Source organism: Notolepis coatsorum (assembly GCF_963971535.1).
Source record: "Notolepis coatsorum genome assembly, chromosome: 3".
Lineage (NCBI taxonomy): Eukaryota > Metazoa > Chordata > Actinopteri > Aulopiformes > Paralepididae > Notolepis > Notolepis coatsorum.
Genome location: NC_140167.1, coordinates 105522209 through 105594297, shown reverse-complemented (window position 1 = coordinate 105594297; position 72089 = coordinate 105522209). Strand labels below are relative to the sequence as shown.

Here is a 72089-nt window from a genome sequence, read left to right as displayed (position 1 = left end):
TTGCAGACCACTACTGCGAACCCCAGCTACTAGGACAGAGAGACTTCGGCTCAGCTTCTTCCCCCAGGCCATCAGAGCCTTGAACACCGAACTCTCCACACACAAGCACACATGAGCACACACACAACACACACATTGTACACGCTCACACACTAGCAGCCACTTTAACATGAGCAAGCACACACTCATGCTGCACACGCCCACACTTATGGCCACTAAGGAAAGGTCACTTTAAAAATAGTATAGTAACAGTAACACTGTATTGCACTACCAAAGGACCTAGCATGTCCTCCATGCTCTGTAAATAACTTATGTACAAATACCGATATGCCCTACTATGTTACTTGTTTATTGCACAATGTTGTTCTGTATCGTTAAGGGGCTCAGCTTGGCATCACCATCTGCACTATCTCGCGTACGTGCACGCGTACTGAATAAATTCCACAAATGTACCTCTAATACCAGTATTAGTCTGACCACACCCCTCATCAGCTTACCTTCATAAGCAGGTGTGTGGTCACCTGCTCTCCTCCTTCTCGCTTTCACCACAAGGAAAGTGCCTCGGTAGTACCCCACTTGACGTGTTGTTAGTTGAAAAGAGTTGTGACTGGTTTACATTGTGCTTAACCTTTTCTTCTCTCACTTGTTGTATAAGAAAAGGTTTGGGTCATAATGTATTCCGCGGAGAGTAGACCCGCTAGACCTACTCTTCACCACCGGTTCTCCATTCCCGCCTCCGTCGTGCGCCTCTGTGCTGGGCTCGTGGTTGCCGACCCAGCCCGGGAGACTGCCGGTGGATAGTTTTCCTCACCGACGAGCCGAGGGTTCGGTGCCGTCGCTCCGGCGATGGCCTGATCTCGACTCTGGTTCCTATGGTTCTGGGGAAACGCCCGTTGATGAACGGGGGATTGTCTTGGAGCCAGAGGATTTGCGACGAAAACTTTTTGCGTCTGCTCGCTCGCGTCGCAAGATGGTGGCGTGCAGACGCAAATGGCCTGGGTTTGGGGAATTGCTGGAGACCAGCGAGGACGCGTCCGACTCTGGATTTCTGATGGAAACTGAAGACTTCATGGAGGAGGCGGACGGGTTCTTGTATGATGGTCCCGTGGAGGAGAGTATCCCTCCTCCGGAGACCCTGGAGGGGGGAGAAATGGCTCCATGGGGCGCCTTGTTCGAGGATGTCGAGGAACCACCTTGGCCTCATCAGCAGGATGCCCTACTGTCAGCCGCATCGGATTGTGGCTCCTTGACCAGTCGCAGCCTGCTGTATGCGAGGGATGCGGGGTCGGTGGAGGAGGGTTCGCAGGGGGAACTGCGGGCCTAGTTTCCCGAGCTCATGGCGGTAGCCGCCACCGCAAACGGTGTGCCGCTGCCGCTGCCATTGCCTGCACCTGTCCCTGATGACCTCATAGGCCATCCCTGGCAGCGTCCCCCAGTGAGAGGGGTGGACGTTGTCTACCCATTTTTCCCATCGATGGGGGCCTATGTTCGTCGGGGTCAGGCGGTGTCCAACATCATGGGACTAACTCCCGCCTACGTACCAGTTACGCGGGTGTCGGGGTTAGTCAAAGGTATGGGGGAGGGCGTACCTCGGCTTGACAATCCGATGGCCGCGCTCCTCTGTCCGGATATGGTGTGGGAACCCCTATGCAAGCCGGTCCTCCAGGGGAAGTCGGCTAGGCGATTGGCTTATTGGGGTGACCAGTCATTCATCGCTGGTACACAGTCGCTGGCTGCGGCGTCTAACATCGCCCACCTGGCTAGATTTGTATCGGGGATAATGACGGGCGGCACGGATCTGAACGAGGTAAAATGCGATCAGATCACCCAGGCTGCGGGAGCTGTTCTGCACCTTTCCCAGGTGCTGGCCATAGCCATGGGGAAAGTGCGCACCCTGGCCACCCTGGGCCAGCGTCACCTTTGGCTGGAGCAGGCCCGTGTGCCAGAGAAGAAGAGAGCCCCTCTTCTGACGGCCGCCCTCTCCGACGCTGGCCTGTTCGGGAAGGCCCTGCAATTGATGACCTCAACATGCAGAGAAATGGCAGAGGAGAGATCCGTCCTTCAACCCCATTTTCCGCCTCCCGTCCTTGCCGGTGGGGGCAGAAGGCTTCCGCGACGTCGAGCTGTCTCCGTCGCCGCTACCACTACCTCCACCGCCGCTGCTGGCCCTGCCAAGAGGGCCAGGGGACGAAACGGCGCTTCGGCCACCGCCGGCCCATCCCAGACCGGAGGAGACGGTAGGGAACGTCGTGTCCAGCAGACTGTAACCTATCGTCCCTCCGGGGCTCCCCGGGGTGGCAAGACTCGAGCGGCGCGAGGTGGCAGACGCCGTTAGGAGTGACTTTTTCCCCTTTGTGTCCCCTCCTCTACACCCTTCCCGGCCCCTCTGTGATTTTGTGCCTTACACCTTTTTTAATTAATAAAAAAAGTTCCCCGATATAAGGGGGACTGTGTTTGGCTGAACAAACTGTGTGTTTCTTCATACAAATCATATGGTGGGGTTGTGTATATATGAATCTACCCTGTTACGTTGGGGGGTGAGTTGTGTTGTGTTACGGGTTTTAAGCAAGGTCTGCAACTTACACTCGGTAATAGGTTCTATTAGCTTGATGCTCCACATGCAATTAGAACTGGTGTTATTCCATTGCTTTAACTAAGTATATGTGTTTTCACAACGCTGTGTTGTTAGTTGCAGTAATGCTCGTACGCACATTTTTCATGGCCTGGCCATTACTCTCGTTCAGCGTTCTTCCTATGTATGACATAGGCAACGGGTATGGGATTCACGCACAGGCGACTTGTGTTTTGTTGTAAACCCTTTTTTACACTTTGTGGGTAGCAGGCATTGTATTAGCTTATGCTATGCTTTGTTCTACCGGAGGTTTTCAAGATGGCTACGGTTGTTTTCTGTGTGTAGGGATAAAAGGTGTGTTTTCGGGAGGGGGTGTCGAATAAACCCCTCCTTTTTCCCACTTGATTGGTTTAGAGGATTTGTTGATCTTTTCTGCTGAGCCAGTCAGGGCCAAGCCAGTGCTTGACAGGGGGGGGGGGGGAGGGGTATTCTACCGACTCCTGTTATAACAGGATCCGGTGGGTTTCCCCGCCCGTTGTAGCGTTGTTGCTATGGCGACGCCTTCCATGAGCTGGTGTCTTAAAGATGTCGAGGTTGGGCGCAGGACTTACAGCCTGCTGCGCCCGTTTATGTGTCAAACTTGAGTCTGTTGGTCACGTGTCTCACAGTTTACATATCTTTTTCTTGACCGTGGTCTCATGTGGGAAGGTGTTTTCTGGGGGAGTCTGGTCTTACACTCTGATTAAAAGGAGCGACTGGATTAAAATCATGTGAAAAACAGGGTTTTTACTCCCAGCTGTGCAGTTGGGTCATACGGGTGATGCCTTTTCTTTATTTTATAAAGAGTTGAATGTGTCTTGATGGATGTGAAATGAGGGTCCCTGATGGAAACAAGACTAACGTCTTTCTCAGGTCTGCCTCCCCTTATCTTTTTGTATGTATTCCTGTACTGCAGTCTGTTGGGTAAATATTTTCATTCATTCATTCATGGAGTTGATTGCATCTCGCCCCTCTTGTCGTTCCCTGGGCGTCTTGGGGATTCAATATGGTGGTCTAAACGGCCTATTGTTGATGTGGGTATGTCAGAACGCACACATAGTGCTGGCTCAGGATGTGCTTTGGGCCGTTGCTGACTGGCGCGCCTCGTTTGCTTTGGTAAAACAGCGTTTTTATGGAGCAATTGGGATGGGGGTTTTTTCCTCTTCCGACATCCTGTGTGTTGTCGATGGGTTCCCGTTCATGTCAGGGGATGATGACGGAATGGGTCTGGACATATGGGGAAGGGTCTCACGCCCTAGGGGTGGGCCGCCGGACGCGGTTCATACCGACACGTCTGGGTGGCGCCTTCTTTTTTATGTTGGGATCAAACGCGCATATCTGCCCCTTCTCCTGGGGTTGGCAGGTCGGCGTGATTAGGGCACGGGACTGGTTCTGGTCGCGCTTGTCCAGATCAGTGCACCCGTTGTCCGCTGGGGATGCAGATCTGCTGTTCTGGTACCCTGAGGGACTTGGGGTTTTTTCAGGGGGAAAAATACTAGGTCGATCCGGGTGTCACAGGGTTGAGCGTTATGGGACCCTTGTTGGGTGCGTTGTATTCTGCACTGTCGTAATGGCTTACGGCCGTGCCGACCTGTACGCGTCCGATCTCGTCGGATCTCGGCCGCTGTACGGGTTGGTCTTGGTTGGTACTTGGTTGGGTGACCTCCTGGGAATACCGAGTGCGGGGTGCTGGGGCTGGTCTTCCATATTACGCTCTTCTCTTGCGTTTTGGCGCTGAGGAGCCTGTTGGGTGGGGTTAACCTCCTTTGGGATCCTGTGCTCCCCGTATCACCGGGCCCGGTCCGGGGTGATGCTCGTTGACCCGTAGGCCCGGGATAGCCCTGTTGGGAACCGGAACGCGGGCTGCGGCGGTGCCGCAGGTGTGTTTCGGGGTTCTTTCCTGAGGGGTTATGGGACCAACCATTGCATGGGGTGATGCCTGGGTGGTTGGTTCTCTGGTGTGTTGCTGCAGTGTCAACTCCCGGTTCTCCGGTTGAGGGTGCCCCTGCACGTTCATGACGTCTGCCGATCGTATGGGCTTTTCTGTGGGCAGCTGTCAGGGGTCGAGTGGTCTACGGATCCCACTTCTGACGTGCTGTTTGAAAGCTTGGTTATGCGACAACGCCAGCATACGCCCCTTCCGCCGGGACGGCTGTTCAGCTGTCCTTTCTGGCGCCTGCCTCGTCCGCAGTTTTTCCAGGCTTGGGTTGACAGCCTGTTGCCTGGTCTTTCCCCGGTGCGCTGCCTGCTTCCGTTGGTTACCTCTTGTGTGTTTAACCGTGCTGTCTGCCTGTTGCAGGGCTTGTGTTCCAGGCGGTGTGCTGTTGGGGAGGACAGGGCCCGCTCGGCTGAGGGGCCCCTTGTCCGGATACGCTGGCGATGTGGGGGGCGGGGTCACTAGGTGCCCCCCTGGTGGGGTCTTGATGCTGGCATCATGGACTTCTCCGGGCCCCCATTCCAGGGAGCCCGGTCCTTTGGTGGATCTGGGTCTTCCTTCGCGCTCCGCTGCTACGGCCTTGCCACGGGGTTGGGTTTGCTCTTGACCCCGTGATTCTGGGGGCAGTAACGAGGTTGTTCCTCCGTTCGTTCCCGGGTGGCATGCAGGTTGTGCATGTGTGTAGTCGTGGGGTCAAGCCACGGTCTGCTCACCCTGTGCGTTGAGTTGCTTGAGTGCCTCTTCGCACGGTCGGGTCCGTCGCCTTCCCGTGAAGCCCCTAATAGGGGGGCTACCCGCCATTAGGGGGGGTCGGGGGGGCTCGGCCCTCCCTGTTCTGATGGTTGTGGGGGGCTGTCAGCGGGGTGTATTTGTCAGCCAGCGGCTCCGCTTGGCCTCCCTTGTGCAGAAGGTGATGCCAAGCTGAGCCCCTTAACGATACAGAACGATAGGTTATGATTATAACCAAGTTCTGTTAGTTAGGGGCGACGCTTGGCATCAGACGGCCGCTGCAGCCCTTGACCTCACCTTGTAGTGAAAGCTTGGGAAGGAGGAGAGCAGGTGACCACACACCTGCTTATGAAGGTAAGCTGATGAGGGGTGTGGTCAGACTAATACTGGTATTAGAGGTACATTTGTGGAATTTATTCAGTACGCGTGCACATACGCAAGATAGTGCAGAAGGTGATGCCAAGCGTCGCCCCTAACTAACAGAACTTGGTTATAGTCATAACCTAACGTTTTATTGGATTGTATTATATGTTGTTACTACTGTATTGCACATCGTTGCGGGCAAGACCACCCGCATTTCATTGTATACTTGTACTGACAAATAAAACTCTTGACTTGACTTGACTTGACTTGGTCTAACAAGTAGCAGATAATATTGCCTCTGCCTGTCTCATTGGCTCCATTTGGTGTTCTGTTGACTGATATTTATCACGTCACAAGTTCAACCACCTCACTGGCCTTGTGGTCAGAGCATCCGCCCCAAGATTGAAGTTTTACGGGTTCAGTCTCCAGTCAAGTCATACTGTGGCACTCATACCATCAATCATAAACTCATATCACTCGATCTCAGCATCCCCTGAGGTGCGAGAGTCCCCCTCCAACGGTATTGCCTGCGTGTGCATTACTGAAACTCAAAGATAAAGAGTAGCATCACACTGTGTGTAACACTTCAGGAAATGTGCCTCCATTTTTCTTTAGAATAGACCTTCTGAATCTCTGAGATGCTGTTTTCATGCATTTGATTTGGTGCTCCTTCCCCGTGAGTTTACTGCGGTCATCATGACTGCAGTATACATCCCTCCACAAGCAAACACCGTCAGGGCCCTGGCGGAATTGGCGGAGAATCTCAACAAGCACCAGATTAAACACCCGGACGCAGCCATGATTGTAGCTGGCGATTTCAATCAGGCAAATTTGAAGAAAGTGATGCCGTCCTTTTTTCAACACATTTCCTGCTCCACCAGAGGAGGGAACACACTCGATCACTGCTACACCCCATTCAGAGCCGGCTACAAGGCTGTACCGGCTCCGCCGTTAGCGGGAGCTACTAGCACGTCAGATCACGACGCCATTTTGTTGGTCCCTACAAACAAAGATCACGTGACGCCGTCGTGTCACGTGAGACAAAAAAATTTACCGACCAATCAGAGGCCACACTTCAGGACGCTCTCGAGGGCGTCGACTGGAATATGTTTCAAGGAAGCGCCAGTGACGCCAGCGAGTTCACGGACACCGTTGTGAGTTTCATTACAACACTGGCTGATAGTATTGTCCCCACTAAAAAGGTCTGGGTCTTCCCTAACCAGAAACCGTGGGTAGATAGTACTATCAGAGCAGCTCTGAAATCCCGCACTACTGCCTACAACCTGAGCAGAGAGTCGGGAAACATGGAGGAGTACAAGGCTACAGTCTATACTCTGCGCAAGGCTGTAAAACTTGCAAAACGGACATATGCTGATAAACTGGAGACACAAATGGCACAAAACGACACAAGAGGCTTATGGCGGGGACTGAGGACAATAACTGACTACAAAGTCAGCGCCCCCTCAATGGGGAGCGCCGACGCCTCTCTCGTGGACAAACTCAACTCTTTCTACGCTCGGTTTGGTGTAGACAGTGGCGCCGCAAGCTCAACGGCTAGTGACGTCACTGGCGCGCCGGCTATTGTGGGGGGGGCGCGGCAACCGCAGGGGGGCGGGGACGCTCTCGCATTGACGGAACACAGTGTGAGAAGAGCATTTATGCAGGTGAACACCAGAAAAGCTGCTGGCCCAGATGGTATAACAGGACGCATACTTAAGTCCTGTGCCAACTAGCTAGCCCCTGTGTTCACCGCCATATTTAATCTATCCCTGGCGGAGTCAGTGGTCCCTGCCTGCTTCAAGATGTCTACCATCATCCCTGTACCGAAGAAACCCTCCCCAACATGTCTCAATGACTACAGCCCGGTGGCATTCACCTCTGTGGCCATGAAATGTTTCGAGAGGCTGGTCAAGGATCACATTTGTGCCTCCCTCCCCAGTGATATGGACCCTATGCAATTTGCATACAGGCCAAACAGGTCCACTGACGATGCGGTCTCCCAAGTACTGCACAGCACCCTCTCTCACCTTGACCGCCAGAAGGGGGGCTATGTGAGACTGTTGTTCATTGACTACAGCTCAGCGTTCAACACCATAGTCCCCACCAGACTGGTGGACAAGCTGATCGAGCTGGGTCTGAGCTCCGCTCTGAGCGCCTGGGTACTGGAATTTCTGAGTGAAAGACCCCAGGCGGTCAGGGTGGGGGGTCAGACCTCCAACACCATCACCCTGAGCATCGGGTCCCCCCAGGGCTGCTGTACTCACTTTACACACACGATTGTGTGGCCAAGTTCAGCTCCAACTCGATAGTGAAGTTTGCGGACAACACAGTGGTGGTGGGGCTGATTTCGGACAACGACGAGAAGGCCTACCGGGAGGAGGTTGAGGTACTGGAACGCTGGTGCCAGGACAACAGCCTGCTCCTGAACATTGGTAAAACCAAGGAGCTGATCGTGGATTATAGGAGAGGACAGCAGGAGACACACACACCACTGAGGATAAACGGGGCTACCGTGGACGGGTGAGCAGCTTTAAGTACCTGGGGGTCCACATCTCAGAGGATCTGACATGGACAACACACATAGACTCAGTCGTAAAAAAGGCGAAGCAGCGCCTCTACCACCTGAGACAGTTAAGGAAGTTCAGAGTATCTAGGAAGATACTCCAGTCCTTCTACTCCGGAGCTGTAGAGAGCATCTTGACCGGAAACATCACTGCCTGGTATGGAAACAGCACGGCACAGGACAAGAAGGCCCTACAGAGAGTGGTGCGCTCAGCCGAGCGTACCACGGGTATTGCACTACCACCCCTGCAGGTTCTATACAACAAGAGGTGCAAATCCAGAGCCTGCAGAATAATGAAAGACCCACACCACTCCAACAACAGCCTGTTCATGCAGCTGAGGTCAGGCAGACGCCTGCGAACCCCAGCTACTAAGACAGAGAGACTTCGGCTCAGCTTCTTCCCCCAGGCCATCAGAGCCTTGAACACAGAACTCTCCACACACAAGCACACATGAGCACACACACGACACACACATTGTACACGCTCACACACTAGCAGCCACTTTAACATGAGCAAGCACACACTCATGCTGCACACGCCCACACTTATGGCCACTAAGGAAAGGTCACTTTAACAATAGTATAGTAACAGTAACACTGTATTGCACTACCAAAGGACCTAGCATGTCCTCCATGCTCTGTAAATAACTTATGTACAAATACCGATATGCCCTACTATGTTACTTGTTTATTGTACAATGTTGTTTTATTGGATTATATTATATGTTGTTACTACTGTATTGCACATTGTTGCGGGCAAGACCACCCGCATTTCATTGTATACTTGTACTGACAAATAAAACTCTTGACTTGACTTGACTTGACTTGGTCTAACAAGTAGCAGATAATATTGCCTCTGCCTGTCTCTATTGGCTCCATTTGGTGTTCTGTTGACTGATATTTATCACGTCACGAGTTCAACCACCTCACTGGCCTTGTGGTCAGAGCATCCGCCCCAAGATTGAAATTTTACGGGTTCAGTCTCCAGTCAAGTCATACTGTGGCACTCATACCATCAATCATAAACTCATATCACTCGATCTCAGCATCCCCTGAGGTGCGAGAGTCCCCCTCCAACGGTATTGCCTGCGTGTGCATTACTGAAACTCAAAGATAAAGAGTAGCATCACACTGTGTGTAACACTTCAGGAAATGTGCCTCCATTTTTCTTTAGAATAGACCTTCTGAATCTCTGAAATGCTGTTTTCATGCATTTGATTTGGTGCTCCAAGGCAGTCAGCGGTCCGCCAGAACCACATCGTGTTTCAAAACATGCGCTGTGTGCTTCTGCCATCAGTCTCTTTAAATGTTCATGAAGGAGTGTGTCAGAACAATCATACATGGCCTCACCCCAGAATACCTATCTAATGTGTTTTTTTTTTTTTATCGCCTTTTGCTCCAATAGTGCAAGACTGTTATTACCTCCACTAAGGAGGTTATGAAATTGGTCCTGTGTGTTTGATTGTCTGTAAAGGCTGATTTATGCTTAGGACGCCGCAGAAATTATGCATTTTTTATTTTACAGAAAATAAATACTTTAAAGGGGAACTATTTTACTATTCCTACCACTATTTGGGCAACTTTACACAATTCCTGTGAGTCTATTGAAGACATCTGTAAGTTTTTTTTTTTTTTTTTTTAATGCATTGGTTTGTATTTCTAATCAAGTACTCAAAACCATCATTTTTCAGCCTCCGGATTTCAGGCTGTTATGGCCTGGCTCCGCCCATAAGCACTTTGAGTTTTGAGTTTTAGTCAGTCCACAGAGAGAGAGAGAGAGAGAGAGAGAGAGAGAGAGAGAGAGAGAGAGAGAGAGAGAGAGAGAGAGAGATGGGACATCTTTGTGAGAGGAGAATTGGAAGAATGCGCCAAATCGAGAATTAGAGACATAGATCCTATTACTATAAGTCCACATAGCTAGAAAATAACCCTAAACACTGGAAAAGGTCATTTATAAGATAGTTCCCCTTTAATAATAATAATAATAATTCATTTATTTTGTTTAGCGCTTTTCAAGGACCCAAAGTCGCTGACAATAGGCATAAAAAAAAGAAAACAAAGAAAACAAAGAAACAAAACCAGAGAGAAACGGAGGACAATAAGAACGTGGGGCAGGGGGAAATGGTGGCGAGTTGGAGGAGGGTGGTTATGGGTAAGGAAGGTTGAATGCCTGGGAGAACAGGTAGGTTTTGAGTCTGGATTTGAAGGTGGAGAGTGAGGGAGAGTCTCTGATGGTCTGAGGGAGGGAGTTCCAGAGTCGGGGTGCAGCTCGTGATAATGCCCGGTCACCGAAACTTTTGAGTTTAACAGTGAGGGAAAGAGTGGAAGAGGACCGGAGGGAACGGGTGGGGCCAGTGGCGGCTCGTGAATTTTTCTCCAGGAGGGTCGATCGATACCAAAAATGTACATGTACCAAGGTAGCACAATGTCACACACTGCACACAAACACGCGCGTGCGCACGCATCACGAAACCACACACTAGCTGTGTGCGTCAGAGAGCGTCGGTGAAACCAAAAGCATACAGATATTTAAGTAGGTACAGTTACAGTCCAACTATCACCATTGCCATCAATCAATAATGATCACAGAGTCCATCCAGCTATGTTTCCAAACACTCACACCCCGATCTCAACCTCTCTCTCTCTCTCTCTCTCTCTCTCTCTCTCTCTCTCTCTCTCTCTCTCTCTCTCTCTCTCTCTCTCTCTCTCTCTCGAAAATTAACAACACGCTGTGAGAGAGAGAGAGAGAGAGAGAGAGAGAGAGAGAGCGAGAGAGAGCGAGAGAGAGCGAGCGAGAGAGACCGAATTAACTCACTGTTTACGTGGTCGAGGAGGGCTTGATAAAGTGTATAATGTCCACTGTTGTCCCCAGACTGTTGATGTATATCCAGTTATCCACTCTGTCCAGACTGCATCCAGATTAGCTTGTTAGCACAACACAACAGTACTGTGATGAATTCAATGAATGAGTCTGTCTTTGCCCATTTCCACGTTGAACAGCCTGCAAACTACCTGGCGTTCTATCGCCATGCTCTAAGACAAACTCTAACCTTAACCAACTTTGAAAGAGTGCCTAAGCTTAACCGTCGAAAGAACTTGCCGTTACGCTCTAAGACAAACTCTAACGTTACCTTGTCCTTAACCTACTTCGAACGAAGAGTGGCTTAACCAGTGTAGAAACTGACGTCGGCCAATCAGAGAGCGTCTCTGCGAAATGCGGCTACGGAAACAAATCTGGCGTCGGCCAATCAGAGAGCGTCTCCGCGAAATGCGGCTACGGAAATTATAGACGCTGCTAAGGCTGCTTGCCTAGACCGCTTCAAATCGTGCCCGGCGTCCATCATAATACATCATATTTCAACGCACAGCGTGTTACGCACTGATTGGCTGCGACGGATACAGCGATGAAACAGTGCATGGCGTGCACGCGCACTCAGAGCGCTATTGCGTCTAGCCCGGGCTGAGAGAAATACGGCTAGGAGAAATGCGGCTATGCGACAGTGAGTCACTTCCTGTTCAGGAAAACGATAATTTTTATTTGATATATTAATGTTATATTGTGCATTGGAAACACAAACATACTTAAAATGAGTAAATATTATTCATTTTAAACATGTTCATATTATTTATAGGGCTATAAAACAAAAAACAAAACAAAAATATTTCTTGTTCTTCTCTCTTTTAACCAGGGGGGGGCGGCGCCCGAGCGCCCCTAGTGGCCAGCCGCCACTGGGTGGGGCGGTAGGGGAGAAGGAGGTCAGTCAGGTAGGGGGGGGCCAGGCTATGGAGGGCTTTGAAGATGAGGAGTAATGTTTTGAAGTTAATGCGTTCCTTGATCGGGAGCCAGTGGAGAGAGTGGAGGACAGGAGTGATGTGTTCGCGGGACCGGGTGTTAGTGAGGAGGCGAGCGGCTGAGTTTTGGACCATCTGCAGTTTATGGAGGGAGCGGGAGGTGATGCCAGTGAGGAGGGAGTTACAGTAGTCCAGGCGGGAGGAGATGAAGGCGTGTATGAGGGATTCAGCAGCAGGGGGGGAGAGGCAGTGACGGATTTTGGCAATGTTGCGGAGGTGAAAATATGAAGTTTTGACAATGGAGCGTACATGGGGGTCAAATGAGAGGGTGGGGTCAAGGATGACACCGAGGTTGCGGACTAGGGGGGAGGGGGTGATGGTGGAGGCTGCGCACCTCCAGAATTCATTTATGTCATGGACAATGTCATATGTGTCACTCTGTGAATATATATATATATATATATATATATATATATATATATATATATATATATATATATATATATATTAGTGCTGTCAAACGATTAAAATATTTAACTCGATTAATCGCATGATTGTCCATAGTTAACTCGCGATTAATCGCAAATTAATCGCATTTTTTTTTTTTTTTTTTTTACCTTAAACAGATCTTTTTCAAGTTCCAAGTTTGAATACTCTTATCAACATGCGAGTCAACAAATGCTTGCTTTGTGCAGCCATTTAACACAAAAGGATGACCCTCATGCATTGCAAATTTGCATCAAATTCAAAACAGAGTGATGCACAAAATAACTTAAAAGAAAATAATAATTTAAAACAATGAATAAAGTGTGCATGAAATAATAGGGGAAAGAAAACGTTAGGAACTTGTTACATTCACACACACAAGGGCTGATTAATCACACACCCCCCTCTCTCCCTCACACACACACTCTCCCAGCTCTTTTTCTCTTTTGCCCCTTCCTCATCTCTCTCACCCCCCTCTCTCTCTATATCTCACACACACACACACACACACACACACACACACACACACACACACACACACACACACACACACACACACACACACACACACACACACACACACACACACACACACACACACACACACTTCAGAAACAAACATAGTATCAATGAGAGCATCAATAATACACCTGAGTGAAGTCTAGTAAAAAAAAATTTTTTTTTTTTTTTTTTAGTTAATCTTGAGTTAAAAAAATTAGTGGCATTAATAGAATCGGGAGTTAACGCGATATTAACGCGATATATTTGACAGCCTTAATATATATATATATATATATACCTACCTACTGCTTTCACTATCTACAACTGCCCAACACTGTAATCATAGTAATCATAATAATCTTAAATACACACCTCACTATAGTCTACCCATTATACTCTGTATAATAGATGTACAGCATGTACAACAGTGCTGTATATACCACATATATACATTATATATTTGTATTTACCGCATATATATACATATCCATATCTGTCTGAATATACCTGCATATAATCCTCCTATATACCTACTTATACACCTGCATATAACCTATATTTGAACTCTGTATGATGTACAAAAATGCTGTATATACCATGTATATATATATATATATATATATATATATATATATATATATATATATATATATATATATATATATATATATATATATATATATATATATATATATATATATATATATATATATATATATATATATATATATCCACCTGTCTGTACATACCTGCACATAATCATTTTACATATCTTTAGATACTATATTTATATCTGTACATATCCCTTACCTACTCTTACTAGTTACACTGTTGGCCAGTATGACTAAGACTATACTGTCAATATACCAGTATCACTCTACATTGGTATTACAACATACAACAGACAGATGTACATGCATCTGATTAACACTACACCCAGTAGTACTAATTTATATATTTTATACCCATTTTTGTACAGTGCACATTGTATATTACTATTGCACTTTACTGTTACATTTGTACTCTGGATGCCAAACTTATTTCCATTGTACTGTACTTGTGCTGTATAATGACAATAGATTTTAATCAAATCTAATCTAAGATTTAATCTAATATATTGTCGCACAGTGTGACTGGATAAAATGCCAACCTGACCATTGGGTTTTGGCTATAGCTAACATGTTTATACATGGAGGGGACAGAGGAAAGATTGGCAGAGCAGATCACCAGAAACCTTAGCCAAATCACCCTTTAAAGGCCAACTTGCAGGTTGTATTTTTGTTCAATAAACAATGTGGACTATAGGCCAACGGAGACTTTCATGAAGAAGAAAAAATAAATATTGAAATTGACCCAGTTTTACCGTTTTTATCAAACATTTTGTCTGCCCAACACAATCAACACGCACGTGGATATTTTAATCAATGGTAACGTGCATGTGTAATCGAAATTATGTCATGGCAGGTGCAGGTGCAGGGCACCTGAGAGTCACACACACACACAGAGAGTCTGAGAGTTAACAGTTAACAAACGTTAACGCCGCCATTTTAGTGCTGGGTGATTTCAATAGCGCCAATCTGAGAAAGGTATTACCTGACTTCTATCAGCATGTGACTTGCAACACCAGAGGCGGTAACATCCTAGATCACTGTTACACGCAATTTAAAGGTGGCTACAAGGCTCATTCTGATAGTGGCTTTGGTAAATCAGATCACGCGTCCATTTTTCTTTCACCAACGTACAAACAGAGAATCAAAAGTACTCCTGTAGTCTCGCGAGAGGTGCAGAAATGGGATTTGACGTCAGAGGAGACGCTCCAGTCTGCGTTTGACTGCACAGACTGGAATGTGTTCCGCGACACAGATAACATTAATGTCTACACGGAGACAGTGCTGGACTATGTTTGTACTTTGGTGGAAGACACAATCCCCACTACCAAAATGAGAGTTTACCCAAATCAAAAACCCTGGGTAGACAAATCCGTCCGTGAAGCTCTGAGAGAGCGCACCAAAGCATACAACGACGGCCTAGTGGCAGGCAACATGAATGACCACAAGGTGGCGCGATACAACGTAAGGAGGACAGTGTCAGAGGCCAAACGGCGCTACAGGGATAAAATTGAACTCCAGTTTGAACAAGCTGACTCTAGAGCTATGTGGCAGGGGCTCAAAACGATGACAGACTACAAAGGCGCCTCCCTCAAACTGAACAGTGACATCTCCTTAGCAAATGACCTCAATACCTTCTATGCGAGGTTTGATGCTGGTAATAACAACACCAGCTCACAAGCCACGGCAATGGGGGGGGGGGGGGGGGTCGGCTGCTGATGGAGGCGCAGTGTTCAGGGTAACAGAGCATGAGGTGAGGCGGACCTTTAAAAAAGTGAATATCAGGAAGGCAGCAGGTCCGGACGGCATCCCCGGCCGCGTCCTAAAAGTCTGTGCCGACCAACTGGCCCCAGTATTCACTGACATATTTAACCTGTCCTTAGAACAGGCTGTCATCCCCACCTGCCTGAAGAAGTCCACTATTATCCCTGTACCCAAAAAATCCAAGCCTGCTTGCCTCAACGACTACCGCCCTGTAGCTCTCACCTCCATAGCCATGAAGTGCTTTGAGAAGCTAGTAAAGGGCTACATCTGCTCCTCCCTCCCCATCAACATGGACCCCCTGCAATTTGCATACCGCCCCAACAGGTCCACGGAGGACGCCATAGCCCATGTGCTGCACACAGCAGCATCACACCTGGACAAGAGGCAGGGGAACTATGTGAGAATGCTATTCATCGACTACAGCTCGGCATTCAATACCATAGTCCCCTCCATACTCATAGCCAAGCTCAGGGACCTGGGCTTGAACTATGACCTCTGCCAGTGGGTCTTGGACTTCCTGACTGGCAGACCCCAGGTGGTGAGAGCAGGCAACTGCACCTCCTCATCCATCACCCTCAACATAGGGGCCCCCCAGGGCTGTGTTCTGAGTCCCCTCCTCTACTCCCTGTACACACACGACTGTGTGGCTCAGCGGAGTAGCAATACAATCATCAAATTTGCTGACGACACAGTGTTGGTGGGCCTGATCTCTGCCAACGACGAGAGGGCCTACCTGGAAGAGGTCAAGGTCCTGGCGGGATGGTGCCAGGAAAACAGCCACTCCCTGAACGTCAGCAAAACAAAGGAGATGATTGTGGACTTCAGGAGGTCGGGGGTCAATGACTACAGCCCCCTCAGCATCGACGGGGCACCGGTTGAGAGAGTCAACAGCTTTAAGTACCTCGGAGCCTACATATCCGAGGACTTGACATGGACCACACACATTGACAGTGTTGTGAAGAAGGCACGACAACGCCTCTACTTCCTCAGGCGCCTAAGGAAGTTCCAAGTCAGTCAGAAGATCCTTAAGAACTTCTACTCATGTACAATAGAGAGCATCTTGACCGGCAACATCACCTCCTGGTTTGGGAATAGCACTGCACAAGACCGAAGCAGACTACAAAGAGTGACACGTTCAGCCGAACGCACAATTGGAGGGGGGCTCCCCACCCTCCAGAACATTTACAACAAGCGTTGCAAGGGCAAGGCTAAGAGAATCATTAAAGACTCCAGTCACCCGAACAACTGCCTCTTTGAACTGCTGCGGTCAGGCAAGCGATACCGGAGTCTCAAGGCGAGCACAGAAAGACTCAGAAGAAGCTTCTATCCCCAGGCCATCAGGCTGCTAAACGAACAATGAACACTACACAACAACAACCACCAAACGCACATAGCACACACATCCACACGCACACACTCACTTTAAACAAACACACTGTAGCACCCACTCCACACACTTTATAGCACACACCCACTTTAAACAAACACACTGTAGCACCCACTCCCCACACTTTATATTTATTGATGAAGGATTGCACTACAACTCGTACACCTTACTGTAAATTGTACCTAAATTGTACCTCATCCCATTTCTGCTTTGCACTATATAGTACTGTACATTAGTACACTGCATAGTATTGTATATTATATGGTAACTCAGAACATTGTACATATGTCTATACCGAACACTGTGACCTCATTTTCTTCTTCTAAATTACATGCTATACTATGTTATTTGATACTATCTTGTCTAGCACAGTCTCTGGAGCGTAACAGTAAGAAGCATTTTGTATGAAAGTATTCTGTACTTCTGTATGACAACTATTAAAGAAACTTGAAACTTGAAGAGTCACACACAGCTAGTGGCAGGCAGAGAGCCTTGCTACTACTAGCCGAGGAGTAATGAATGAAAATGTATCTGTTTCACCTAACAACACTATTGCTCCGTGATCATAGCCATCCATCTCTAAAGCTAACCACTATTTGTAAAAGCCGCCATATTTGTACTAATGAAAATCATTGTGTCGTTGTACATATTGTGTATACACCGTTAGAAGCTAGCTAAGTTAGCTAACGTTGCTTAGCTTAGCTTCGTAGCCGAAACTCATAACATCACCCGATTTAAAATGGTTCTCTCCTCTTTGTATACCTTTGTCATCACAAGTATTCTGCCAAGGAACTTATGGACACGACAATAGTAGTAGTTATAAGGTGTTTGAGCTTGTAGCGTTAGTTAGCTCATAGCTATCGTCACTGATGCACCGAGTGCAGCTAAAGGGGCTACTATCGTATCAACATGCCGGGGCGCATAGCTTGCTAGCCGGCAGGATGTGTGTGCAGCAGTGCTTTGCCTCACAGGTCTGAGAAGAGGACCTACACATTTTACTCGTTCCCAAAACTCTTTTACATGCACGACAGTAGATATAATGCTAACGTTAGCGGCAGGCACGTGCACACATAGAGCCCAAGGGGTGCTTGAGCACCTGCCTTTTTGAGCCTCATAAAAAAAGTGCCCTTTTTGAAAAAAAATATATATATATATTTTTTTTTTTTTTTTTCGTTACGCATATATACTGCCCTTCCAACTGAAAAATGTCAGGATAGAATCAAAATATTAGGTAAATAGAGAGAGAGATGCCCCATATTCCATTGCAGTTTGCACGGCCTCCTCAGGGTGCCTCTCCATGGACCTATATATTTTATGCATAGCGTGGGTGGTGATGATGATGATGATGATGATGATGATGATGATAGAAACCGCTGTGGCGCATACAGTTGAATGCTGATATTACACTCATTGAAGGACACGAAGAAGTCAAATCCGATGGGATTTGGGAATCTCAAATACAAATCGGGATTGGAATAAAAAAGGCATTTATATTAAACAATACAGAATATACAGCACTTCTTGGGGTCTGTAGGGTAAGCACTTATTCCCTCCCCCCTGAACATTTATGGAGATGTATGGGCCTTTTAAGTCAGTGATAAAAGTGTCTTTCAAGGATAAGTGAGCTCCTGCACTGATTATTATAGTTCAATATTCAATATTTGATCACCAAAACCCCCCAAAAAGCATAAAAAGGGGGCCCCTGCCCAAAAAGGGCCCCTAAAAATCTTGTTTGTGCGCTATGCACGCTCGGTTAAAAGACACACAGGTATAGTGCCCTTTTCAGCCTTTGAGCACCTGCCCCTCTAAAGTCCAGTCCTGAACACAGACTAAACAACATAGACTGAAGCCTGCATTTCTCAACCAAGGTGCCTTGCCTACAGTTTTGCTGTGGAAAGGTGAGTGTCCACAAGGGCTAGCTAGCTGTTCTACTTGAATACTGAATGTTAATATTGAATCAGGCCCAGGATAAGATAGCAGGGGGCAAGGAGGGTCCCGCGGAGGGGGGCTCAGACAGGAAGTAGCAGCAGTAGAGGCACTCCAATGGACAATGTAGTTGATGACGGGGTCCAGTAGAAGAAGAAAAAGAAGGTGAAGAAGGATAAGAAGGAGAAGAAGAAGAGCCCATAAAAAGAATTGCGGAGGGCAGTAATACGCCTCGATGCGTCTACTCTGCCGGAAATTCAAATAAGAAGAAGAAGAAGAAGAGTATCTCAGATCTCAGTATAATATATGAATATATCACTTGTTGTTTCCGGCTACTTGTCTGTAAGCTTGAATATATACTGTATTTTGCGCATTTTGAAACAGGACTGAAGATATCAACTGTTAAACAATGGAACAGTGGAACAGTGGAAAGATGCGTGTAAAGATGCTTGATGTATGTCAAGTCAACAACATCTGGGACCTTCTCAAGAATGCCATCCAGGAGATCCAGAGGAAGAGCAACAGCGGGCTGAGCCTCGAGGAGCTGTACAGGAACGCCTACACCATGGTGCTACACAAGCACGGCGAGAAGCTCTACACGGGCCTGCGGGAGGTGGTCACCGAGCACCTCATCAACAAAGTACGAGAAGATGTCCTCAACTCTCTAAACAATAACTTTCTCCAAACACTGAATCAAGCCTGGATCGACCATCAGGCTGCCATGGTGATGATCATAGATATCCTCGGGTACATGGACTGTATCTATGTGCAGCAGAACAACGTGGATAACGTCTACAACCTGGGCCTCATCATCTTCCGGGACCAGGTGGTGCGATACGGCTGCATCCGGGACCACCTCCGACAGACCCTGCTGGACATGATCGCCTGCGAGAGGAAGGGAGAGGTGGTGGATAGGGGAGCGATCAGGAACGCCTGCCAGATGCTCATGATCCTGGGCCTGAAGGGCAGTTCGGTCTACGAGGAGGACTTAGAGGGCCCCTTCCTCGAGATGTCGGCCGAATTCTTCCAGATGGAGAGCCAAAAGTTCCTAGCGGAGAACAGCGCCAGCGTCTACATCAAGAAGGTGGAGGCCCGGATCAACGAGGAAAACGAGTGGGTGATGCACTGCCTGGACAAGTCCACGGAGGAGCCCCTCATGAAGGTGGTGGAGGGGGAGCTCATCTCCAAACACATGAAGACCATCGTGGAGATGGAGAACTCCGGTCTGGTCCACATGCTCAAGAACGGAAAGACTGAAGACCTGGGCTGCATGTACAAGCTCTTCAGCCGCCTGCCCAATGGCCTGAAGACCATGTGTGAGTGCATGAGTTCGTACCTGCGGGAGCAGGGCAAGGCCCTGGTGTCGGAGGAGGGCAAGGGCGAGAACATCTGCCTGCTGGACCTGAAGACGCGCTTCGACCGTTTCCTCCTGGAGTCCTTCAACAACGACAGGCTCTTCAAGCAGACCATCGCCGGGGACTTTGAGTACTTCCTGAACCTCCCGACAGGGCGAAGCGACCCCTCAAGGCTTGTCTAGTGCCATAGACATGACCATCACTAATAAGCACCAGCTGCAAAAAGAGGCACACAGGTTTATGTAAAGTATAAATATTTCTCATAAACAAAATAAGACTACACACTAGTCTCTCATTGACTCTCATCCATGACAGTTCCTTGTGCATTTTTTCAACACTGTTTCTAATTGAGCTATGCAATGCAAGTCTTGCAGCTCTATTTTGAGTAAGCTGTATTTTATTTAAGTCTTGTTTGGATGCATTTGACCAGATTGCTGGACAGTAGTCCAGATGTGACATTCTGTACTTCTGTATGACAACTATTAAAGAAACTTGAACTAGTGATTGTATGACTTGCTTGGTAGCTGTGTCAGTTAAAAAATAGGCATTCCGTCTAATAATTGAAATACTTCTGCTCATTTTTGTTACAATATTGTTAATGTGAGTTGACCAAGAGAGTGTTTCATCTATTATAACTCCAAGCAATCTGGCCTCCTTAACTTGCTAAATATCTGCACCCTGCAAAGAAATATTTAATCTGTCATTTTCTCTCTGAGCATGCTTTGAACAAATAATTAGACATTTTGTTTTGGATGCATTTAGTTTCAGCTTATTTACCGTGACCCATTCAGAAATCTGCATTAACTCACTTTGAACAAGACTGCTGAGGTCTTTGGCATTGCTTGCCGAAGCATATATTGTAGTGTCATCTGCATAAATGGAACTGCTTGCATTTCTTAAACTATGTGGCATATCATTTACAAATATTGAATATAATAATGGTCCAAGGCAACTTCCTTGAGGAATGCCACATTGTAGCGTTTTAACGCTTGATAAAGTTCCATTAAACAGGACACATTGTTGTCTCATGAATAAATAACTTTTCATCCAGTTAGTAGCTGAGTGTTTGAAACCATAATCAGCTAGTTTTGTAAGCAGCAGTTCATGATCAATGAGATCAAAAGCTGCGCTAAAATCTAACAGCACTGTACCAACTAATAATTTACAGTCAATATTTCTTAGCCACTCATCAGCCATGTGCTGTTCCGCTGCATGCAGGAGAAGGATGTGTTCGAGCGGTACTACAAGCAGCACCTGGCCCGCAGGCTGCTCACCAACAAGAGCGTCTCCGACGACTCCGAGAGGAACATGATCTTCAAGCTCAAGACCGAGTGTGGCTGTCAGTTCACTTCCAAACTGGAGGGGATGTTTAGAGACATCCGTATCTCCAACACCACTCATGAAATGAACTCCAACAGTCCTTAAAGCTTGAAATTCTCCCCCCTGTTGCATAGTTTAAAACCTTGATCTCCAACCTTTGTCAATCAAGTTGTACATGTTTTAATTTATTTGTTATCCTTGCTTGTTGCCTCATCTTGTTGTCTTATTGTTGTGATTTTATATGCTGTGTGATTCTATATGTTTACATGACTGTAAAAGAGGGAAACCTCATTTGCCTTTCGAGTTTAAATAAAGGTTTGAAATGAAAGAATAATCTTTTTTTGAACAAATTTTTTTTTTTTTTTGACATGCCATACAAACATTTACAGTAGAAATCCACTATAAATGAAAGAATTAAAAAGTACAAGACAAAAAAGAAATTAGCTTACGTGTTTGTTGTTGAACGTTGCTTTCTACGGTGGCTCGATGGTAGAAGAGCTCACCGTGAGGCGAGATGATGAGAGCAAAGAGGAGGGGGATACGGTATGTCATATAGCCCCCACCTGGATACTGGCAGAGAACCAACAACATGAACATGCAACTCAAGGACAAGGAGGAGAACATACATAAACATGGCTCTTTTGTCCTTGAAAATTATTCTGAATCTTTGGAACCTATTCTACACGGTCAAATGACTGGCTGGTTCTTAGGGTTCCTCCAGTTTTCTCTGAACCAGGAAAAACTGCTTTTTCCTTTGATGCTTCCAACACCTGGAATGTCCTCCGACTGACTCTGAAGCTGAAGGTTCTTCCTTCTCTTGCTGCATTTAAAAGTATGATCTCCGACCACTGTGTGTCGACTTGTAACAACGTTTTTTATTGTTTATTCTTATTTATTGTGCCTATACTGTATGTATAAGTGCTGATATCACTGTAAATGAGGGTAACCTCTGCGCCTTACGAGTTGAAATAGAGGTTTGTAATGAAATATATGAAATATACATATTTTGTCCTCCTTATGATGAATTGAAAATGGGGGACCCTGATGTAAACAAGACAAAAGTCTTTCTCTGGTCTGCATCCCATTAACAATTGTATGTATTGAGCTGTACTGTACTGTACCCATTCTGCAATCTGTTAATAAAGTTTTCAATCAATCAATCAATCTCCTTGAAAATGATTGAGTAAACTATAGCAAATCCTCTAAATGGCTCTCACCTCTTGACCCACGGCGGGGTGTGTGAATGGGACGTGGAGCTGGTAGGAGTGGCTTCCGTTGGAGTGAGGAAGCCTGGACACCTCCGGCTCTGGGTCCTGGTTAGGGCGTCGCCCTCGCCCCCCACTGTGACCTTCAGGAGGGCCACGTCGGGAGGGAAGGGCCCCAAGGTGAGGGAGACGACCCCCTGGGATGGGTCTGTGTCTGTGGGAGGAGAGAGAGAGAGAGAGAGAGAGAGAGAGAGAGAGAGAGAGAGAGAGAGAGAGAGAGATGGGGAAGTACTGAAACCTGCCCAATTTCCTGCCATTGACTAAAAACACACCTTTTCAATCAATATCTGAAATGGACATTTCTTTTTGTAATGTAAAATGATATATATATATAATTTTTTATTAATAACTAAATAATAATAATAATAAAAAGAACGAGTAACCTTAGTACCGTCTTTTACTAGTATGCACTCTGATACTAAAGAATCTACTGTGCCTATATTACTACCTACTATGCCAATACTGTATGTCTTTACTACTATGCACTCAAGACTGTAACACTCAAGTTCAACAATGTTTAATGAACAATATCACTGACCCTTAGCTGCCAGAGTTGTACCCTTCATGCCGACTTGTTGTACAGAACTTGTAACTAAGTGACTTTGGATAAAAGTGTTCAGCTAAATAACAAAATGTAAAGTATCTTCATCAGACGATGCACTGGCCGTGACCGCTCCTATTGATCAATACCTCGTGTGGGTTTTTAAATACCAATCAATGAAAGGCTTTATTGACAGATTTATCCATAAATAAGGAATGAACAATAGAGCAAGCAGTGCATTAGGCCTAGCATGTCAGAGTAAGTCTCATTGGAGGCTTTGAAACACTACTGAACAGCAGGCACGTGCACACATAGAGCCCAAGGGGTGCTTGAGCACCTGCCTTCTTGAGCCTCATAAGAAAGTGCCCTTTTTGAAAAGAAATAAAAAATAAAAAAAATAAATGTTTTACCGTTACGCATATAGACTGCCCTTCCAACTGAAAAATGTCAGGATAGAATCAAAATATTAGGTAAAGAGAGAGAGAGATGCCCCATATTCCATTGCAGTTTGCACGGCCTCCTCAGCGTGCCTCTCCGCGGACCTATTTTATGCATAGCGTGGGTGGTGATGATGATGATGATGATAGAAACCGCTGTGGCGCATACAGTTGAATGCTGGTATTACACTCATTGAGGGACACGAAGAAGTCAAGTAAATTATTATTAAATTATTATTATTAAGTCCGATGGGATTTGGGCATCTCAAATACAAATCGGGATTGGAATAAAAAAAGGAATTTATATTAAACTGTCATGATCCTAGGCCCGGTCCTGGCTGGACTGGGCAGGATGGTAACATTGGGCAGTACCCTCCACCTAACTTTGGGCAATGCCCTCCATCTGACATTGGCCCTCGGCCTGACATTGGTCTCCTACCCTCTAGTGGCCAGACTAGCCTGTTGGTACAGGCGGCCATTTTGCTCTGGTTCCAAATAATAGAATTTGTGTCTAATTGTTTATTATTTTGGGCCACTCCTGTCTATGTGTGATGTCACCCCTTGTTGTGTTGTTGTGTGTCATTGCCGTAGTGTCTAGTTGTTTAGTTTGTCAGTGCCTTTGGTCGTTGTGTTGTGATTCTGTGTTGACCAGGTGTTCTTGATTTGTTAATTAGTCTGGGTATTTAGGTGTCTGTCTGTCCTCCCTTCCTTGTGGCGACATACCTCCAGTTACCCCCTGTTCCTATCCACGTCGTGTCGCACCGTTCTCCCTCTAGTAAGTCTTAGTGTTTGTTGTTTTGTATTGTGAAGTTTGTTATGTCGTTTCTGTATGTTCCTTGTATTGCACTGGATTCTACAGTAAACACCCTTCTCCAAGCTTCACTCCTCGCCTCTGCCTCCTCCATTCCTTCCCTTTCTGTATTATTGCATTCTACCTACCCCATCGTGACATTAAACAATACAGAATATACAGCACTTCTTGGGATCTGTAGGGTAAGCACTTATTCCCTCCCCCCTGAACATTTATGGAGATGTATGGGCCTTTTAAGTCAGTGATAAAAGTGTCTTTCAAGGATAAGTGAGCTCCTGCACTGATTATTATAGTTCAATATTCAATATTTGATCACCAAAACCCCCCAAAAAGCATAAAAAGGGCCCCCCCCCCCCCGCCCGAAAAGGGCCCCTAAAAATATGGTTTGCGCGCTGTGCGCGCTCGGTTAAAAGACACACAGGTATAGTGCCCTTTTCAGCCTTTGAGCACCTGCCCCTCTAAAGTCCTGTGCACGTCCCTGGTTAGCGGGGTAACGTTAGCCAGAGCCATATAGCCAGCTTGGTACTATGACCCGGGGATAAGGCGACAGCCCACAGACCAGTAGCGCTGCTGTACTGAACAACAGGCTGCCTAGTGGTAAATGTAGTTCTTTTTTTACGACATTAAAAACATTATAACTACCTTGTTTCAACCAGTTGTAGCTGGTCCATCAAAGTCTCCCAACGATTAAACCCATTTGCGTCTTGTAAGGCGTCCATTTGGATCAAGGAAATAGATTTCTGCACTCGTCAAAACTCCTTGTAGTGGATCAGAAGTAGGGGAAAGATACCTGATGTGACGTCATGGCCCTGATAGCTCTGATAAGCTTTTTTGATTTGCGCATGCATGTTATTCGTGCATGGACCTTTTTATCCCTTTCGGAGTGGAATTTCCGGCGTCAAATGGAAAAAAATGTATAATTAAATTAGATACTGTCAAAGGTCACAGCCAGCGTGGCCAAAGAATGATGACCTCTCGGACACCTGAGGGAGCACGCTCCATCTCACCCCCTACTAGATTTTGGTCGGAGTACCAGAATCCCAGACGACCAAGCCACGCGCCAAGACGGAGAGAGTCGCAACACCATGTAAAGCCCTACTCCAGAAACACTGAAAATTAAACATATATCTGTTTGAATCAATGTGTTAGATTAGCTTGTTAAAAGAATGAGTATGGCCCTGATTTAAAAGTCAGTGATTATGAAGAATGTGTTTTTTTATTATTATATATTTCTCCTCCCTACTTGTGTGAACCTGTATACTGCTATATCTAAATACACATTATAGTGTGAAAGAGAAACCCTCTGTTACTGTTGGAATGTGACTTTTGTACAGACAACCTTGAAGATTCCACTCAGAAGAGGCGAGGGGGAGAAGTGCATGGTTAACCCTTTCCTGTCATAAGGCAGAAGGAGCATTCATACATTTTGAAACTATAAAACTACATTTTGAAGTTACATGTATGATGTATGAAACATATTAACCAAGGTTTAAAGTATATGAGTACTGTATTGAACACATAGGCTATATATTTCTTTATTTCTTGCTTACAAAACATACAGTATGGTATGAGGGACTTTCCCAACACAAATTAATCTGTTACTTTTTTAGTTACAGTAACGAAAGAATGGAAGAGGAGTGGTCGTTATTACGTATTGTACACTGATTGGGACTGTACTGTCAAGAGGGGTGTAATCTTATGACGTATTTCTGTATTATATAAACACCCCGTGAAACGAGGAGACTTCACATTTTCATTTTGACTTGAGGCCTTTTTTCTGCTGTAATAGATCCTATGATAATTGTGCATTCTTTTGTAACTCTTGTATTTTTTAATTAAAACTTTTTGAAACTAAATCTTTTTCTTCGTGTTACTTCTTCTAAAAATACTGGTAAGCTATAATATCATTCTATTTTTTTGCGTCTATATTCCAGAGCCTTGCGGTGTAATGAAGCCTGGAAATAGACCAGTGTACTAAGGATGGCCTCCCTATGATTGACCTCCTATTTAGGATTCTATTTTTTAGCGTCTATATTCTAGAGCCTTGCGGTGTAATGAAGCCTGGAAATAGACCGGTGTACTAAAGATGGCCTCCCTATGATTGACCTCCTATTTAGGATTCTATTTTTTAGCGTCTATATTCCAGAGCCTTGCGGTGTAATGAAGCCTGGAAATAGACCGGTTGTTTTAAGGAATGACTCCCTAAGACAGCATTCTAATTTTTTTGCGTCTATTTTCAAAAACTAAGCTATGCTTGGGGCTTGAAAATAAGACCATTGGACGGAGGGATGCCTCTTTAAAAAGTAATTCTAATTATTTTTCACAGGTTGAATTTACAACACTGTACCTGGCATTCAGCTTATCTCTCAAAGAGACTAATATATAAAATTATTGCCATTTGGAAAGACACATGGCATAGATCTACTTCATTCATTATGTATATATCTTAGGTATAATATGTACAGATGTCTGTCTTTTCTCTAAAATAGCAAAAGAAGGAAAGAAGAATTTGTAATCTATTTCATTCAATGTTAGAGGGGTTTCCAAACAGCAAGCATTAGAACAAATTACCTCATTCATTTAAGCTGTGAGATGTACACTCACCAGCCCCCTATGACATATGAGGGAAGGATTATCACTTGATTGATGATAACCCTATTTGAACAACTCAAGTAGATGTACTAAGGAAAGAATTATCAATAAATCTTGCTTGTTAAAATAAAATATAGATCTTGCAACTCTTATCAATGGTTAACACCTTGACGGGGGGGGGGACAAGGCGAGCATACGGTATGACCGGTCTTTGATGAACTCATTAGATTCATAGGGGTTTGAAAGTCACGGCCTTGCAGGACGCTGTTTGAGGCCGGACGAGCAGATCACTGATTGGTGGGCTTATCAAACTGAACGGGTATACTGGGGCTTAATACAGATACCAATGATGTAAACTACCCATAATTGAAGAGTAGGGTTTAACCTGCAAGTTGGGCTTTAAGTAGTTGCAGGAAAAAGTACAATGCCCGTTTTCTGTGACTTCTGGATACGAGCTATGATCTGGTGTTGGCTGGATGCAACATGCTAGTGCGTAGAATAAATGCATTGTAGGTTTCACATCACATTACACCACAATAGACATTTGTAGGCTATGTTGACTATATGAAAATAATGTCAAGCCAACAGTCAATACATAAATTCCCCTGTATCTCAAAAGGATACACTCCCGCTTTGAAGGTGTCATGATTATTTCTTGTGATATTTCCAAGGTGAATGTTTAGGCTATTCCCTGAGTTTTCCCAGTAGGACTTTCATCAAATGACTGAGCCCTTCATCTTCATGGCAAGATATGAAAATGACAGCGTCTCCCTAGGCCTGGCTCTGGTAGTCCATCCCCGTGAGACGGGATCCTGTAGTGGACTGGTGGGTGTATTTCACGCATGGGCGTGACACAGGGTTGCCCTCTACTCTCTCTCTGATCTTATCTCCCATGCAGCCAAATCAAGAACCTCTGTTAGACACGCCGCTATAGCTGCTTTTCTAATACCCTTCCCCAGCTCTACATCCTCAGCCTTAGGCAGAGAGATAAGCTGACCCTTATTGTCTGACCCCTGAACTGTTCCCGTGTCAGTGCCATGACCCCATCCAAAACCTCCCACTGATTAGCAGACATTTTTTTTCTTTTTTGTCACTCATATAACTGGGGTTACTCCTCGCAAACCTCCTCTCATACGATCTAATAGTGTGAATCGGCACTGACCTACCCAGCTGCACTGTGCCTCCACAGCTCTGGGCCGACCAATAATGAGCAACACACACAATGCACTGATGGTGGCTTCCCAACCAGGTGGTTTTTATTCAGCACAGCAGTGGCGGACTCAGGCTGTTTGAAGGGCAGGGGCACACCTTCAAATTTTTCGCCACTCAAAAGGGCACTTTAGCGCGCATTTTTCAACCATGGGGGCACCAATAGGGCACATCCTCTAATTTCTTTCACTCAAAAGGGCACTTAAGCGCACGTTTTTCAACCGTGGGGGCACCAGGAGGGCCGCCCCTGCCCCCCCCCTCTGAGTCCGCCAGTGGCACAGTGCCTCAGAGCACTAAAGTCTACCTTATCTGGAAGCCCACACTGATGCAAACCATCAGAAAACACCTGACACTCATATGTAGCTAAATTATATTTAAATAGTTAAAGAATTTAAATATGGTATCTGGCTTGGTGACAAATTTACATTTAAATGCCATGTAGATACTATTATAGGTAAATTGTGACAGAAGGTTGGCTTTTTGTACAGAAACAAAACCTATGCTCCTATGCTTATAGGAGGGTGGTTTTGGATTATGGGGACGTAGAGTATAGACATGCTGGTTTTTCCACTCTAAAGCCTTTGGATTCTGTAAATCATTCTGCCCTTAGACTTATCACTGGTTATGGTACCCATCATTGTATCCTATATGACACAGTTGGATGGTCCTCCCTGGTAAAGAGATGTGACTTGCTCTGGCATCTGTTTCTGCATGAAGCCATTATTGATGATCTTCCACCCTACATCACTTCATTACTGGACTGGAACTCTGGACCTTATCATACTCGCTCTGGTGATTGTATTACACTTAAAGGAACATGCCAACATTTTGGGAAATTAGCTTACCGTCTTCTCTAGAGAGAGACAATAAGATAGATACCAGTCCTCTCTCTGCGTTCAGTAGAACGCTATCTGGCTGGGAAAGGTATTAGTTGGACAATGCCTAGCTAACCGACCATGTCCGCTTCCATTCATTGTGCTAAGCTAGGCTAACGTGCAGCCAAATAGCTTTCTACTGAACACAGAGAGAGGACTGGTATCTATCTTCTTGTCTCTATGATTTAATTCACAGTCTTTGCTGCCCTGTGACGGGCGCCTGGTGGTACTAAATCCAGATTGAACTCTTACCATTGGAAAGATGAGATTTGGCCCGATCCATAGATGTATGACTTGGCCATAATATGGTCATGTATAGGCCTGATATTCAATATTAATATTTAAAATTGCATGTGTCCGGATGGCAAAATTCAGTACAGCTACCAAACCCCCTCTAAATCATCTGCCCTTTATTAATTTATTGTTTTCTACCCTGAAACTTGTGAAATCCAAGCACAGACCTCTTTTGACTGACACACATGTGAAGGAACTGCTTCAAGTGGCCACAACTGAATACAAGCCGAATCTGAAGAGGATGTTGGCAAGCAAGGAGTGCCAGAAGTACCACTGAGGAGCGACAGGTAAGTTACTGTGTGGTAGGCAGGCTATTGAAAATTGTTATATTTTGATGTTTGGAGAGAGAGAGAGAGAGAGAGAGAGAGAGAGAGAGAGAGAGAGAGAGAGAGAGAGAGAGAGAGAGAGAGAGAGAGAGAGAGAGAGAGAGAGAGAGAGAGAGAGAGAGAGAGAGAGAGAGAGAGAGAGAGAGAGAGAGAGAGAGAGAGAGAGAGAGAGAGAGAGAGAGAGAGAGAGGTGCTGCCTTGACAGTTGAGAGAGAGAAAAGCAAAGTTGAAACTTGAACTTCTTCTTATTTTAGACTGGGGTGCCTTGGGATTTTAACCCTGTTAAAAAAGACATCAGAGGGTGGGACCTATAAACACATTTACTATCCAATAGCATTGTGAGGCTGAACAACAGGACCCATTGACTATGTACATGTGCCTAAAACATTTTTAAATAAACATTTACAGACTTTTTAAAAATAGCTAAAAGTGATGTCGTAATTTTGCAACCGATGGTCTCACAGGGTACTTATTATGAAGGGTGCCGTGACTGAAAAAAAGGTTGAGAAACGCTGGTATGGTGTGGCTCTTTGTGGTACCACAGTACTTTTTGTGGCTCTTAGACTGGTTGGCCACCCCTGCTCTATCCCTGCTCTATCTCATTCATTACATGTCATCTCTCTATCTCACACATGCATTCCTGCTCTCCTGCCCTCATACAGTAGGTTGTCGTGCCACTGAGCCCATTAAGCCTGAACTGCCAAAAGTATTATATTTATTATCAAATAGATCCTCAATGTAATCGGACCTTAACACAACCAACAAGGTCTTATTTGACTAAGATCAAACAGAATGATTAATTGACTACCGGTAATTGACTAAGAGAGGGCAGCCCTGATTTATTTTGTCAAGGTTTTCAGGTTTATGGATGGTTTCCCAGGAGGATGCATTTATCCACTCAGCAGCATCACACTGTGTGGTATTTTAGATCACGTGTATAGTGTGCCAGCAGCACAGGTTACCATGTAAACACATTCATAGCTCCGCTGCACTCATGTTCTTGCATTCAAAACAGTATATTTTGTTATTAGCATTTTATAAAATTTTAGGGACAATATAATATATGCAAATCAATCCATAAAACGGAGAATGGGACAATATACAGTATATATATGTTATATAACTTAATACTAGAGGACTAAGACATCACATAAATTGAAATAAAAGTAAAATAAGAGTAGAAAAGAGGCTCTGTTGTAATTGGGTCCAGGTGAGACTATGCGTGTGTGTGTGTGTGTGTGTGTGTGTGTGTGTGTGTGTGTGTGTGTGTGTGTGTGTGTGTGTGTGTGTGTGTGTGTGTGTGTGTGTGTGTGTGTGTGTGTGTGTGTGTGTGTGTGTGTGTGTGTGTGTGTGTGTGTGTGTGTGTGTGTGTGTGTGTGTGTGTGTGTGTGTGTGTGTGTGTGTGTGTGTGTGTGTGCGTGCGTGCGTGTGTGCGTGCGTGCGTGCGTGCGTGCATGCGTGCATGCATGCGTGTGTGTGTGTGTCTAACTGTGTGTGTGCAGGGTTTAAAATGGGCAGGAGCACCTTCGATTGACAAAAAAAAGTAAGAAATCATAACTGGCCTTGTCCAGGCGAGGTGAGTGCAGTCAGTTTGTTTGGGAAATGGATATACGTGGACAAGACAAGCTATATCACATAATATTCTCCAGCATTGTTCAAAACTGCTGTTTGGGCGCATTACAGATTTAGTTTGACAATAAATAAAATTGTGATTCATAATTTTTATGTTATTCAAAGGCTAATGTATGAAAAATGGACCTTCCAAACCGCAGTCATGATACTCTTCTCTTGCTGCAGAGGCTGACTTTGAGCAAATTACATTTTATTCATTCAGAATAATGGTAGTTGGTATATGGTATGTATTAATCATTCAGATATATGTAATATATGGCCTAGATATTCATGAAACGTCTCCCTAGATTTTCATAAAACTATTAGAGTTTGACAATATTTCTACAAAGCCTAAATCTGTAATTATAGGGGGAAACATTGTTGCCCCACTACTGGCTTATTGGCTTTCCATTTGTTTTGATTTCATTTTCTTCACATTCAATTTGATTGATTAGATTAGATTAGATTAGATTAGATTAGATTAGATTAATCAGTTATGTTAAAGATGCAGAAGTAAAACAGACCTGAATTTTAAGGTACAATGCAGAACTCTTTTGTCCATGTGTAAACACAACTCACTCCATAGGAATCGATAGGATTGTACTTGACATTCATAGTATAATCTAATTTGGGTATTTAAAGTAGGCTAGAGTTTATCTTCAGAGCTTTAATCAGCCATACCATGGGGCAGCAAATCTGTCAGCTATTTATCTCTCTCTGGCCCCCTACAGGGTCAGGGGGCACAACAAGCATCCCAAATAACCAATGTCAGAGCTACAAGAGCACTGCTGTTCCATCAGTGGAACGCATATTTTGAGTGAGTCAGAAATAACTCACCTTAATCTCTGATAAATTAGTCTTTGAAGTTATGTTGGAGGGAGCAGCTGGCACCTTTCAAACACCTGCTCTGTCCCCCAGACTACTGAAGCGAGGGGACCGGCGCTTACCAGCGACTAAACACACCTTAGAAACCTCAAGACTACTGAAGCGAGGGGACCGGCGCTTACCAGCGACTAAACACACCTTAGAAACCTCAAGACTACTGAAGCGAGGGGACCGGCGCTTACCAGCGACTAAACACACCTTAGAAACCTCTCCGGCTTGTATCAGTAAGTCTGGCTTCAGAGTATTTGCTTCGACATCTTACGATTGCAATGTGACCAAAGACACACAGACCCAGTCAGTGGCACGCGGCAGTCAGTGTGCGCCGCGGCGCTATCAACAATGGCATTCGTTTGAATCGTGGCCTAAGCCGTCAGTGATAACACCCCGTCATTTAGTAAATGGTGTTGCTTTTGCGGTCTTGGCGACTGATGTGTCTGCTGATATCCCAGCGAGACAGATCAAAGCGCGGGACGCTGATGAGGGATTCAGTGCAGATTTAACATTATCTCACATGATGCAGGAAAATTGTTCACAGTAGGCCCAAGAGAACGGACCGGGAATTGCTACCTCCGAGATAATTGTCTAACAGCCATAGTGGAGATAATATGGTGAAAGTGCGAGTGATATCGATGCCCCCTGGTCGATGGGTCTGGTTGATGACACGAGTAGGCCTGGAGATAATGTTATTGTACCTCCATCGACAGGCTGCACGATGACCTTTCCTGAGTCAGCATGCTCGGAATGAATCTAACTCCTTCGGCTGGCGTCCTTTTCCGCCCCCATATGGGGTCCCGTGAAGAACGCTTCTTCCGTTTATATTTGTCCACCAGAAATGAAAGCCTTTTTTTCACATGGTAATTATACCAGTCAAAGATACATGAAATGAAATTCAGTGTGAAAAATCACAGTTTCTCCACATCATCATGTGTATTTCCAGTGTGATCTCAGAACACTTTACACAATTTCACCTGTGCTTGCGGGATCTCACAAGTTGCATTTTCACTGTATGACATGTGCGAACATGTGATTTCTATATATGCAATCTCCCCGTAGTAAATGTGACGGCATATTAGCCATAATAGCCTGTGTGTCAAAGCAACATTTCAGTTGAATTTTCACGGAAAATAACACGTTTGTGGAATTGTGTAAACACGTCGTCACTCTAAATCAAACATGCAGTTTACCAAGTGTACCAAGTGTACACATGAATTAGAAACGCATCTGATGAAATGTGGGAAAAAAAGAATTTCTCACATGTAAAATTCATGTGGCTCTGGTTTAAAGTCAGGCACTTCTGGCTACATAGAAGCACTGGTCTGGCGGAGTAGCCTACACCATGTCATAAGAATCCATGAATAGCACCGTGTGATGGGCAAGGAGAACTGAATGATGCCAGTCCAGAATGCCCCAGCTCTATGGACTGCCAAAAAGGTGGCCATCTGGGGGATTTCTTTTTTTACTGGGCTGGGGTGTCCTGTTGTTGTGAATGCCATGTGCCTGGCACGTTGTGGGTTAAACTCTGATTCCTAGCCTTTGTTGCATGCCCCCCATCCAACCCACCACCCCACCCCACACACACCACTCGACCCCCCCACACCCCATGCCTTCTGCTATCAAAGAGAGCAGAAGTGGCTTAAAAATAATCTTCAACAAATAAATAAATAAACTAATAGTAATAAACACATTATGACAATACCAGGTGCCAAGACTGGAAAAGACTTGTGCAGATCCCTACTCGTCTGGTGATGAATTTATAACTAGCTAATTTCCTGGCTCATCGCCTCAGGAGATGAACCTGATTGAAGTGAGTTGCTGTCAGGATTCAAATATATAACGGCCACGCTGTAGGTCATTGTGTGGTATGGTTCCTGGTTATGAAACAATGCGTTGACCGCTAATGTCGTTTCCTAATAACACATTCCCCCTTGCGAAACTCTGCAGACAATTATACCTTGTGGCACAAGTTGTCGGGTCAATGGGCATCTGTTTGACCTACAAGGAAAGTATAAAGCAGTAATACAGTATACGCCATATTGTATTGATTGATAAATGCATTTCCCTCCTGTGTACAATTGGCTATCTGTCATACCGCTGCACATCAGTACGAGCTAAAAAAAAGTATGACCTTGCTTCTTCATTCTGTGGCCTGTTATTCCACACAGCCTTGAATGAACTCAACTCTGCGGCTAAATTAAGGAATTTCTTGTCTGTGTGCGAATCTGCTGTTGACAGTTCCATCTCCTATGATGAGGACCAGACATTCAGAGGCAGTCACGACAAACAATCTAATCAGAGAATGGGGGGTTTTAAGTGAATTGCTCAACACGCACTGTGCTGAGAGTTGAGAGAAACACTGTGCGTTGTGCTCCAGTCATTCAACAGCTCTCGGTCTTCTCCCTGCTCCCCATATTACCACAGCAGCCCAAACGTAGATATTACTAGTAAAGGAATACTGGCCTCAGTCCCTCTTTCCCCGCAACTAAATAGAAATAAATAGAAATAAAATAAAAATAACTGTATTAATTTGCTTCTGAAACCCAGCCCGGTATATGTGGTGGTTCTCACCGGTGGCACTTCCTTGGCAGCACTTTCGGAAATTATTTCGTTTTTCCTCGGGGCCGTGGATCCGCAGATAGCTATTACATAATTTATTTTGGAATCCTTGACTCGCAGCTCGTTTGCTTTCACACATGTTCATTTGAGGCTGAAACCTGAATAACAGAGGACTGTGGCCAATAAGCACCTGATCCATATTACAGCGCTGCGCAGCGTTGCACTGCTATAGCTGTGGCAGAAATCCCACATTATGTATATATTATGTAAGTGTCATACTCTCAAGAATATGTGCATAATCTTGTGTCATTTTTGCAATTGTTTATATCTAATTATTATGATTAGAAGAATTGTGGTAAACTTCATGTTGCCAGCTATACGCTAATATGATTAACTAAGTTCACATTTACTGTGAGATGGAGAATTGGTTATACAGGAAGTTAAGGGCGGAACCTATTAGTTCAGGTGATGCGCCAGGTCCCTCTAGGTGACGGTTTCCGCCCTCTCCCCAGAGGAGATTTGGAGCACGAAGTGAACAGGTTGTGTCTTCATTCCTCTTGACTCTATTGTTTCAGGTCAGTACACTGTGAAAAGTACAGGAAACACTACCGTTAGAAGTTTAGTAGAACAAATCTACTAAAATCTTCTGTGACTTACAGAGCTATCATGGAATGGAACTCATTGCCAAGCTACTTCGCTGATATTGAATCCAAAACCATTTTCAAGAACAAATTTAAATACCATCTTCTAACGAGCATGCACTGAACCCTTATGGCATAGCGGTGAAAACCAATTGACTTTTAATTGTATTTATGTTGATGGAAGTGAGTGCTGCTCAGGAAGCACTATTTATTTGATTTTAATACTTTTTACTAATAAATATCTTGTACAATATCATCCTAACTGAGGATGAGATTGTTAATGATGTTGATAATGATGTAATTGATGATGTAATTGATGTTGATGTTGATAATGATGTAATGTATTGAATATTGTTGTATTGTTGTAAGTGCCAGACCCCAGGAAGAATAGCTTTTGTCAAGTGCAAAAGCTAATGGGGATCCTAAATAAACATAAACATAAACTTAAATTGTTTCTGGGCCTATGTCGTTCAGTGCCATAAACGACTTTTTACGTTTCTGGGTCTTTTTTCCTTTTTTTCGATATTTGTATTCATTATCCACCCAGGGAGCCTGTTGTTACCATAGGGAATGAGTCTGAGGTCGCCAGTGCAATACCGGCCGCATCCAGCTAGACGGTGGTATTGAGCACCCTTTGAAACCTTGTATCTTGGCCTGTGCGTCGATCTAATTAATGGGTCCGGGTAGTTTTCTTCTTTTTGCTCAAGCTGTGCGATTATAACGGTCGGATTGAGAAGAATCAAATGCTCCCGACGCATGATGTGTGGTGGATTATGTTGGCTCCACGATGGACATCAATACTTGGAATCGCGATCAGATAATTGGAATATTCTTTTTGAGGTACATCCTAGTCAAGGTAAGGGCTATATGATATCAATATTGCGTTGATCCAAGCATGTCTTCATATCGATCCGAACATGTGTCTGTAACGTTAGTCCACAACGTATGCCGTTGGTGGCGATCAAAGCATAAAAAAACGACCCCCCCCCCCCCCCCCTTTCATGCATTCATGATGAAACATAATAAATAGTACCTATCGCTGCTGTCGGGACAAAACATCATAACTCCAAAAACCCAACTTTTCAGCAGATGAAAAAAACTAACACAGATTTGAGGGTGAATAGAGTTAGGAGGTTTAGACAGATGATCGGTTTAATGCTTTCCCATTGTTTAAACTTTGTAAAACCCACACACACATATGGAGGATGATCTACGGAGTTGATTTATATAATAAAAAAAAATTCAAAAAATGGAGTTATGAGGTTTTGTCCCGACAGCAGCGCTATGATATAGATTTGATTTGAGAATAATAGCGGGTCCAGGCAAGAAACGACAACGGTTATAGTATAATATGGCTATAAGGCTATTCCTCAGCTTTTCAGGAATTACTCCAGACCGATCAAAAAACATATATTATATTCACCATGGTATAACGCGCGAATGTATGCATGGAAAAATTATCTCTTTTTTGCTATTATATCCATAGTGTAATGGGAAATCTCTATGGACTAAACGATGAGCCGTTTACAAATCATTCTGAGTCATTATTAATAATAGAAAAGTTTATTAACAATAACAAGAACGTTTATTTCAATGTGGCCACGTATGAAAGGGCAGTCAACAGCCAGAGACAGTATATGTTAACCCACTAGCGTCTGGCCGAAGACTGACCCCGAGCCTTGGTCAGACATACAATTAAATACATGACATAACGTAGAAGAAAACAAAATGGCTGGTTAGAGAAATTAATAATACGACTATGTTATGGCTATAGCCTGGAAGGAAAACAGCTCCGTCTAACAGTTCCCATAACCTTGGATTATGGCTCTGAAGAAACACAATCCCGTGACCTATAGTCTGGGCCTTTATAATAGAATACTCATTGTAACTGTCTATGTGGCTTATGGCCTATATGGCAAAATCAAATCAAATCAAATCAAGTTTATTTATAGGGCCCGACAACACACGTTAATGTCCCCATGGGCCGTACAGGTCTTCTTTAAACAAGTCAAGAAGAAAACATAACAATAAGTCAAGAACAGAACAAGAACACCATAAGGTCCAAACATTTTTAGATGAATGCAAATAAATGAAAGAATGCAAGCACTCCCAGACATACCCCACGCGAAGGTAAGGAAAAACTCACTAAAACCTAACAATAGGGAAAAAAGCTCCACAGGCAGTGTGGAGGAGAGAAACCTTAGAAGGGCCATTCAGTTTAATAGTTTAATACACAAGGATATTCTGAAATGGCTCCCATCTACAGGAGTTAATAACAACATTGTTTTGGCTGGCCGGGGAGGACAGAGGACTATTGTGTGTGTCTTTTAAAGAGACACACACACATTACGCTGATCTCAGTGTAACAGTCTGTAAAATGATAAAACAACACAGATCCATAATGACATGATAATATATTCCACGACAATAGCTATAATATAGAATATAGTTATAGCTCTACAAACAAGGTGACCGATCCCTATCTATCTAGTGTTGGCCTGGCTACAGAGGGCCGTGTCTAATGGCTGGCACTGAAAGTGTTAACGGTTATGGTTAAGACATAATGTACATTATGTAGCTTTTATCCTGTGGTCGATTAGTACTCCTGTAGATGTACTGTACTGCAGCAGCTAGACAACCTCGAATGCAACATACTGTAAAGCTAAATCTGGATTTTGTACTAGACATTTTTTTTTATCTCTTGGGCAACTGGTTGTGGTTAACATTCCTTATTTTGCCTTATGACAGCTGAAAAAGAAACACAATTCTAAAAGTATTTTAATAAACAAATCATCTGGGGTGAGGGAGGGGAACGGTTCAGGAGAAGTGCATGAACTTGGAGTAAAAAAGTGTGAATTCTACTCGTATGATCTGTACCCAAACAACACCAGCGGCTCTGCTGAGATGAGACAGAACAGGATCAACAGCAGCACAAAAAACCACCAAATACTACATATAGCGTACTATATACAGTATTGTATACTATATACTATATATATATATTTGAAGGGAATATCTGTGGTAAGAAGGAAGTCTCCTGTTGTACAAAACATTCCAAGAATTATCACAGATAATTCCAACATGAGGTTAATAGCCACAAGCATGAAAAGAGCTCAAATTGACATCTTGGGACGTAATGTTTTGGTGGTAGGCTACATAATGAGTTCACCTATAGCAAATGCACACTTTAAATCATTAATGAAATTCAATATTAAAGCACGCTTGGCTATTTTAAGTTGTTGATGAAAACCAATCCACTTCCCCAATGGGCTTCTTCCCCTTGATTGAGAGATGTACATATTTCTTTACCTGAATATATTATTATGAAGAGTTTATGGAGTTGCTTTCAACTGGGTGCCTTTGGTTTGATTTCACACACATCTATTTGGGTATATTTCTCAATTCCTATGCTCCTTTCAGGAGCTCTCGGTTCCAGGTCAAAACTAAAAGGTGAGAGGGCATTTTCCATAGCAGCCCTGAGATTGTGGAACTGCCTGTTAGATCTTCCCAATCCACTGAGTTATATATATTTAATAAAGAAAAAGATAAGAAAAGGAGACGATATACAAGATATAAAAGGCTCATTAGACTGTGTGTGTGTGTGTGTGTGTGTGTGTGTGTGTGTGTGTGTGTGTGTGTGTGTGTGTGTGTGTGTGTGTGTGTGTGTGTGTGTGTGTGTGTGTGTGTGTGTGTGTGTGTGTGTGTGTGTGTGTGTGTGTGTGTGTGTGTGTGTGTGTGTGTGTGTGTGTGTGTGTGTGTGTGTGTGTGTGTGTGTGTGTGTGTGTGTGTGTGTGTGTGTGTAGGGTTCCTTGAGTTTGCTCTGAACTAGGTAAAATAGCTTTTTCCTTTGAAGATTCAAACACCTGGCATGCTCTGAGTGAGGTCAGAGGTTCTTTCTTCTCTTGCTGCATTTAAAAGTATGATCTCCGGCCACTGCGTATCGACTTGTAACTGTCTTTAACTGATTTATATTGTTCATTCTTATTTGATATGCCTACATGTATATATGTTGTATTAACTGTCTAGTTTTGTAAGCTCGCCGTCACTGTTAATGAGGGTAACCTCAGTGTCTCACAAGTTAAAATAAAGATTTTAAATTAAATTAAATTAAGTGTGTGTGTGTGTGTAAAGCACTTTGGATCAAACTTATTTTGTGTTTAAAGTACTATATATAAATAGACATGACTGCATACTCATATCGGCCTAATTACAAGTCACTTATAGTGGATGGTATGATGACAGTCTGCCCACCTCCCAATTATCCACTGCACTAGGTACTGTATGAAGGGTTTCATTTAAAAACTATAAATAGGCTAACCATTATATTCCAAGTACAGATGAACACATCCTTTTAAAGGTATAATCTTTAATGCCATTAAACGGCGACAGCGAGGCAAAGGAGACCCACTTGGCATTGCACAGAGTCTGAGGTGTGGGCCAGCAATAGCAACCTCTCTCCCCTATCCCCACTAAACTCCAATTTCAATACCAATTACCAAGTGGGGCTCTTTTGCTTGTAGAGGTCGCTGTTTGGCAGCATCACAGATTCTAGCTTTAAATCTTAAGTAAGTAAAGTAAGTAGTAAACGACTATGCTAATATGTCTATACTACTATGCACTCAAGAGTGTAGCACTCAAGTTCGACACTGACAAACAATATCACTGACCCTTAGCTGCCAGATACCCTTCCTGCTGACTTGTTGTACAGAACTTGTAAATCACTTTGAATAAAAGCATCAGCTAAATGTAAATGTAAGACAGCTGGCAAATTGAATCATTCTGTACAGGGAGATCATTTTGGTAATTCAGTTTTCACATTTCATCATGTAGTGGATATCTCATTTTCGAATGAAAGTCTTAATTAACTGTCCCTGAAATAAACCAATGTTTGCTTATACTGATGGTAGCCTAATGTTTTACTTAATGCAGTGTAAGGTATTAAATTCATAATACATCATAATGCATCTTACAATTGTATACGTGTTATACAATAACCAGACTTAATAAATTTATTTAATAAAGACACACATTAGGACTGTTCTGTTATTATTAGTATTATTATTTAAATTGTGTTATTATTATTATTATTATTATTATTATTATTATTATTATTAAAATTATTATTATTATTATTATTATTGCATACATTTGCCTCTTTTTTAAGGGTTACAGGCAGCCATGATGGAAGAGAGACAACAACACAAACATTGTGCGCAAGGCCTCTATATTCCATGCACTATCCATGCATACACCACGCATGTAACAATGCTGATTTCCATGGAAACATTATCTGGAGCAAGAGACTTTTCCTGCTCTAAGTAAAAATAGAGAGAGAGGTGCCACCTTGAAAGATACAGCATGCCTCCCTCCATGACAACAGTATCCAAATTCCTGGCAGCTGCCTTATAATGTACCAGAAGACATTAGCATGATACTCCAAAACTGGTACAGCCCACTGTACCAGAAGAGATTCTTACTGTGATGCTCCAAGAGTGGATGTTTCTATCCATTCAAATTCTGTGGGAATACTGCTCAATTTCAGCCTTTGAATAAGTTATTCCTCTGCCTTAGGACGGCTCTGCTCGTATAGGCAAACACTCACTATACCGTCTCCCCTGGGTAGAAACAAGAGAGTGGATTGATGTACAGCTCCATTGAGAATCCATTAGAGAAGATGGAGAAGGTGGCTGTGACACCTTCAAGGGATAAAGATGTATTTTTCTGGTTCAGAACTCATCCCGCTACTATGAAATACAGGTAATTTGGGTGTAAAAACTCAAAACAACAACCTACAAGTCTTCAAAGCTAGTCCCCTATTCCTTAAGACGGAAACTCAGAGAGGAAACAACTAAATGTTGCACTATTTGTCTGGATTATCTCATTTCAGAGTTGTTCTAGTTCATAAATATTGATTAAACATAGGAACATGATATATGATCATCACTGGGACAAATGTTGTCCTTTATTGAAAATAATTAGTTGTATAAGGAGTAAAGTAGCGAGAACATCATGTTGCAGTGTTTAATTTAAATCAAAATAATTGAGAGAAAAAATACATTAGTTGACAGGCAAATAAATAACACTGACATTCATTTGTTTTAATCATGTATTTATTATGAAAATTTAATTAAAAAAGAAAAACACTGATGTCACAAGTGACAAATACGAAGATATAAATAGAAAATAATATTTACAATCTGATCCAAGAAAACATTTACATCTGTTGACAATGCAACAACAAGAAAATTGTACAGCTATTTACATTTTTGGGGGGTGTTCTGCCCACATCTAGATTCGATTTTCAATGCCAGGGTTAATTAAATTACGTTCAGAGTGTGTTGCTGTTCCGTGGGTTTGACATGGTTCTGCATGACAGGATGTTGAGGGCGGGCCATCATGAAGGTCTTGGTGTGACGTGATGCTAGCCTTCACTCCATTGTTAACGCTACAGCAGTGACATTTTCAGTCACACTTTTACTCCATTGTCGACTGTGTGTAGAGTGTCAGTAGTGTGCCAGTTGACTGTGGGTAGTATTTGCTGTTGATAGTCAACTGATAAGACTTTTTCTACTATTGATAATTATGTAGTCGACAATGGACTCTCAAGCTAAAGTGTTCCCACGTTTTCTATGATGGGAGAGGGAGTGGAGTGGAGATGATTTCAAAATCAACAATCACGTTTTATATGCAAGCCTCTGAGTGCAGGATGGGTCAGCAGCAACAACTACAAATTACCATTGTTCAGGAGTCGAAAATAATGGAATTCTGATGTAAAAATATGAGACCATGCATCTTTTTCATTATAAATCAAATGTGTTAATATATTATATGTTTTTGTGGCATATTAGAACATAGCCCTACAATACATCCAGGAATTTGAGGCAACAATGAAAAGGTAATTTTCTTCTCTTGATGGGGGTCTTTAAAAAATGGTTGCCACCTCTAATGCAGTTGCCACAGTTATGATATTTGGACTGCGCTTGGCGGCTTCACCTGCTCGGACATTTGCCTCCCGCTGCTGGTGAGTGAAGGTGAAAGGGAGGGTCCCGGTCTTGGGGAAGGTCTGCATGGCACTTCTAGACACAGAAGGATTGGTACCATAGCCCGAGGCCTTCCAGGAGGTAGAATAGGCGTGCGGGTTGTTGTAGACTGATGTCTGGGAAAGGCCTATTGTGTACGCATTGTCTCTAGGGGCCTTCAGGCTTTGGGCTGGAATTACACAGTAAGTACCTTGTCGATCCACAGAAGAAGTGTTGGCTGCATTGGAAGAACCTGAAATAGAAAGGTAAACACAGAAAAGATTACTATCCACACAGAGAAAACAATGGGTTTCTAGCAATTCATCTTTGTATCTTTGCCTACATTACCATGCTGATTAAAAGCCAATCTAAAAGCATATGAATAATGAATTTGACTGACATCATGTCATGTTGTGCTACTATATGGTTACATCAGAGCCCTAAATACAGTAAATAAAGAGTAGTAAACTACTTAATATGGTGGGGAAAAGTCAGTCGAAAACATGACATTTGAATAGGGCTGGGTCTCATTTGAACATTTTCGTTATCTGGGTCGTGTGTGCTGTGTGAGCCAATCAGCAGCTTTGTTACATTTTGGATGATTTTGGATTGTGGTTGAACAAAGGAAACATTGTATCTTGGAACAAACGTGCGCATTGGCTCACTGACACTGACGAGATGAACTACTTAGGTATCAAAATGTCACTCAATACCAAATTTTATATACCATAAAATCTTTCGATAGTATTGAAGCAATTTGATCATTACCACAAAAGTATCACATTTCGATACCCAGCCCTACATCTGAAATAAATTATTATAAATGCACTCATGTTGAATAATCAGGGATGTTATGTTAGCAAGATACAAAAAGAATGTCAGTGTTGCAGCAGTATTAAAAAGGTATGCTGAAATAGACCATTTAAAATCAAATAGTGCTGTGACAATTGTACAAGATGAAGACAAAAAACATGTCTTCATCTTGTAAACATCACGTAAAATGTGTGCTGGAAAACAAAATACCGTTCCATCATCAAAACTCCTATCAAACCTCTTGTGATATGACATTGTGGCCGTTAGCGCTCCCAGCGTGGATGGGAAACTTACTCTTTGCCCTGCAGGGATGGAAGGTACTGAGGCTCTTCTTAACACCATCCCCGGCTCCGCTGATGTCAGAGTCACTGTCGTTGAAGTCACTGTCCCCTTTCCCGCTGTCCTTCACGCTCTGCTGGTCCGTGTTCCCACTGTGGACGCCATCACACACACATTAGACATCAGCAAACCACCGTAGGCTGATTACTATTGACGTTGGGCCCTTTTTCTCATTTATGACGCCTGTCTGCCTTTGCCCGATTCACACCCACTCCACACACTGTGCAAAGCATGGTTACACGCGGTGCACGATGACGCACGGTGCACGGCGACGGGTTACTTTGTCGTCGATTACAGATTGCCTGTTCGCAAAATTGTAATCGGTAACATGATGCACCAGAACTGAGGTTATAATGCTGTCTGGTTACTTTCAGGAGGCTTTTGGGGTCGAAGTGCCTTTGGTAAATCCATAGGATGTTAAGATAAAGGAGACACATACGTTTCAATTGAACAGGAAATAAAGAATCACTTATTTTCACAGAAGTATATCTATAATCTGATTTCCGTTGTATAATGATGTTTGCCATTATATTCACACGATGGCTATTTTGCTCTCATGTCATGCGCTCAGGTTGGGATTTATTTGGGAACAACAGGGTGGAAAGGGAATCACAACCTGAGCAGGACAGAAAAGCAAAATGGCCGCCATGTGAATATGGCCAATTGTTGTAATCCAATTACAGTTATCCTGTTCCCATGTAATCTGTACACCCCCACACACACACACAGACACTCACACACTCCAAACCCTGGTATGTATTTATGTTGTCTTTTCTCATTTATGGAGCCTGTGTCGTCTACCCTCTTCCCCAGTCCGCCCCCACTCCACGGTACAACCTGAATTACATGTGCGTGCATGCACAGCGCATGTCAAGTACCCTCCGTGCATCGAGACAGAGGATGTTGACTGCAGATGAGGAGGCACGTGCTGCCAGAGAATTGGAATTACATGTGGTGTGGTGGGTCTTACCTCGCTTGCAAGCAGTACTTGTCACCTTGCCACACGGATGCTGGGTGGAAATGCTTTGAGGGCAGGAACATCTATGGAGAATAAGACAGAACGTCAGCAAGGGTATAGTTTTCATTCCTGGCACTGAGATCAAGGCAGCACTCTGAAAAACATCACATGCATATTTGAATGAGCGCAACAACACCGGAGAGGGTAGACTCACCTTTGTTTCAGAGTCTCCGCTGCCCTCCTCCTCGTACAGGCCGTCGTCCAGCAGAGACGAGGCGGTCCTCTCGTGGATGGAACCACCACGCCGGCCCCCGTAGATGTTGGGCTCCGCAGAGGCGAGCGTGGGGGGGAGAGGCCTGCCGTCAAACAGGCTGCGGGACACCTCCCTCTTGGAGCTCCTCCGCCCCCCTCGGTTGAGCGTGATGACGACGATCACTATTGCAATCAGCAGCAACAAACAGCCCCCGCTGAGGGCGATGATGACAGCGAGTGAACCGTCCACACCGGCGGGGCCCTCGTCGTCGTCGCTTGACCTCAGCACAATGACAACTTGGTCTTGGGAGGGCCGTGTGTCTGAAATGACAAACCTGACAGTGGCGCTGCTAGAGAGGGGGGACCTGCCGTTGTCGGTCACTGCGATTTTAATTTCCAACGCGTCTCCGACCTCGGCTGTCGGCCGCCGTTTCAGAGCGACGTCTCCGGTGTCTTGGTTTATGGTGAAAAGCTTTGGGTCACCTTGTACTATCTGATAGAAGAGCTCGCCGTTCACACCCTCATCCTGGTCCTCGGCCTTGACGCGAAGGGCAAGGTAACCCACAGGCGCGTTGTAAGGCAAAGGAATGTCAGCAGAGTCGTTGTGAAGAGCAGGGAGAATGAAGTGGGGGTAGTTGTCATTCTGATCAACGACTCTGATCCTAATGTTGGACGTGCTCGATTGAGACGGGGAACCTTTGTCCTCGGCTCGGATGGTCAGTTCAATCTGTTTGAGTGTCTCGTAATCAAAAGATCTCAAAGTATACAATGACCCAGAGAGTGGATCTATAGAAACATAAGTGGACATTAAGGCCCCTCCTCCTGGCACCTCTGAGTCAATGAGTTTATAGGACACTTTGGCATTATTTCCCACGTCCGGATCCCGTGCAACAACAGTGGTGACGTATGAACCCGGGATGTTGTTCTCCTTGACTGACACTTCATAAACTGGTTTACTAAAGATGGGAGGGTTGTCATTCTCGTCTGTCACGCGGATGGTATAGTGCCTGACCGTTTTGAAAGGTGGAGTTCCGAGGTCTTCGGCTATCACCGTCAGGTTGTACTCGGGGATCCTCTCTCTGTCTAGAGTCGTTGTGGTAACGACCATGAACGTGTCCCCGTAGGCCTGCCGCAGCTTGAAGTGTCCGTGCCCGTGTAGGCTGGTGCGCACGGCGCCGCTGGAGCCAGAGTCCCTGTCCGAGGTGCTGATCAGGGCCACGAAGCTCTCCGCTGCTGCGGCTTCCGTAATGTACGCGATCCCATCACTGGTGGAGGAGGTCATGGGCTTAATATTGATTTCCGGCGCGTTATCATTAACATCTATAATATCGACCACGACTTTGCAGGTCGACGGGGTCGAGTGCGTGCCTAAGTCAGAGGCTCTGATGGTCAGTTCGTATGATCTCTTCTTCTCGAAATCAACCGGCGCTTTCAAGGTGACAGAGCCGGAATACGGGTCAATGTTGAAAACTGAACACGGTCCGTCGTCGGCGAACGAGTACATCACCTCCCCGTTGACACCGTCGTCCGGGTCAAACGCGCGCACCTTCAAGACGCGGTGGCCGACCGGAGAATCCTCGAGAAGTTCAACTGTCAGCGAGTTGCGTTCGAACGTTGGACTGTTGTCGTTAAAATCCAACACTTTAACTTTTACGGTCATCGAGGCGGACTTGGGTGGCACTCCTCCGTCTGTCGCGGTCACTTCCACCGTATATGAGTCTTCGACCTCCCGGTCCAACTCTCTCACCAGCACCAGTTCGGCAAACTTCACCCCGTCTTCTCCAACGCGCACATCCACCTCGAAGTGACTAGACGGAGATATGGTGTAGTTTTGAATGTAGTTATTACCCACATCCTGGTCGACGGCGATTTCCAATGGGAATCTGGAGTCCACCGGGACATTCTCTGATATCTCCAGGCGTGTCTCGTTGCGAAGGAAGCGCGGAGAATGGTCGTTGATGTCCTTCACTTCGATCTCGACGTGGACGAGCTGAAACTTTTCTTTGGAGAGGACCACGACGTCCAGGGTGATGAAACACCGCGGGGAGCGGGGACAGAGTCGCTCTCGGTCAATCGTCGTCTCGCCGACGCTTAGAAGTCCATCGATCTCCCTCAACTGGATCGCAGAGGAGTTTGTCTCTTGCATGAAGCGGAACGATGTCCCCGTGGGGTCCTCCTCCTCCGCGGGGTCAATCTTGAGATCTCGGGACAAATGTCCTATCTCTGTCCCGGGCGCGTCCTCTTCATAGGTGAGGTACCTCGTGGTGGTCGTACACTGAACGGCGCGTAACAGAAAAGCAAACAGAAAACACTCTCCAACAACTCTAATTTCACAGAATCCCATGTTGAAATGGGCTAAAGACTGACGCGAAAACACTTCATCAATGATGCAAGTAAGGAGAGAAGCCGCCTATGTGATCTGAGCTGGACTTTCAACTGTGTTTATTCTCAGTCTCACTTGGCTGTTGATCTATAAACCCTGGTGTTATGCAAATACCTCGACCCGCCGGCCAATGGGCTTCCAGTGGTCAGTCACCCAAACGGCACACGTTTGCTAAGTTCTGGCACCTCCAAATTGCTATTGCCCCTATCTGTGCAAATGGCTCTATCTATAGAGTCTGGATAAAACGAACAACAAACTTTCATGAGTGACAAGCGCTGTCTACACACTGTATAATGGTGGCAATTAATGAGCGCATCATTTACATATAAATGCCCAACATTACTTCAGAGCTATAACCCCCCCGTAGTTGTTATTCTTATCTGTTGAAAGGCTGAGACTGATTGGGTTTATCTGTTCCACTCGCATAACGCATTACCCATACAGTTGACGGGGGCAATTACTTAAATTATAATTTGATAATTACAATTCGATCAGTGCGCTTTTCAGTTGTATTGGTCACTTTCACTTATAGTTCGACCTTCGCCAGAGGCCATATGCCAATACACAAATGCATGCGTATATGAGTATAACTGACACAGCAACAAGAACAACAACAATCACCGCAAGAATTCATTTAAGAATATTTTAACCAGTTAGGTTAAGATACAAATAGACTAAACTTGGTCACAGTGAGAAATACAGACAGAGAGTATACCTTACATAGAAAGAGGACATTTAATTGGGGAATCAGGCAGTATGCTACTGTCATGCATCATGCATTAGGCGACACAAGAAAATTGCATGTGTGTGTGTGTGCCGCCCATCGCATGTGCGTGTCGTTTGCATGCCAAATAAAGACTATACCTAAGTCCTGCATTATTATGCATCATATCATCATAAGCATGATCAACATTTCTTTCATTTGACCATGAAGTAGCCTACTGAGGGGGATTAACTGAACTAAGCCAAAGTACAGTTCCCTATGTGAATAATCTTTCAAACACAAGCCACCAGTCACATACTATAGTGGAGTTTAGCATATAGGTGTTAGTCGGTCAATTCAACTGGCTAAGGTATAGTATAATGGCACTTTACCATATAGAGGCCATTTTAAGATAAATTAAGATATTCCTTTATTGATCCCCTTAGGGAAATATCTTGGATTATTGGAGAATTAGCTCTTATGTCATGCTCAGGTTGGGATTTATTTCCACCCTGTCACCTAGGGTGCATGGTAAACACAACACAAACACAAAACAGAACATACAGATTAGAGATACTTTTGAGAAAATAAGTGATTATTTCCTGTTCAAATTAAATGTCTCCTTTATCTTTATACCCTATTGAATATGGTTAATTGTCTTCAATTAGGCCTTTCTATCCCAATAATCAACTAAGAAATTAAACTGTTTGGGGAAGTTCTGAATCCAACTGCTACTGCAACCTATTGACTGGAAAGTCACTTTCATGCCCATCTCCGACTCCAAACATAAATTAGCATACAGTAGGCCCAAAGGCCAAAAGTCACATCTCTTATACAAGAATATGACATACTGGTGGTTTTAATGACCAAATTCAATGGAATTATTAACGTATAAGGACAGCAAAAGTAGGCCTAACACGGCCCTCTGCAAAACCTTTTGGCCCCCTAGGGCCTCAAGAGAGCAATAACACTCTCCATTTGGTGCATTGTTTTGGTGCAATTCAATAACATGAAAGGAAGGAATTTGGGATAACTTGCTTGTGATGTGAAGAGGCAACATTATTTTGGGATGCAGTGGTAAAATAAAATGTGGATTACAGTAATTTTTTTTTTCCAGGATAATATTATATTTATATAAATAGATTTATATCCTCAAAAATAACCTTTTTTGAGTAACATTCATCAATCTGATACTGCTTATTATAATCTATACTATGAAATTCAGCCGTAAAGGTTCAACTGAGTTTAGGTGTGTTTACCCTCCACTGCATTCCTGTTGAATAATCAATATTCATAATAATCCATTATTAATATTAAGTGATAGTTCTTGGCTGTTAACATGTCAGCCTTGGCCCACCATATCAAACACCATACATCCCTGATCTTGATTATAAGGAAAAGCAACACATTCAGACATCAGATACAAAGTGGTAGTAATTTACATTCTCTCGTACATTTCAATTTAGATTTGATTGTTGTTTTATTCGTTTTATTTATTATTTAAATACCAATAGCTTTGATCAAGTGTGTTTTGGTGTATTTAGTGTTCCAGTAGAGATGACTTTGGCCCTTTACTCACCGGACCTAATAATCTAGCCTTCAGCAATCAACACTGAATAGGGACCGTATACTTTATAATGGCAGCCCTTCTTTGTTGAAGATGTCTGAGTAAAAACCACTCATTGTTAAGTAACCCATTGCAGCCTGTTCTTAAATTGCACACACAAATGCACAGGCACACACAAATGCACACACAAATGCACACACACACACACCACCACCACCACCTCCACCCCGCACAGCTTTATAACAAAAGCCCACAAGTCCTATCAACCAGACTTTTATCCACCAAATGTGTGATTAGCCCACGTTGATTAAAAAGAGTGTATTTCCTTCAAAGGGGCTCTTGACACCCACCCAGCATGAGTTTGTGCTTAGTCTGTCTGCACCCTTCCCAGCAGACCTGGTGTGAGTGTGTGTGTGTGTGTGTGTGTGTGTGTGTGTGTGTGTGGGGGGTACGACACATAGCAAGGTGTTAAATAACACACGCTCCCCCCCACACCTAACAGACCCTGTGTGAGTGTGGCTCTGGGAACCAGCCTGTCTACCGGAGGTGATAGAGAGCAGTGACATGCCCTATTACAACGGGTCAAAGACGGCCAATTTAACATGACCATTATTATAAAATTAAATGGAAAGTGCAAATGGAATCATTTCTGCATGAAGCGGCCCACTATTATCATGACAAGGACCACACTGTGATTACCAAAGAGCGGTAATCAGTACTGCACAAAGGCTAGAATTAAACCAAATCGCAAAAGCTCTGTATTAATTTTTTAGTTCTTTAATATTAATTTTAAGATTTATTAGAGCAAGTCCCCTTTTGCATGTCGCCTCGTTTACACAGACATCAGCGAGAACAAAAAAATATCTAAATTCAAAAGGGTTTTTAAAACGAAAACCCCTTAAATAATAAAAGACTAAAGATGATTAAGTGGGTACTTCTCACTTCTACAGTAGCTGTTTATAAATATGCCTCTATTTTATATAGTCTGCAAAAGCATTGAAAGATTCAACTAATATTACAGGCGGTTACACCTAGTTGGCTCTGATCAATTATATAGCAGCTTTTATCCAAAATGATTTACAACTTATGCCTCACGTTCACCCATTCACTCACACGTTCACGGCAAAGTGAATGCAAGGTGACAACCTGCTCATTGAGAGCAGCTGGGAGTTAAGCGTCTTGATCAAGGACATTTCAACCCACTGCCTGGGGCCCTGGGAGGAGCCGGCGTTGAACTGGGAACCTGAATACCAGAATACTGCTCTACCTACTGAGCCCAGTGTCAGCAGCCCTGATCAAACAATCTGATGTCTGATGTGTGTGATTTGCTATAACATTATTAGTTATTTGCTAGAAATTGCTAGGTAACGCATCTACAGAGCTTCATCAAAACTTGATACCTCTGTGTTTTATTCACAGTATGAAATCAGATATGTATATAAAAAAAAAAGCTCACTTGAGGTCATTTGTTATTGTTAAACAGTTCTCACGTGTCACTCGTACTCACTATACTGCCTCTTGTGTTCTTTCACAGTGGTTCTCATGTCAAGGATCCCTACATTGATACACATTATAGGCCCCCGGACCTGGATCTGATGAGAACTCTTCTCAGAGACCCCTATGAGAAGATGTTATTAACTTGTTTATCCTGTGGCCGCTCTTTATTTAAAAACAGCCAATCACATTCCCATCAATGGAAAATTAACCCGCCCATACCCATGCTGATTAGTCCTTGTGTGAGTGTATGCTTGGTATCATTCCTGCCTTGCCTATAAACCATCTGATGATTTCACTAATTGGCTCATATTTTCAACTAACTCATCTGGTGCAATGTGTAGTTAAAATAAAAACTTGGCCCACGATGGAATGAGTTTGAGACCTTATATCTCTTGCAATGAAAACAAGTTTTTACTTTTACTTTTTAGTACTTAAGTACATTTCAAAGTAGAAACTTTTTTACTTTGACTCAAGTGTGTTTTTAGCCAGATACTCTGACTTTTACTTGAGTACGATTTTGAGACGGTATACCCTTTAATTTCTGGGTACTTTTTACACCCCTGCCAGAATGTCACAACTGTCTATACTGTAGGTATTAGAATAGTCACTCTTGTACTGGTATCTCTCATTGTGCTAAATTCTAGAAATGAAAACAGTGAAATTAAACTATTCCTCCATTTTTCTGGCAACCCCCTGGAACCCTGAAGGATGCCTGAAGTTATATATAGTCACTTGTCTACCATATGTCTTGCATTGCCTTATATGAGCTGTTGTGTCTTGTATCAATTATGTATCAGTAATGACTGAACTAGTTGACATACTGTATCTCTGCACCAATGCCACCAAGATAAATATATGTAAACCTGGAAAATTAAATGTAAAGTGTCTCTAATCTGATTGGCCATATAGGTCTTCTGTTCAGGCAGTGTGCTCCATACAGTATAAAGAGTAAAGGAGTAAAATACCAAACACTATACAAAATATACAATATACAAAATGTACAAAAATGCTAAATGCTCAAATACGTCGGTACAGGCTACTATGTATTTAGTCCTGAAATCTACTTTTGAACACTCTGGATGTTTTGTTGTGGGTCTCCATTAGCGTCCTCTATTGGGGGGTGTCTCTTGATAAGCCCAGTGGGCCATTGGTACTGCCATTCCACTCTTCCTTTCCTCTACCACTTAGCCTAGACTCATGGTTGTTAAACATTACCTGGATTAAGAGGAGCACACTCGCTCGAAAGGTCACATGCGGTGGGTAATCTACCCATACATGTTCATGGGAGCATAGTCTAGTGTGCCAGACTCCTACACGTTTCCAGCCTGGGACTTATTAAATGTGAAATTCCGTTTTTCACCCTGGCAACCACTGGCTTATGAAACCATATGTCTGCTCTCTTGTCATGCAGGGGACCCAAAAAGGAACTAGGGCTGTGACCTATTCTTAGTCCAGACTCTCAAGAATCCAGGCCTTATAGTCCAGTGGTGTTATAGGACTAATGGGGACCCACATTTTCAGATTAAACATGCTATGACCCAAAACCGGTATATTATTGTGTGTAGGCTAATAGGACAACATGTATTCTGCTGTTAGACTGTGGAATGAGACTTTCCACATGTCTATTTTAATGAGCTTGAGAGGCTTTGTATGATACCTCCATTAGTCATTTGGCGACTAATTTCTCTCTTCCCATGACCCACGTCAGGGTCCTGACCCAACATTTGAAAACCCCTCTTAGGATACAATACAGGAGGACATCAGATACTGCGTATTGTCTGGAATCATATGCCATGTAAACAACTCCATTCATGCTTGGGGGGGGTGGGACTAGGGATTGGGGGTGTGGGAAGCCGCTCGCCACTCTTATCTCCCAGAGGGCCTTCGACTCCAGAGCTCTCGGTTCGACCTTGGTCCAGGAATTTGTTTTGGCTGATGTTTTGGGATGGTCACTAATCATATTATCCTCTGTATTATCCCCATTGTGAAAGTCCATGTACTGTGTTTGTCCATGTAGGCCTACGGTGTTTGTCCGTATGCTATAATGCCATGTATGTAAATCGCTTTGAGATGCCTAATGTAAGGCGCTATATAAAATAAATCTATTATTATTATTATCGTCAGAGTAGCCTAATGGTTCGAACTACAATTCATATAGCTACTGTTTCTGACTTGGGCACAATCCCCATGGAATCATCTGTTGCTACACCTTCTAAATAGTCAATTATTTCACCTGAATCCACAATCAGTCTGAATCCACAAAAATAAATTGCCTGGGTTTTATACATTTAAATGTGAGGAGTATATTGCAACATAAAGAATTAGACCATGAGTTTCCTGATGTCGTAGTAATAACAGAACCATGGTTAAAAAGATCTGATGATGACTCCTCCATTGCACTAAGCCATTATAATGTATTTAGAATAGATAGAGTTGGAAGGGGGGTGGGGTGTTCATGTATGTGAAAGGTTGTTTTTCTGTTACCATTCTACTTGCAATCCCTATTGCCAAATGCTGTGAAATGCTTGTAAATTTGGGCACAAATAATTCACTAATTGTCATTGGAGTGTATAGGCCGCCAGCGGCTGATGCTAGCTCTGTTGATAAAATAGCTAATGTTTTGTCTCTGTCCTGATACTGAAATGCTCATAATGGGTGACTTTAATTTAGATTGGCTGGGTAGTAATTCTGGATATCTCTAGGAGGTTAGTGAAAACCTAAACCTAACCCAATTGGTTACTGGCTAAACCCAAAAAATCCCGCAAAATCTACTTTAATTGATTTCATGTTCTCCAATAGATTAGACAGGATCATTGTAGTGGTGTTTTTGATTTAGAAATCAGTGGCCATTGCCCAATAGCCTCCATCAGGAATACTAAGCTAAAGAATAGCTAAATCACACAATATTGTAAAAAAAAATCGAAACGTTGATCTACTCAATAGTGACATCTCATATACTTCTAAAATTCCGGATGTAGAATTGGCCTTAGACTTCTTCATTAAAACTCTCCTATCAATCATTGATACTTTTTTTTCAAATGTAGCCAAGAGTAAAGACCCTAACCCTATCAAAACAGCAGTCAACGTGGATATTTTCAGCACTATGTTTGTTTACCAAGTGTTATTAGCTAAATATGAGTTTATAAATATCTCAGCACATCCTGGCAGAAACCGGCGGATATTGACGCAAGGAAATCAGGAAGTGCAGACGTGTTTGTAGTCCTATGAAATAAGAGACCCAGGGCTTTCGATGGGCTTTTGAATTTCATATAACTACATTACCCAGCTCACGCCAGCCCCTGTCAAACTTGGAGCCATCTGGCGTGAAATAATTTTTGAATGTTCTTTTTTGTGATTATGTCTCACGGGTTGAACAAACCTGAACGTTATTGCCATAAAATGGAAGGCAGTTTGTTTCTTTACTTTCTGGTGGTACTAAATCCAGATTGAACTCTGCCAATGGAAAGAGGAGATTTGGCCCCATCCATAGATGTGTGACTTGGCCAAAATAAGGTCATTTATAGGCCTGATATTCTATATTCTATATTCATATTTAAAATGGCATGTTTCCGCAAAATTCAGTACTCTATCTCCAAAACCCCCTTTAAGTCATCTGCCCTTTATTCATTTGCTTATATCTTTTGTACACTTGATCTCAAGAAAGTGCTGAATGAGCTCATTTTCAATTTTTCACATCTGGTTCATTACAATTTACTCAAGCATAGTAACAGACACAATATTTATGACACTGCGAATACATTCCCTGAGGTCCATAGATGTCCCTATTTATTTTGGGTATATGTACTTTTAGGCAAATTATCTGAAAATATGGCTAATCACAGAGCAAAATAGCATAATTTTTTTTTATATCCCTCTGTCTATATCAACAGGCACAGTTCCCAGTATTTGGGAAATGGCCCATATCTCTCCTTTGCATAAAGGTGGAGACAGAACTGACCTGAACAATTAAGGTCCAATTTCTAAGTTGTCCTGCTTAGCTAAAATCCTGGAATCACTAGTGAATAACCAACTGAAAACATGTATCTCTAACCACTCTGTTCTGTATCGTTAGTGGCTTAGCTTGGCATCGCTACTGCACTATCTCGCGTACGTGCACGCGTACTGAATAAACCACAAATGTACCTCTAATACCAGTATTAGTCTGACCACACCCCTCATCAGCTTACCTTCATAAGCAGGTGTGTGGTCACCTGCTCTCCTCCTTCTCGCTTTCACCACAAGGAAGAGGTGCCTCGGTAGATCCCCACACTTGACACCATGATGGAAGAAATTGGATTAGGAACAGCTTGGGAAACAAGGATACGTTGACATCATATCTTTATTTTCTCTCTCACTATTTTCGAGAAAATACGGCGATATTGTCTTCGTACTGGAGTGTCTAGAAGATGATGATCATTCTACAAACCCTCCACCGGTTTTCGTATTGGGAGCACGCCGCTGCATGCTTCTCAACTGCAGTTCCTTGCTGTGTTTGTTGGGGTGAAACCTGTCAGGCCACAGCTGAACTGTCGGACATGCCGCTGTTGTGAGGAGCGGTGCGTTCCAGGTTGGGTGAGTAGTGTTTGCTGGCGGGCTCCATTTGTCTGTTAGTGCTATGGGGGCTACTTGACAAAGTTTATGGAAACCGGCCCCAGGCTAGGGTCCTTTGTTTAGCCGTCTAGGCGACAGAAGGCCTTGGTCTGGCGACCATTATAGTTTTAACTAATGGGCCGCGACCATTGACACTGGTGATCCCTGTGTGTTCTGGACGAGTGGATTCTCTCTGTCACCGTGTTAAGACCCCATCTTTCATATCCAAATGAGAGTATTCCTTCACGAGGGGATATGTGCATGTAATGTGCGATAGCGGCAGATTCATGTTCAAAGTCAGCTATACAGGCCAGTTGGTACTGTGCTGATTCCGCCGGACGTGTTAATGTCACCGTTGTGAAGCGGTGTTGACGTCTTGTTTTCTCTTTTCTCTTAAAAAGTGAGGAGGGTTCAGAACGGCGGCCTGTCTGGGTGAGTGTTATGTCATTGTTTACATGTTCATAGCTTACAGTTAGCCGGTCGGTGGCCTGGCGCGGGGTAGCTTGGCTTCTCGCGCGCCGCCGGGAGCTCGCTCCTGATCGCGTGCGTCGTAGATCGGCGTCTCGCGAGCGGAAGCAATAGCACCCGAACGGTTGGAGCAGCCGTTAGCTTGATGCTATTCTGTTGAACGTGCTTTGATTATAACATGTTTTACACTCTTGACCACGACGTCATCCTTGACAGGGGATGTTCGTCGACCCTGCCTGAGCCTAGACGGGGATTGCGTCAACAAAGAGGACTGTAGCGACTGGTGGAGCGGCGACGCTGCCCGGATCGAACAACACGGGACGGCTGTGTTCTACGGTGGCTTGTGACTGCACTTCGCTGATCTGCGTTCCGGGCAGGTACGGGGTTGGCCAGACCTCATAACACGTCTTCTGGTTTTACCTTGCTAAATGTATTGTGAATAACGGTGTTTTTTCCCAAAACGTGTGTTGTTGCAATGCATTTGAGATACGTTGCGGGTTGTGTGTGAGCTGTTTTTGTCACTGGCAGTTAGCTTCTTCGTGCAGATCGTGATGTATTGATCTGGTTGTTGTGTGAGGAACATCATGGTGTTTATGTGTACCGTGTACTCACTACTAAGGCAACTAACCTATGAAGCTATGCTTGGTGACGAGTGAGTAAAAGAATGTTCTTTCTCAGACTGTAATGACAATGAACAGTGAGTTCACACATTAACAGGTTTTCCTGTTTTAACTGGCCGTATTGAGGGTAAAATAGGAGGATTGTGTTTCCCCCCCCGGTTCCCTGGGGACTTTATCACCTCCTATCAGACATGTTGGCATTAATTGTGTCTTTTGTGTGGTAGGGATACGATGTAACTCTCAGCTTGATTGCTGAGGTTGTGCTAAATCTGCTGGAGAAACTTATTTCCTAAAGGGAAATTGGTTTGGTTGCTGTCATGTGTGCTTAGCAAGGCCTGTGGTCGATACTAATCAAGAATGATGTATTCTCTCATTGTGAAAAAAACGGCGTTCCTCTGTTGAGTGTTTTTGCCATTTTTTGTAGGTGATGATGGGTTGTGTGTGTCATGTGACCTACAACTGGGTTGTACTGGCCACAGAAGCACATGTGTATGTTGGACCGGGGTTCTTAGAGCCCTCTCTATTCTGTGTTTTTCCTTAGTAAAAATCAGATAGCAGGTTAGCTCGTGCGCTGTGTGGAGCTGTGAAACGCTTCATAGAGCTGACTATGACTGTGTCATATTCTCTTTTTGTCGTTACGTCGTATCATGGGTGTGGGGTCGTAAAGGGGTGAACTGGTAACCTTTCCTCTCCCCATTGTTCTGTCGGTCAGGGGTACACCCCCTGTCCTTCAAGGTTCCCGTCACGTGGCGGTTCGGCACGTTACGGGGGGGGGGGAGGGAGTTCCTGGTCCCACGGCCTGGTATATTGGGCGTGTGCACCGCAGGAATTCCCCCGCCATAGAGTACGTCACCGTGCGCGTCTCTGTTGGTAGGACTTCCGTGTGCTGTTCAGGTCCATGTGATGGATCTGTTTTCAGGGGGGGTGGTCAGGGCTCCTCCTCACCAAGCGCCTACTCAGGCCTTCTGTGAGTTCGGACTCCTTCTTCCATGTGAGGAAGCCTCCATCAGAGTACAGAGCCTTCCTCCTCAGATTGTCAAAGTGAGTGGACCCTCTAGAAGGGTCCTTTTCTATTGTATGTATATTCGATTCAATTCGTTTATTGAGTGTGTATGGGTTCGGTGCCTCTTCCCCGGAGGCCCTAAAACCAGTTTTTTACATGGCTCAAGGTGCAATATATTCTTTTCAATCTGTACAGCTCGCGTGGGAAGTCTCTCTGGGGATCCCCGTCTCTTTCCTATGGGAGGGTGGTGGGATGTAAAAATTTGAACATTTTTTACCCCGGCTGTGTAGACTGGGATACATACTGTTGATGCTTCCTTCTTTCTGTTCCAGAAGTGTTGGAGTTAGGGAGTGTCACACCCCTCTTGTCGTTCCCCTGGGCGCCTTGGGGATTCAATGACAGGTCTAAATAGCCTGTTCATTGATGGGGGTGTGTCCCGACGCACGTATAGTGCTAGCTCGCTGTAAACAGGCGATTGACTGGCACGCCTTAGTTGCTTGTGGTTGAAACAGCGTTTTTATAAAGCAACTGAGATGGGGGTTTTTCCTCTTCCGGCGACCACATCCCATGACCTGGGTGGGTTGTCGACGGATTCTCGTTCATGTCTGGGGGATGATGACGGGATGGATCTGAACATATGTAGTGGGGTCTCACGCCCTTGGGGTGGGCCACCAGGCGCGGTTCGTCCCGACGTCTGGGTGGCGCCTTCTTTTCATGTTAAGATCAACACGCATATCTGCCCTTCTCCTGGAGTAGGCATGTCGGCGTGGTTAGGGCACGGGACTGGTTCTGGTCACGCTGGTCCAGATCAGTTGAACCCGTTGTCCGCCGGGGATGCAGATCTGCTGTTCTGGTACCCTGAGGGACTTGGGCTTTTTTCAGGGGGAAAAATGCCAGGTCGGTCTGGGTGTCACAGGGTTAAGCGCTATGGAGACCCTGGTTGGGTATGTTTTTACTCAGCACTGTCGTCATGGCTTACAGCCATGCCATTCTGTACGCGCTCGATCTCGTCGGATCTCGGCCGCTACACAGGTTGGTCCTGGTTAGTACTTGGTTGGGAGACCGCCGGGGAATACCAGGTACGGTGTGCTTAGGGGCTGGTTCTCCATTATTTTTCGCTCCTCTCTCACGCATGGCGAAGAGGGGCCTGTGGGGGTGGTTTTTTGACCTCCTCTGGTGACCCTGTGCTTCCCGTACCGCCAGGCCCGGTCCGAAGTGATGTTTGCGACCCGTAGGCCTGGGTTAACCCTTTTTGGAAACTGAAACACTTGTACTGCGGTATAGCCGGTGTATACCCGCAGGTGTGTTTTGGAGTTTTTTCTTGAGGGGTTATAGGAACAACCACCGCATTGGGTAACACCGAGGTGGTTGATTCCCTGGTGTGTTGGAGCAGTGTCAACTCCCGGGTTCACCGTTTGAGGGTGCCCCTGCACGTTCATGACGTCTGCCGATCGTGTCAGCCTTCTCTGCCTCGACCCCTCTGGGTGGGGGTTGTTAAATGGAGGCTTGGTCATGCAACACCGCCAGCTTACGCTCCTTCCGCCGGGGCGGCTGTGTTCAGCTGTCCCCTCTGGCGCCTGTCTCGTCCGCAGTCTCCAGGCTAGGGTTAACAGCCTGTTGCCTGGTTTTTCCCCGGTGCGCTGCCTGCTTCCGTTGGTTAACCTTTTTTGTGTGCTTACGGCCATGCTGACTGCCTATTCTGCAGGGTCAGTGTGCCAGGCGGTGTACTATTGGGGGGACGGGGCCCGCTCGGCTTACGGCCATACCGACCTGAACACGCCCGGTCTCGTCCGATCTCGGAAGCTGGGCAGGTTCTGGCCTGGTTGGTTCCGCCTGGGGTACCAGGTGCAGTAACTGAGGGGCCTTTGTCCGAATACGCTGGCGATGTGGGGGGCGGGGCACTACGTGCCCACCTGGTGGGGTCTTGATGCTGGCATCATGGACTTCTCCGGGCCCCCATTCCAGGGAGTCCAGTCCTTTTGGTGGGTCTGGGTCTTCCTTCGTGCTCCGCTGCTACGGCCTTGCCACGGGGTTGGGTTTGCCCTTGACCCCGTGATTCTGGGGGCAGTAACGAGGTTGTTCCTCCGTTCGTTCCCGGGTGGCATGCGGGTTGTGCGTGTGTGTAGTCGTGGGGTCAGGCCACGGTCTGCTCACCCTGTGCGTTGAGTTGCTTGAGTGCCTCTTCGCACGGTCGGGTCCGTCGCCCTCCCGTGACGTCCCTAATAGGGGGGCTACCCTCCATTAGGGGGGGTCGGGGGGGCTCGGCCCTCCCTGTTCTGATGGTTTTGGGGGGCTGTCAGCGGGGTGTATTTGTCAGCCAAGTGGCTCCGCTTGGCCTCCCTTGTGCAGTAGCGATGCCAAGCTAAGCCACTAACGATACAGAACGTTAGGTTATGACTATAACCAAGTTCTGTTAGTTAGGGGCGATGCTTGGCATCGGACGCTGCTGCAGCCCTTGTCCTCACCTTGTGGTGAAAGCTTGGGAAGGAGGAGAGCAGGTGACCACACACCTGCCTATGAAGGTAAGCTGATGAGGGGTGTGGTCAGACTAATACTGGTATTAGAGGTACATTTGTGGTTTATTCAGTACGCGTGCACGTACGCGAGATAGTGCAGTAGCGATGCCAAGCATCGCCCCTAACTAACAGAACTTGGTTATAGTCATAACCTAACGTTCTAAGCCCCCATCAATCTGGTTTCAGAAACAACCACAGAACAATCTCAGCTACCACTTTAGTTATAAATTATATAGTTTCTGCATTGGACAAAAATAAACATTGTGCTGCCCTATTTATAGATTTGCCCAAAGCTTTTGATATGGTTGATCATTCTCTCTCTCTCTCACGCAATTGGTTTTGATAGCAATTGGTTTTACCTCTTTGATAGCAAAGAGGTAAACGGTACTCTATCCCCCCCCTCACAGTGAGCTGTGGTGTTCCACAAGGAAGCATACTAGGACCGCTACTCTTCCTAATTTATGCAAATGACATGTCGTCAGCCTGTGACTGCAACTTGTTCCTGTTTGCGGACGACTCAGCCCTGCTGGTCTCTGAAAAGAACAAGTTGCAGGTTGAAAAAACCCTCAGCTCGGAACTAGGCAAAATCTGCATATGGCTCGCTGATAACAAACTATCATTACACATGGGCAAAACAGAGTCCATTCTCTTCGGTTCAAATAACAAACTCAGCAAGACCGACGGCTTCTCAGTTGCAGTGGGTGACAATATTGTCACAAGGAAAGACGAAATTACCTACCTGGGTTCCATCCTAGAGGCAAATCTTTCCTGTGACAAAATGGCATCCAATGTAATAAAAAAAAGTCAACCAACGAACTAGATTCTTGTACCGGATCTCCTCTCTGGTAAACAAGAATACCCTGAAGACTCTGGCAGGAGCACTCATTCAAGGGTACTACGACTATGCGTGCACCTCATGGTACCAAAGCACCTCAAAGGCGCTTAAAACAAAATTACAAACATCACAAAACAAACTGGTCAGACTACTACTTGACCTGAACCCCAGAACCCACCTCACCCCTGCCCACTTTGACAACCTAGGATGGCTTAGAGTAGACGACAGAGTACAGCAACTTGCAATGGGCCTGGTCTACAAGATACACTATACGACTAAGGTACCCATGTACATGTCAAAATACTTCCCAAAGGTCAGTGAATACCACAACCACTACACCAGAGGAAGCTCAACAAATCATGTTAAACCCAGATTCTGCTCAAACAAGGGACTAAATACGTTTCGCAATTATGCCACATCAATGTGGAACGCCCTACCTAAAGCTGTAAAGGAATGTGAATCCCTACCCACTTTCAAAACCACTCTCAAAGAGCACCTACGAGAGACTGCAATTCAAAACTGGCCCCTGTAAATGTCCTAACGCAACCCCCTCCAATGTACAATAAATGTCCTATTAAACCCAATAATACACGAGACCCTCTTCTCGGGACCAAGTAAGGTTTAGTCTATAATCCAATGTACAGTGTCCCCCCCCCCCCACCCCACCACCTACAATGTACAGTTTCCCCCCCCCCCACCACCCCTCCTACCAACCTCCTACCTACCAACCTCCTCCAATGTACAGTTTCTTCGTCAAATGTATATACTCTCTTTTTTAGACTCTTCTTGTATCAAAAACAGTATTGTATTTGTAAATCTGGTATGTCATAAATGTATAGATGTAGCAGTACTGCCTATCTGTATGTCATGTATGTCATATATGTTATGATGAATTGAAAATGGGGGACCCTGATGTAAACAAGACGAAAGTCTTTCTCTGGTCTGCATCCCCTTAACAATTGTGTGTATTGAGCTGTACTGTATTGTACCCATTCTGCAATCTGTTAATAAAATGTTCAATCAATCAATCAAACTCTTCTGTTGAATAGACTGTATACTGTATAGTATTGGTTGTGATGATATTGTTTGCGGTTGGTTCTGAACTTCTGGAGCTATTTATCAGGCAGAAAATGTGTGAAAGTGGGCAAAACCCAGTCAGAATTATTACCCATTACAAAAGGTGTTCCACTTAGATCGATCCTATAGGCCCCGTTTTATTTACCATTTATATTAATGATATTATTTTGTCCTTGAAGGGCTGTGAAGCCCATTTATATGCGGATGACACAAACATTTACTGTACCGTGGATTCTGTACAATTAGCTACTGACAATCTACAACATTAATTTAATGCTCTGCAAGATGAGCTTAAATTGTACTAAATGCAAGCAAAACGAAATGCATGGTGTTCTCTCGGGCCAGAAATATTGATCACAACAGTTTGCTTATATCAACTAGAAATGGGTCTGACATAGAAAGGGTAACTGAATATAAATATCTTGGAATCTGGCTTGATGATAAATCTTTGTTTAAATATGATAGACAACTTTGCCAGTAAATTGAGGCAAAACATAGGTTTCCTGTACAGGAATATATCTAGTTTCCCAATGATGTGTAGAAAGAGGGTTATTGAAGCAGCCTTTCTATCTGTCTTGGATTATGGAGACGTGATTTACAGAAATGCTGCCCCTTCTACTCTTAAACCACTATATTCTGCTTATCATTCTGCTCTTATATTTATCACTGGTATGATACACACCACTGCATCTTATATTAGAAAGTGGGTTGGTCTTCTCTGGCAGATAGGCGAAATCAACACTGGTTTTATCCATTTATCCATAAGGCCATTAACAGGAAATTACCTCCTTATCTCACATCACTACTAGTTTGGAACTCTAGACCCTATGTGACACGCTGAAATGATTAGCTTACACTGGGGGTTCCCACGGTTCCCACTGTTCCTGAATCAACGTCCACTCGATTCAACACCAGAAACACACCTATACTCTACTCACGCATAACTACTTCATGTTCCAAGATGAGAACTAGTTACAAATCAAAGGCATGAGTATGGGAAGCAAAGCCAGCCCATCCATAGCCAATATTTATATGGGTCTTTTTGAGCAGAATTATGTATTCAACTCTACAGAAAATGTGTTTTTACCATACATTAAGATGTGGAAAAAATGCAATGGGGATGAAATGACTGATACAATTCTTTAATTTCCTCAATGCCAAAAATGAACATCTAAAGTTTACTATGGAGTATGACCAACACCAAGTAAATGTCTTAGATATTATAATCAAAAAAGACAATGGAACATTCCAAACGGATGTATACAGAAAACCTTGTTACAGAAATTCTCTATTGAGAAGTGATTCATTTCATCCTACTCCCCTAAAAAACAGTTTACCTATCAGCAGGATCCGTAGAATCTGTAGTACAGATGAGTGTTTTCAGGAACAGACAGATACTTTAAAAACGATGTTTAAAACCAGAGGGTACACACAGGACATTGTAGAAAAAGCAGCTTTGAAAGTAGGCCATAAAACCCAAGAAGATTGCTTACAATCGACAAGAAACAAAACTACCTCTGCACAGCCTATACAGTGTGTTACACAATACTCACCTCTAGGCAAACTATAAAAAAACATTGGCATCTTCTCAGTTCTGATCCAACATTGGATACATCTTTTCAGATCCCCCCTAGACACAGGCACATAACATCAGAGACATTGTGGTTAAATCAGACCTGCCTCCTAAAAAAAACACACAATTTTTTAGATGACCTGCCAGATGGAAACCGACGTTGTGTGTTGTGTGCTCAGTGTCACACTTTACAGAAAAATGCACTTTTTTCTATCACCCATCAACTGGGAAAGAGATAAAAATAAGAGGCAAAATAACATGCAAAACTACCAATGTAATCTATATGCTTAAGTGCCCATGTGGTAAAGCATATGTTGGTAAGACAACACGTGCTTTAAAAACACGTATTGCTGAACACAGGAGTACGATACGGAATGGGGATGAAAAAAGCCCAGTAGCTTTACATTTCAAAAAGGCACACCACAATGTAAATGAATGAATGAATGAATGCATGAATGAATGAATAGATTGCAGAATCGGTACAATACAGTACGGCTCAATACACACAATTGTTAAGGGCAGGGACGTGCACAGGACTTTAGAGGGGCAGGGGCTCAAAGGCTGAAAAGGGCACTGGGCATGTGCTATTTTTGGGGGCCCTTTTTGGGCGGGGAGGGGCCTTTTTATGCTTTTTGGGGGGTTTAGGTGATCAAATATTGAATATTGAACTATAATAATCAGTGCAGGAGCTCACTTATCCTTGAAAGACACTTTTATCACTGACTTAAAAGGCCCATACATCTCCATAAATGTCCAGGGCGGAGGGAATAAGTGCTTACCCTACAGACCCCAAGTCTGTTAGGACAGCAGACTCGGTTGGCACTGCTCAAAACTTACCTTTTTAAAATAGCTTTTAAATGAATTATTATCTTTATTTCATTGTCTTATTTTTATTTATTTCTATACATTTTACTTAAATATTTTATTATAATTTGTATCATTGTTTATGTAGTTTTTTTTAATCATTTTATTTGTTCTTTTTTAATGTCAACATATCTTTTTAATTATTCAAATGGAACTCAAACATGTTCCGTTGTGACGTCACAGTATGATGTCATAATCAAACAATCTAGAACATGTGTGATGTCACAGTATGATGTCATAATCAAACACTCTAGAACATTTGTGATGTCACAGTATGATGTCATAATCAAACATTCTAGAACATGTGTGATGTCCAAGTATGATGTCATAATAGATCATTCTAGAACATTTGTGATGTCACAGTATGATGTCATAATCAAACATTCTAGAACATTTGTGATGTCACAGTATGATGTCATAATAGAACATTCTAGAACATTTGTGATGTCACAGTATGATGTCATAATAGAACATTCTAGAACATTTGTGTACAGTATATATTGTGTGACAAGAGGAGCAGAGAAGAAGGAGACAGACAAGAGGAGCAGAGAAGAAGGAGACAGACACGATAGTAATGTGTTTTGAAGATGAGAAGAAGAAGAAGAAGAAGAAGAGGAGTGTAAACTTTCTCAAGTGTGGGCGAAGCAAGAATTGCGGAGGGCAGTAATACGCCACGATGCGTCTACACTGCCGGAAATTCAAATAAGAAGAAGAAGAAGAAGAAGATCAGATCTCGAAGACAAGTGAAGATATCACTTGTTGTTTCCGGCTACTTGTCTGTAAGCTTGAATATATTCTGTAGATACAATTTAAAATCCCCACATGGTAAAGGAAACAATGTCCTGTACAATCCGTAATGACCTGCCTCTGGAGAGAAGGTTCTGTGATGTGGTTATTAAAGTCAACAGCACTGAGTTGAATGCCCACAAGGCCCTCCTGTGTGACTGCAGTGACTATTTCAGGTAAGTTTAGCTTGGTTCAGGTTAGCTTGGTTCAGGTTAGCTTGGTTCAGGTTAGTTTGGTTAGTAAAGAGATACCATACTGTACTTCTACTGTAAACAGATACTATACTGTATGCCTACTGTAAAAATATATTATACTGTACTTCTACTGTAAAAATATAATATACTGTACTTCTACTGTAAACAGATACTATACTGTACTTCTACTGTAAACAGATACTATACTGTACTTCTATTGTAGACAGATATTATACTGTACTTCTAATGTAAAAATATACTATACTGTACTTCTACTGTAAACCGATACTGTACTTCTACTGTAAACCGATACTATACTGTACTTCTACTGTAAACAGATACTATACTGTACTTCTACTGTAAACAGATACTGTACTTCTACTGTAAACCGATACTATACTGCACTTCTACTGTAGACAGATAATATACTGTACTTCTAATGTAAAAAGATACTATACTGTACTTCTACTGTAAACAGATACTGTACTTCTACTGTAAACCGATACTATACTGCACTTCTACTGTAAACATATACTATACTGTACTTCTACTGTAAACAGATAATATACTGTACTTCTACTGTAAAACGATACTATACTGTACTTCTACTGTAAACAGATACTATACTGTACTTCTACTGTAAACAGATACTATACTGTACTTCTACTGTAAAAAGATACTATACTGTACTTCTAATGTAAAAAGATACTATAATGTACTTCTACTGTAAACAGATATGCTACTGTACTTCTACTGTAAAAATATACTATACTTCTACTGTAAACAGATACTATACTGTACTTCTACTGTAAAAATATACTGTGAAAGATACAGTGAAAAGATACAGTGAAAATATATGACTACACAGGACAGAATGTTGCTTACTGTTTACTCATCAGATATATCTATACTCTGCGTCCCACAGAGCCCTCTTCACTCGCTGGAGCGACTCAGAGAAAGCAGTCTACACTATCCCTGGGGTGTCCCCGGGTATGATGCAGCTCATCATAGAGTACTCCTACACACGCTTTGTGCTGGTGACAGCAGAGAACGTGGAAGAGCTTCTGGTGGCTTCAGACCAGCTTCGCGTCACTGGCATAGTAGGAGCGTGCTCTGACTTCCTAGAAGGCCAGCTGTCTCTGGAAAACTGTGTCGGCATCTGGAGGTTCGCGGACAACTACAACTGCCCTGACCTGAGGCGCAAGGCCCATCTCTGCATCGTGTGCCACTTTGAGGAGATGTTGCACGTCTCACAGGAGTTTGTGGAGCTGTCCCTGCAGCAACTGGTGGACATCATAGAGAGGGATGATCTGAACGTGAAGAGCGAGGAGACGGTGTTCGAGGCTGTCCTCCGTTGGATCGACCACTCCTGTGAGGAGCGTAAAACACACATCCCTTTGCTGCTTCCCAAGGTATAATTGTATTACTGTGCATTACATTAAAACAACACTAGGTTCCCTAGTACAGTGGTTCTCAAACATTTGGGTCCAAACTGTTCCCTAGCAACAGAAACGTCTACAACCACTGTCTAAGTTGTACCCGCTGTCTGCTTGTCTCTTCCCAGGTTCGCATGGGCTTGATGAGGCCTGACTACTTCAGGAGCAACGTCCAGAACAACCCTGTGGTGAGGGACAGCCAGGACTGCATGTCCCTCATCCTCAGCTTCCTGAACCCCTCTGGCTCCGACAGGCTCCCAAACCCCCTGACCCGCCCACGCCTGCCCCAGGAGGTCCTATTGGCCATCGGAGACTGGGGTTGCGGCAGCACGACCATGGAGGCTTACGATATCCGAGCCGGTGGATGGATGGACGTGAGCATTGAGGGGGGGAGTCCCCGGGTCTACCACCACGGCACCGCTTATCTCCAAGGTCTGGTCTACTGCGTCGGCGGCCGGGACAGCAGAAATATTGTCAGCAGTGTGCGCAGGTTCAACCCCGTCACTCGCAGCTGGCTGCCGGCGGCTCCCATGCACTCACACCGCAGTAACCTCAGCGTGGTCGTGTTGGACGGCTGTATCTACGCCATGGGAGGGAGAGACGGACACGTGGATCTGAACACCGCCGAGCGCTACGAGCCTGAAACCAACCAGTGGACACTGATCTCACCCATGCTGAGGTGCAGGAGCCGCGCCGGGGCAGCAGCCCTCCAGGGCAAGGTGGGTGGAACTGAGGGACACAGGGTGCTAGATGAACACAAGGAACGTTAGATCAGAAATCATAAATGTCTTTATTGCCAAGTGAGCTTGCACATACAAAAGATGTGTCTGGGTCCTTTGGTGCATCAACATTAACAGACAATTAAAGTAGAATTAAATCAAATGGAATATATAAACTAAATTAGAATATTCTTTCTTATTACAGGTTTACATCTGTGGTGGAGTGTGTCAGTTCACAGCTGAGTGCTACAGCCCAGACACTAACCAGTGGACTCTGATCGCCCCCATGAGCAGCAGGCGTTGGGGACTGGGAGTCGCTGCATACGGAGGACATGTCTATGCGGTAGGTGCACACGGAGACAAATGCTTTATACTCAATATTTCTATAGCTATGTATCATTTGACTTTCAATGCTGCTGTGATGCCCTCATTTCCCTAAATGGATTAATACAGTGTCTGCCTGCCTGAGCCACATACTAAAACATTCCTCTCATGTGTCCTGTCCTCAGGTGGGAGGGTGGGGCAGTGGACACATCCTGCGTAGCGCGGAGGCCTACAGCCCCTTGACTGACTCCTGGAGCGCCCTGCCCAACATGCTCACCCCCCGCTGCTACTTTGGCATCGCGGTGCTGGATGATCTGCTCTTCGTGGTCGGAGGCTACAATGACTTCACCACCCTCTCCAACGTGGAGCGCTACGACCAGAGCAGCGACAGGTGGACTGTAGCCGAGGACATGAAGACCCAGGGCGGTCGCCTAAGCTGCTGCATAATGCATGGCCTGCCATTTAACATGAGCCAGTACGCTGCTCCCCGTGGAGGAGGAGGAGGATGAGGAGGAGCAGGAGCAGGAGGAGGACGAGGAGGAGCAGGATGAGGAGCAGGAGGAGGAGGAGAATGAGGAGGAGGAGGAGGAGGCGTAGGAGGAGGAGGAGGAAGAGAATGAGGAGGAGGAGAATGAGGAGGAGGAGAATGAGGAGGAGGAGGAAGAGGAGGAGGAGGAGGAGCAGGAGGAGGAGGAAGATGAGGTAGAGTAGGAGCAAGAGGAGCAGGAGGAGGAGCAGGAGGAGGAGGAGGAGGAGCAAGAGGAGGAGGAGGAGGAGCAGGAGGAAAAGGAGGAGGAGGAGGAGGGGGAAGAGGAGGAGGAGGAGGAGCAGGAAGAGGAGGAGGATGAGGAAGAGTAGGAGCAGGAGCAGGAGGAGGAAGATGAGGAAGAGTAGGAACAGGAGCAGGAGGAGGAGGAGGAAGAGGAGGAGGAGGAAGAGGAAGATGAGGAAGAGTAGGAACAGGAGCAGGATGAGGAGGATGAGAAGGAGGAGGAGGATGAAGAGGAGGAGGAGGAGGAGGAAGATGAAGAGAAGGAGGAGGAGGAAGATGAGGAAGATGAGGAGGAGGAGGAAGATGAGGAAGAGGAGGAAGAAGAGGAGGAGGAAGATGAGGAAGAGGAGGAGGAGGAGGAAGATGAGGAAGAGTAGGAGGAGGAAGAGGAGAAGGAGGAAGAGGAGGAGGAGGCAGCAGGGGATCCATCTAAGAACCTTAAACATTTATTAGACCAAAAGAGATCCTAAGAAATTAATAAATTACTATCAGCCAAAGGTGGTGCATTTCTTTCTTCTAGTAATTCAGATAATATCGGTTTTTAGTTTGTGTAATGTAATATCTGTTTTTAGTTTGTGTAATGTAATGTAATATCTGTTTTTAGTTTGTGTAATGTAATGTAATGTAATATCTGTTTTTAGTTTGTGTAATGTAATGTAATATCTCTTTTTAGTTTGTGTAATGCACATGATATGGGAACTTTTATCCATATGGTTGAGCCTGTTAGGAATTGCACCGCCAACCCAAGCAGATTGCAGATCACTCTCTCTATATGGAGGTAAAAAAGAAAATATGGTAAAAATAATTGGCATAAAAAGGGCACTTTTTTATGAGGCACAAAAGGGCAGGTGCTTGTGCACCCGTTGGGCTCTATGTGTGCACGTGCCTGCTCACTGCGCCCTTGAGCAAGGCACCTCAGCTTTAACCGCTCCAGTGTTAGCTGCTCAGGGGCCAGTAGTAGAGTGCCTGACCATAGTGTCTTTATACCTGTATCACTGGACATATAAATGCATATTAAATCAAATCAAATTGATTTGTAAAGCTCGAAATCACAAGTTAATGTTAATGGGCTGGACAAGTCTTCTTTAAACTATTCAAGAAGAAACATCCCAATAAATCAAGAACAAAAAACCCACCATGAAATCCAAAATAAATGTAAAGTAATAAATGCAACACTCCCAGACATACCCCAGCGAAGGTAAGGAAAAACCTATAACAATAGGAAAAAAGCACCACAGGCGATGTGGAGGAGAGAAACCTTAGATGGGCCGTTCAAGGGGGGATCCCCCTTCTTGGATGTCGGTGATAATAGTGTTGCTATGGATGGGTGGAGAATAAAACAGGCGAATAGTTGGTATGCATGTACATACAGTATATACATGTAATAACAGGTTAGAGCAGCTACACAGTGACCATGTTAACAGGTTAGAACAGCTACACAGTGACCATGTTAACAGGTTAGAGCAGTGACCATGTTAACAGGTTAGAGCAGCTACACAGTGAGTGGGGATGCAGACCAAAGAAAGACGTTTGTCTTGTTTACATCAGGGTCCCCATTTTCAATTCATGATGTCTCATCATTAAGATACCTTGGAATAGAGAGAGTGCATCTTCCAAGACGAGAGGGAGATATAGATAATCTCCTACTGAGGAGAGAAGTATGGTGGATCCATTATCTTAAAACTATGGCACCAACAGGACTCAATGAGGACTTTGTGTTATGGTTTGTAAACAACCCCAACAGCACGACACAGACGGGTAGTTCAGAGTTAGCCAAAACGATGGGCGTATTTATTTCACAAACTGAAATGAGCAACAATCAAGTAAATGCATCCGAGGGGAATCCTTTAGCCGAGTAGGGATCTGTGGCTCTGCAGCTTGATAATCCTTTAGCCGAGTAGGGCTCTGCGGCTCTGCAGCTTGATAATAATCCACTCGTGGAGAAAAAGAAAGCGGAGAATGTCAGTAATAGAAACGTAGAAATCTACGAGGCAGAGTCCAGTAACTAGACAGAGTCTGGTAACAAAACCAAGCGACAATTCTTCAGTGTTAAGGAACACACAAAAACAGATGAAGCTATTGAGTCCAGGATAAAACGAGGATATTAGTTAATCAAAAATAGATATCCAAAAACTCACCAAGGGCAAAGTGTAAATACGAGGCACTGGTCCACGGAGGCAGAGAGAGGAAACAGCAGCAAAAGGGCGTACTGGAGAAACACACAAGAGGAACAAGCAGTAGCTGGTGGTGACCAAAATGACCCGACACTGAATGTTCAGCAAACCGTGTATAAGAGGGCTCCCGTCGAGCTGATTGGAAACTCCTCTCAGGTGCGTGATGGTAATTGGCACCTGGAAGCGTGCAGTACTGGGCCAGCCCTCACACTTTGACATTAGACCTTATTTTACTTATATAGGGAGACAGTCAATAGATAAACTTTGTTTTTTCGTTTTCGTTTTTGTATGTGTTTTCAGTGGCTAGGACCTGGACCGGTCCAAAGAAAGTACCTTATACACTGCTGCCTATCTTTAAATGATGTCTAATACTGTGTTTAATATGTAATATATTATATATATTTCTCTAAAAAATCTCCTTCTAAAAAATGTCAAATGTAAAAGATAAATTGTTACTAAGTCGTGTATAAAATGTATAAATCATGCAAGTCTTGGGACCGCCCCTGATCACCAGGTGGGGCTGATATCTATTTCCTGATATCTATTTCCTGTATAAAAATATGTCATTTTGTGTTGTATTCATACTTGAAAAAGACTGGAAGGGTCGGTCGAAACGTTGTATCTACTGCTATTATTGTGTCAATTAAAACACTTTGGAGCATCAAGTGAGTTGCGAGCCCCGCTTTGTTTTATATACTGGGGGTTCCCCATATACAGACCTAACTTGGAAAATCAGCCTTTCATTATAGTGCCCCTACTACATGGAACTCTCTTGGACCTCTCTTGGACCTCAATTGTCCTTTCGAGAAAAAATAAAGTTTTGAATTTCTCAGTCTCACCACATCCTATGACCAGAAACAGGCCTCTACGGCACTACAGGCCTGGTCCAAGGATACAGGGGTAAATGATTTGTGGCGATCGCTCAATCCAACGGCGCGAGAGTACTCCTTTTTCTCAGCAAGACACAGGACATTTTCTAGAATAGATTATGTTTTTGCATCCCCTAGACTATTTGATAGCTTTGACGTTGAATTGGGTCCCATTGCACTGTCAGACCACAATTATTTACTCCTAAAGGGCGCATTCAGTAGAATGATATCCCGAGCCCCAAGATGGCGCTTTAACTCGACAATAATGAATTCAACCTACAATTCAAAAATAAACTCAGTGAATTCCTGCAGATTATACAACGGCATGCAAATTTCTCAATTCTGATTGGCTGAAAC

At 44.3% G+C, this 72089-nt stretch overlaps 1 protein-coding gene and 1 pseudogene across 2 annotated transcripts; one reads left to right on the top strand and one right to left on the bottom strand.

Moving 5' to 3' along the window:
* The first annotated feature begins 19111 nt into the window (after positions 1–19111).
* On the top strand, positions 19112–21446 carry LOC311225942 (cullin-3-like; annotated as a pseudogene). Its single transcript has 2 exons — positions 19112–20263; positions 21215–21446. The product of its transcript is annotated as a cullin-3-like (transcript).
* A 1108-nt stretch (positions 21447–22554) lies between these two features.
* On the bottom strand, positions 22555–47106 carry LOC311225941 (protocadherin 8; the record flags this gene model as incomplete). The annotated part of the gene is made up of 5 exons (XM_084311331.1): positions 22555–22760; positions 42375–42653; positions 43508–43644; positions 44523–44593; positions 44725–47106. The coding sequence occupies 5 exons, from the start codon at positions 47104–47106 to the stop codon at positions 22555–22557; spliced, it is 3075 nt and encodes a 1024-aa protein (XP_084167457.1).
* Between the last annotated feature and the right edge of the window lie 24983 nt (positions 47107–72089).